Below are 54482 nucleotides of genomic sequence, written 5' to 3'. Positions count from 1 at the left end.
CTAAATAAAGATTTACTATTTGCGTGTGCACGTGCATGCGTGTGTGCATGCCAGTGCCCATGGAAGCCAGAAGAGGCTGTTGGAGCCTCTGGAATGGGAATTGCAGATGGTTGTGAGCAGAAAGATGTGGGTACTGGGAATAGAATGTGAGTCCTCTGCAAGAGCAACAGACTTGCTCTTAACTGCCATGCTCTCTCTCCAGTTTTATTATTAAAGACAGGGTCCTACCTTGTAGTCCTGATTGGCCTGGAACTAACCATGTAGACCAGGCTGGCTTCAAACTCACAGATTCACCTGCCTCTGTCTCCTGAGTTCTGGATTTAAGGTGTGGACCACCATGTCCACTCTCCTATTTTTATTTTTAAGTTATGTGCACCTGTGGTTTTATGCATCCATGTGCGGTTATGAGCATGGCATGTGAGTGCAGATCCCTGAGAAGGCAGCCGTGAGCCACCTGATATGAGTGTGGGAACCTAAACTTGGGTTCTCTGTAAGAGCAGCAAACACATTTAAGTGCTGAGCCATCTCTCCAGCCCCAGGACAAGTTCTTTTTACACACAGAAGGTTGAAGACTGACAGCCCTTAGATAGCCAGACTTTTTCATCAGAAATGTTGGCTCCCAATAAAGACATGGAGACTGATTATTAACTATGAAACCTCAGCCTCTAGCTTAGGCTAGTTCCTAACAGCTCTTATAACTTAATTTAACCTATTTCTATTAACCTATGTGCTGCCATGTGGCTTGTGGCTGTTACCTCTCCTCCTGCATTTCTTGCTTGTTCTGTGTCTCTGGGCATTTCTGCCCTTCTTCCCAGCATCCTCTGTGCTCCAGAAAGCCTGCCTAGCTATTGGTCATTCAGCTTTTCATTAAACCAATTCGAGTGACACGTCTTCACAGCGTACAAAAAGATTATTCCACACCATTTAGGGAACATCTGTATAAATGCCCAGATGAAAGGGAGATTCAACGGTTCGTGATATAGATCGATAGACTCTTGCTTAGCATAAGCAAGGCTCTGGGTTCAATCTCTACCAGCAGAAGGACAGAAGTGGGGATTTAAGGCATGGAGTGGACAGTACCAGCTTGGACTATATGGTGAGTTCCAGGCTATTCTAGGATATATAGAAGATCCTATATATCCTGTGTCTCAAGTTGGCTTTGCATAACAGGAAATACCCACATAGCTCAAAATGGAGAGATGATTCAGTGGTTAAGGGCACTGGCTGCTCTTACCTAGGAATGTGGTGATATATTGTGTACCCTAAAAAACTTGCCTGAGGATCAGAGGACAGAGCCAGCCACTAGATTAGATATAGAGGTGACACCACTGCCTGACCTTTATGTCTAATCTAATGTCTGGCTCTGTCCTCTGATCCTCAGGCAAGTTTATTAGAGTACACAATATATCACCACATACAACAGAGTTTGATTCCCAGCACTCAAGTTAGATGGCTCACAGCTGTCTGTAACTCCAGCTCCAAGGGATCCAGCATCCTCTTCTGGCCTCAATGGGCATAGCACTCATATGCACACACACACACACACACACACACACACACACACACACACACACACACACGGGTGGGGAATGAAAATAAAGGAATAGCCGGGCGGTGGTGGCGCATGCCTTTAGTCCCAGCACTCGGGAGGCAGAGGCAGGCGGATCTCTGTGAGTTCGAGGCCAGCCTGGGCTACCAAGTGAGTTCCAGGAAAGGCACAAAGCTACACAGAGAAACCTTGTCTTGAAAAACCAAAAAAAAAAAAAAAAAAAAAGAAAAAAAAAAGAAAATAAAGGAATACAGTTTAAGAATCTCTAACGTTTATCTCTCATGTCTAACTCTATATCGCCTGAGTGAAAAGATCTTTAACTCCCTTGTTAATCCTTTCCTCAAAGCACAAATAATAGGTGACGTGCACACTGCCAGCCAATTGAAACCAAGGCCAGAGCAAAGGAAATACCCAGATGTTTCTCCACTCACAAGATTCCCAAACAAAGTCAACATGAACAGGAAGAAAGATTTGGTAGACACATCAGCAAGTAAAACCTGGTGCAAGAGGTGTGAAATAGGAGGTATTTTCTTCACTCTAGCCTTTGAGAGCCACACTAGAGGAATTAAATCCTTAAAAGTTAGATCTACCTGTGTCATCTCATATGTGGTGTTAACACAGAGTATGATATTTTTTGTTTTTGTTTTTGTTTTGTTTTGTTTTTTCAAGACAGGGTTTCTCTGTGTAGCTTTGCGCCTCTCCTGGAACTCACTTGGTAGCCCAGGCTGGCCTCGAACTCACAGAGATTCGCCTGGCTCTGCCTCCTGAGTGCTGGGATTAAAGGCGTGCGCCACCACCGCCCGGCAATATTTTTTTTTTTTAAATGGTGTTGAGAATGGAACCTGGGAAGCTGTATATGCTAGGCAAGTATTCAACCATTGAACCACACTCCCGCCCCTCACTGAGGGATTCCAGGCAAGTGCTCTACTACTGAACCACAACCCAGGTCCTCACTGGGGCATTCCAGGCATGTGCTCTACTACTGATTCACATCCTCAGCACCTCACTGGGGGATTCCAGGCAGTTGATCTACCACTGAGCCACACCCCCAGCCTTAAATAAAAGTTGTTTTGGGTTTTCTTTTTATGACTGAAATTTCAGCTTCTCTTTTTATATCATGTGATAAAAAAAAATCTGAGTCTTTTGCTCTTAGAAAGGTGTGTGGGAATGATTTACCTCCCAGCTATGTCCAAGGACACTGTTAGGTCCAAGAGCATGCAAAAGATGGGGCACAGACCACCGAAGTCTATGAAACCAGAAGCTAACTTTATTTTAGAAAAAAATCTCTACTGGCCCAAAAAGCTTATCCACTAGCTGAGACCACAGCCAGAGTTTGGGATTCTGAAACTTGTGGCAATGAAGGCGGGTTCTGGCCCCCTTTTAATAGCAAGAAGTAAGCCTTAGGCATGGACAAACGAATTTTTACAATTTCAAAGTTAAACGTTTAGAGACATATTGCATTTTAGGATTTATAATTTCACTAACAACGTTTTAGAAGGTTCCAGCTAATTGATGTTTGTAGAAGTCTGTAGTCTTCCCTGACACAGCTGATTGATATTTGCCCCAAACTTACAACTTTCCCTGACAGAGCTGGGTTCCCATGGCAGAGAGAATATGAAACAATGCAGAACAGATTGTCGTGTAGAACTCATTAAAGGTTAACTTTGGTTTATGGCAGTTGTCAGTGGCAGGGCTGTAAGTGGTTGGGAGAATAGCTAACTGGCTATAGAGAGCCCTGTTAAAAATAAAAACTAACATTTGGGTTGCTGATAGAGCTGCCCATCGTAAAACAAAGAAAGACCTAGTTAAAGATTAATCCTTATTTGCTGGCAGAGCTGATGACTGTCAGCTTCCATCTCTTAAGCCTATATAATTTTTTATTTCTATATTCTTATCTTATTCCTATATTCTTATTTCTATATTTCTATCTTGTTCCTGTATTCCTATCTTCCTATTTCCAGACCCTTCAGGACACAATGTTTTTGTTTTTGTTTTTGTTTTTCTGACAATTACTCTCCTTTTGTTCTGAAGTACATAGCATTTTTGCTCTTAGGCTATTTCCTTCGCTGTCTCAAAGTTACAGGGTCAGCCCATCTGTAGACAAGGCAGACTCTATGAGGTAAACATGACTGGGTCTATGGGGTGGGGACAAATCTGCTTCCAGATTCAGCTGCTTGGTGAGCTCAAACAGTACATGACAATTTGTTGTGGTTTGCATGAGAAATGTCCCCCATAGATTCTGGTATGTAGTTGGAAGTTTTTCTGTGTCCCACCTGGTTCTGCAGCTGCTCAGACCCAAGTAAACACACAGAGGCTTATATTATTTTATAACTGCTTGGCCATTTGCTCAGGCTTATTACTGACTAGCTCTTACGCTTAATTGACCCATAATTCTTATCTGTGTTTAGCCATGTGGCTTGGTACCTTTTCTCAGTTCTGCCTTGTCATCTTGCTTCCTCTGTGTCTGGCTAGTGACTCCTGACTCAGCCTTCCTCTTCCCAGAATTCTCATCTGCTCACCCTGCCTGTACTTCCTGCCTGGCTACTGGACAAACAGCATTTTATTTATCAACCAATCAGAGCAACACATATTCACAGCATACTGAACGACATCCCACAGCACTGGTATTTGAACACTTGATCCTTAATGGATGGCACTGTTTTGGGGGAATGTTATAGACCCTTTAGGATGTTGGTTTTCAACCTTCCTAACGATGTGACCCTTTAGTACATGTCGTGGTGACCCCCAGCCATAAAATTATTTTTGTTGCTACTGCAAAACTGTAATTTTGCTACTGTTACTAATCATAATGTAAATATCTGATATTTCTGATGGTTTTAGGCAACCTCTGTGAAAGGGCCATTCGACCCGCCTCAAAAGGGGTCATGACCCACAGTTTGAGAACCACTGCTTTAGGTGGTGCTGCCTTGCTGGAAGAAGTACATTACTAGGGGAGGGCGTGGAGGGTTTATAGCTTCACCCCATTTCCAATTTTATCTCTACTCCCTGGTGTAATTTCTCAGCTTCCTGCTCCTGCCTCCATGCCTGCAGCTTGCCACCATGTCTCTTCTGCCATTATAGATTGTCCCTCTCCTCTTTTGGACTCTTTTTCCATGAGATGCTTTTATCACAGCAAAAGGAAAGAAACTAATACATATAGTATGAATTGTTAGGTCTTATTAATAAAAACAAACCCGGGAGCCAGATATTGGGGTGAATGCTAGAAGATCAGAGAGACAGAATAAGCCACAGCCACCTCGCCTTGCCAATTCCTCAGCTGATCCTGTTTCCTCAAACTGGAAGCCTCTGAGTCCTCATCCAAATGTATCTCAGCTGAACTGCTGCTAAAAGCCTAACAGCTTAACGGAGGTCTAATTCCTGGTCCTCACGCCTTACATACCTTTCTGCTTCCTGTCATCACTTCCTGGGATTAAAGGTGTGTGTCACCATGCCTGGCTGTTTCCAGTGTGGCTTTGAACTCATAGAGATCCAGATGGAGCTCTGCCTCCAGAATGCTAGAATTAAAGGGGTGTGTGCCACCATTTTCTGGCCTCTATGTCTATCTAGTGGCTGTTCTGTTCTCTGACCCCAGATAAGTTTATTAGGGTGCACAATATGTTGGGGGACACAATATCACCACAAATACACAAGGGTACGAGCTGGTTTTTTGTGTCAACTTGACACAAACTAGAGTCATCAGAGAGGAAATGCCTCTATGAGGTCCAGCTGTGAGGCATTTTCTCATTTAGTGATTGATGGGGGGAGGGCCTAGCTCTCTGTAGATGGTGCCATCCCTGGGCTGGTGGTCCTGGGTTCTATAAGAAAGCAGGCTGAGCAAGCCATGGGGAGCAAGCCAGTGAGCAGCACTCCTCCATGGCCTCTGCATCAACTCCTGTTTCCAGGTCCCTGCCCTGTTTGAGTTCCTGTCCTGACTTCCTTTGGTGATGAACAGCATTGTGGAAGTGTAAGCCAAATAAACCTTTTCTTCCCCAACTTGCTTTTTGGCCATGGTGTTTCCTTCCAGCGATAGAGACCCTAACTAAGACCACAAATATAATGTACATTATACCAGCCTGGCTTCATACCCATAAACCACAATGTTTCAGCCTCCTAAGTGCTGAGATTATTGGAATATGCTGTCCCCAGCAGTATGAAGTATTAAATTTTTAAAGATTATTTTATTTTGTTATGTGTATGAGTGCTTTGCCTGCATGCATATTATGTGCATCATGTGTATACATGGTGCCCACGAAGTTCAGAAGAAGGTATTGGATTCCCTAGTACTGGTGTTACACATGGTTGAGTGCCACCATGTGGGTACTGGGAATCTGTTCCAGGTCCTCTATAAGAGCACCACTGAGGTGCTGCGGGCCGCAGGAATATATTATAAGAACTCAGCTGGTTATGGCAAAGTCACTACCTGGAGGGATCAGGGAATTCCTCCAGAGGAAGCCAAATCCCAAGGAGTTTTTGGTGTTACTTGGCTTGTTATATATCAGCTGTATTCTGTTATGAAAATCATGTGTGCCTTCATAGTTTTCCCAATTGACTTTTCCCCAAGAAGGGCTAACAGTGTGGACTGATCACTCTCTGGACATACACATTCCAGGTGTTTGGAGATCAGCCTCAGGAAAGGCTTTCTCTGGAATCAGATATCTCCCCTAGGCACTTTCTAGGACTAGCAGTAATAACAGTCCACATACAAGTCTCCTGATTTAAGGTAAATTCCACAAGGAGACACCACCTAGGTCAGGTGGACGTTAAGTAATAGCTTTACACAATTTAGCTCGGACCCTCCTTTCTTACAGCCTTACTAACTTTATAGACCGCTAACTCCTTACCTAACTACTTCCAGGAATATTTAGATAACCTTCTGCGCTGACAGCTATGCTCAGCCAGAACCCCAGTTCAAGCCTCCCTGTAATTATCATCATTAGCAGCATCCGGCCAGGTCCATCCCCAGATGGAGGAGAATACTTTATCAGAGATACCTCTGTACTCTCTAAGAACAGACTTAACCATCCAGGCTACCTGTTTGAGAAGACCTGGCAGATGTGCCAATTAAGCCTTACTTCCTCCTTTCCCAAACCTTACCTCCAGTTCCAGATCTCCCTTTAACTATCATTAGAGGCATCTAGCTGTACACAGGTTGCCTAGCGACTGAGTACACTTTCCCCCACCCTGCAGAAAAACAGCAGATAGCTTGGACAGATAGTAGCCACAGGAAAAAAGAAGACAGTTTTATTTTCTCCCATTGACCTAGCAACTTATAGATTCTTAACATTTTCTACTAATCACGTTTAAGACTATAGTTGAGCACATAAGATTCCCTCTTCTTAGATATTACCCAAATTTAGCCTTTAGTTAATTCATTTCCCCATTGGTCACTTCCCTTTGGGGCTGCAAATGATAATTAACAGTTATTGCCTCTCAATGTGATTCTTATCACCCCTCCGTTTGACCCTGGAAGCCTGGCTTTATATGACTTCCAGGGCACGGAGAGACGGAGAAGAGAAAAGAGAATGGCAGAACTAGACGGGTAAGAACTTGAGAGGAACAAACTGAGATGGGGAAGAATTAGATTGAAGGGCTAGAGGAGAGCACCAGAGGAATGAGATGGAAGATGAGGAAGAGTCAGATGGGGAAGTACTAGCTGGGTAAGAACAAGATGAAAAGGACCTAGATGAGGCAAAGTTAAGATGAGAGAATTAAGATAGAACTTAGAGGAAGCAGTAGATAAATATAGAGAGAAATCAGCCAAGAAAGGAGCTAGACATGAGAACAGAACTGAAGTTGGGTATAAAGGATGTTATGCCAGAGGAATTAAAGCAAGTGGACTATAGAGCTCGGTGTGCTGAGATTCTATTTCCTGAAAATAGTCCTCGCCATTAGTAGTTCTCTCTCCTGAGCCCCTGGGATGTATAATATTAAGGCTGGTCCCTCTAATATTATACAAGACAGAGGCATCTCTCCAGTACCCTTGTTTTGGTTTGGTTTTAGATACAGGGTCCCATTCTATAGCCATGATGTCCCAAACTTACTATGCAGCCCAGGCTGCCTCTGTCCTTTGGTGATCTACCTACCTCTGCCTCCCAAGTGTTGGGATTTCACATGTGAGCTACCAGGCCTAGATCAATTTTTTTCCATTCATTATTGTATGTGTGCATGTGTGTGAACACAAATGTACCATGATGCACGTGTGGAGTCCAGACAGCTTTCAGGAACCATTTCTCTCTTTCCACCATGTGGGGCCCAGTGACTGAACTCAGATCATCAGGCTTGGTGGCAAGTGCCTTATCTACTGAGCCATTTTATCCCACTTACCCACTTTAAAAATAAAGACTAGTGTATCCTCCGTAAGTTTGAGTTCATGATGTTCTGTGTCTCCCTCCTTCCCCCCTCTCTTTCTCTCTTTCCTTTTTAAGTCTGTGCTACAGTGGTAACCCAGGGCTTCAAAAACACTAGGCATGAGAAACAAAAACTCTTTTTGTTTGTTGAGAGAGGGTTTCTCTGTATAGCTCTGGCTGTCCTAGAACTCACTCTGTAAACCAGGCTGGCCTCGCACTCTGTAAACCAGGCTGGCCTTGAACTCACAGAGATCCCCCTACCTCTGCCTCCCGAGTGCTGGGATTAAAGGCGTGTGCCACCACCACCTGACCTATTTTTTATTCTGGTGTAGGTATGTGTGCTGCCATATGTGTGCAGGTGCCCACGGAGGCCAGTAGAGGGCACTGTTTCCATTGGAACTGGAGTTATGGGACGTCGTATGCCACCCACCAAACTGGGGTCCTCCACAAGAGCAGCAATCACTTACAACCACTGAGCCATCTCTTCAGCCCCCAGTCCATATATTTTAAGGTTTATCAGGCACACGACTTTGTCATGTCTTCAGGCAAGCTTGGACCTTGATAATTAAAAAAATTTACATTTATTTTATTGACTCTGTGTGCATGAACATTTTGCCTGTATGTATGTGCACTACCTGTATGCAGGGCCTGTGGAGGTAAGAAAAGGGTGTCGGATCCCTTCAAACTGGAGGTGGTTGTGAGCCGTCATGATGATGCTGTAATCCAAACCCAGGTCCTCTGAAACAGCAGCCAGTTCTCTAAACCACAGAGTCATCTCTCCAGCTCCAATAATTTACTTTTTTCCCCTCTAATCTTTTAGTTTATTTTAGTTTATTGAGGGCTGGTTAGACCAGCAGATGCTAGCGGCGTCCTCGGGTTTCTGTTTCTCATCGTCTGCATTCTCATGGCTCCTTTGGAAATGGACGGTTCTTTTTTCTTTCTATGTCCGCAGTGGAGTCACACCCAAGTCCAGGAAATGTTTTTATTTTATCTTTTGTGTGAGTTTGCTTGTCTTTCTGACTTTATACATTGAAACTCTAACTACTAACATGACTGTTTGGAAATCCTGCCTTTGAAGGGTAATTAAAGTGAAATGAGATTTAACTTAAATCTTAAAGTTAAATGAGATGTTTGTTTTCTTCTTTCTAATTTGAGTTCTTGGAGAGTCAATAGTACTTTAATCCTGCCTTGAAGCATCTCCCAGATTGGGCTCTGTGTGTCACATCACACATTTTCCTACACGTTTCTTCCTCTTGGCAGATGGTGTAATGCCTGCGTCTGGCTGGTGAACAGGCATATCTCTCAAAATGAGCTTTGTAATATCATCAGGCTTTGTTGCTGCTCTTTGTCTTATTTGTGTCCAGCTTATTCTTAATTAGATAATCACACTCCAGCAGGCACAGTGCCATACATCTGTATTATTGGCCCTTGGGAGAGCTGACACAGGACAACTGTAAGTTCAAAGCCACCTGGGAGGTATGTGTGTACAGAGAGAGAGAAAGAGATAGAGAGACACAGACAGAGAAACAGAGAGAGATGAGAATGTTGCCTCAAATAGCCAAGATGGTCTTGAACCATCTTTTCTCATTGTAGGGATTTGTACCTGTGTGGATTCTCTGAAGCTCTTGGTCAGTGTAATTTGGGACTTCTGGCAGAATAGATGTTACCATCTTTGGTGGTATGATCAACAGGATGGTCATCTTCTGGAAATCAATTTTCTTTGCTGCCATATCTGCCTGGTTGATACCCCTTGAGATGGGGTCCTCTCCTTTCTGGTGTCCCAGACCGTGCATAACAGCTATTTCTCTGGACAACCATATAGCCCGTAGGAGATCTAAAATCTGTTTATTTTTTAATAGTCTGTCCTTCTGCAGTTAATAATCCCCTTTCCCTGTAGATGGCGCCATGGACATGTACTGTGGCAAATGTGTGTTGGCTATCAGTATAGAGATTAAGTCTCTTATCCTTCCCCAGCTGTAGTGCCTTAGTTAGAGCTACCAGTTCAGCCCTCTAAACTGATGTCCCAGGAGGCAGGGCCTTTGCCCATATGACTTTGTCCTCAGTGATAACTGCTGCCCCTGTATACCTGGTACCATCCTTGATGAAACTACTGCCATCAGTATACCATGTTACCTCAGTCCTCATCAGAGAGATGTCCTTGAAGTCTGGTCTGACCCCATGAAGATGACTCAGGATGTCCACATATTTGTGGAGAGGTTGGTCCAGGTTCATATCTAGAAGCAGGGTGGCATGATTGAAGGCACTGTTGCTGGTGAACTGGATTCTGGGTGGGTTTAAGAGCAGAGCTTGATAATGGGTCAGCTGAGTGTTAGTTAGCCATCTATCAGGAGGGTGTTTAAGAACCCCACCAATAGCACAGGGGGTTGTCACTTTTAGGGTTTGTCCCAAGGTTAGTTTGTCTGAGTTTTAACTAGCAGGACTCTTGCCGCTATTCTGTGAAGGCAAGGGGACATGCAGTGGCCAGTGGGTCTGGTCTTTTTGATAAGTAGGACACCAGCCTCTTCCATGGGCCAAGGGCTTGCATCAGTTACCCCCTTGGCAACTCCCTTTTTCTCATCCACATATAGGTGGAAGGATTTGGTGACATCTGGTAATGCTAGAGGGGGTGCATTTAGTAGAGCTGCCTTGATTTTATCGAAGGCTTTTTCCATCTGTGTAGTCCAGTCAAGAGGAGCCTTCCCTCCCCTCATGGCCCCAGGGGCCATGTCAACTCAGCAAGTCCTTGAATTCAGAGTCTTCAGAACCCAGCAGACCCCAGGAATTCTCTCATCTCTCAGTGGTTGCTGGGCCTGGGGATCCTCAGGATGACGTCTTTTCTTGCTGTTGACAGCCATCTCTTCCCCCTGTTGAGTGTGTATCCCAGATAAGTTACCTCAGTCTGGCAGAGTTGAGCTTTCTTTGCTGACACACAATACCCCAGGTCTCCCAAAGTTTTGAGCAGCTCCTCAGTGGCAGCGTTGCAGGTCTCCAAGGTGTCAGCCACAATTAGGAGATAATCCATGTAGTGTAATAGGCTGATATTAGGGTGGGTATGTCAGTACTCAGCCACGTCCTCATGAAGGGCTTCATCAAAGATGGTGGGAGAGTTTTTGAACCCCTGGTGTAGTTGTGTCCAAGTTAGCTCTCTGTTGAATCCATCATCTGGGTCCATCCATTTGAAGGTGAACAAGGTTGACTGGCTGGTGCCAGTGGCAGGCTGAAGAAGGCATTGTTGAGATCTAACACAGTCCTTTCTGGGGCAAGGTACTAAGAAGTATATAAATGTTAGGCACTGTGAGGTGATTGTCTTCAACCCATTTGGTAGCCTTTCTGATGTCTCGTACCCGTCGGTAGTCATTAGAGCTGGGCTTTTTAAGAGGCATATTCCAGGCCTACTGGCAAGGATATCCAGGTCTCTGATATGAGAGTTAATCCCCAATTTGGTCTCTCTAGGCATTGGATATTGTTTGATGTGGGTCAATATAACGGGTCAATGAGCCTTGCAGGCTTCTCAAAAAACTTAGGGTTCTGCATCTTCCAATTATATAGCTTGTTACTGGGGGAAGCCAATGGACCAGCTGTTGCCTGCCATTGGCATCTGGTGGTTGCACAGCGTGTAGTGGGCGAGCCATGGAGAGAACTTCTGCCAGTGTTTCCTCCCTCCAAGCCCTAGCAGGCCTATGTGGAGGGCTCCTTAAAACCTCCCCCTTCTCTATCACTGCCCCTCCAGCCTCCCCCTGTGCCTCTACCTCTTCCCAACCCCTCCCTCCTGAACCTACCTGGGGTAGGGAGGTGTGGCTGAGAAGAGTTTTTTCTCCAAGTCACTTGGAGATGAGAAGACAGGGTACAATGGTGCAGAAGGCTTGCCTCGTCCCTTTGGAACGCACTAAACCTTCCTTCCATTTCTGTCTCGTTCTTGCTACTCATGAGCCATCCATTCCAACTTACTGTTTGCTAGACTCCATCCTCCAGGACCTTATTCCAAAGGTTTCCATCCTCTGTTACACTCTCTCTACACTCACAGTCCTTCTGCAACATTCCTTTTCTCTCAAGTTAGAAAGGATGAGCTGTAGTAAACTTTTTTTTTTGTCAGCTGCCAGCTCACAAATATCATACAGGAGAGTTATGAGTTGTATACATTTTTATACTCTATATCCTGTTAACTTATGATTCCAGTAGGTGACGAGGCAGAAGGAAGGGTAAGTAATGGATAAGGAAGTAAGGAATTAATTCTGAGGTCTTGTTCTGGTTGGTAGTCATTAGAGCTCGGCTTTTGAACATGCGTGTTCCAGGCTGATTGGCAAGGATATCCAGGTCTCTGATATGAGGGGTAATCCCCAATTTGGTCTCTCTAGGCACTGGATATTATCTGATGCATGTTGGCTTTGTGTCAGCTTTCAGCTGTATTAGTATGGGGGCCCTGTGTGTTGCCAGCCCAGATCCCCCAGTCTCTACCCATGCCTGTGGAACTTTGTTTTAGCCATTTTTGTAGTAGGTTTTTATTGTCTTTTTTATTTGGGGGGCTGATAAACAACTTATATACATCCACAAGTGACATGGTGAGCATATGTAGTGCCCCCCTTTGATCAGTCATTGATATTCCTCTCCAGTTAAAATGGATGTGGGCCTCCACCTTGATTAAGAAGTCTCTTCCCAATAGTAGGTATGGGCATTCAGGGATGACCATGAAAGAGGGGGTTGCCCAGCCCTTTCCTGTGTCTACTGATCTTTGGGTAGTCCATGAGTTCTGGTTCATCCCTGTGCCCCTTGTGCCCAGGATTGCTTTTGGGACATTTGGGCCAAGGGTTGTTTGAGGATGGAGCGCTGTGCTCTGGTGTCTACCAGAAGATCTATTGGTTTCCCTTTCACCTTTAGGGTTCCCCAAGGCTAGGGGGGCGTGAAGTGAGGGAGTCTGAGCCCCATCCCCTTCAATCACTTATTTCTTCCAGTTCTAGTACTTCTAGTGGCTCTGATTTTGAGCACTGCCATTCAGGGCATTTGTTTCCAGTGACCCAGTTTCTTACAGGAGGCACACTGGTCTCTTTGTAAGCTGGGCCTATTGCCTGGCCTTGTCTGTAGGTTCTTCCCTCCTTGTTTTGAGTTTCCAAAAGCCAATCTGCTTGCCTGTCTCTTAGCTTCAGGATTGCCTGATGCAGCCAAGAGGACCTTGGTGAGTGAGTCCTTGTGTCTGCTTATCTAAAGCCTTTGTTAGCCCTCTGGTCCATCTTTCTTCCAGGGTCTCTCTATTATTAAACACTTTTTCTGCATCTGCAATGAGTTCAGTCAACATCTTACCTTCAAAATCTTCTAGTCTTTGTCACTTACAGCCGATGTCCAGAGCTGACTGGTTGACAAAAGCCAGACTCACTGTAGATCTATTCTCTGATGCTTCAAGATCCAAGGGTATATAAGTCTTATAAACTTCTATCAATCTCTCTAAGAAGGCTCCTGGTGTTTCCTTAGTTCCGTGATGCACCTGACTTACTTTGAACAAATTTGTGGGCCACTTCACAGCAGCCCGGAAACCCCTTATTAGAGTCTGGCGGTAGACTTTTAATCTCTCCCTACCTTCCTCCGTGTTGAACTCCCAGTCGGATAACAGCAGGGGAAAGCTAGCATTTATGAGGTCTGCATTGGTAATTGGCCTTCTATCTGGGCCTAGAACCAATTTTTCGGCCTCTTCCAGAATCCGTTCCCCCTCCTCAGTAGTGAAGAGGACCTGGAGTGACTGGTAATAGTCATCCCATGTCAGCCAGTGAATAAAAAGCACAGAATCTAACAGGTCAATGAGCCTTGCTGGCTTCTCAGAAAACTTAGGGTTCTGCATCTTCCAATTATATAGCTTGCTAGTGGGGGAAGGCCAATGGACCAGCTGCTGCCTGCCATTGGCATCTGGTGGTTGCACAGCGTGTAGTGGGCGAGCCATGGAGACAGCTTCTGCCAGTGTTTCCTCCTTCCAAGCCCTAGCAGGCCTGTGTGGAGGACTCCTTAATCCCTCCTCTTTCCCTACCATTGCCCCTCCAGCCTCCCCTTGTGCCTCCACCCATCCCACAACCCCTCCATCCTGAGCTGACTTAGGGTAGGGAGTTGGGAAGGAGAATTCTTTCTCCAGGTCACTTGGAGACTGAAGGACAGGGTACAATGGCCTTGCACAGAAGGCTTACCCCCTCACTTTGGCTCCACCTTCTTTTCAGCAGCTACCACCATAACTGACTTCAGAGGGGATGAAAGGCCTTCATCCATTTAGGGGGCTGCTCTATAAGGACCTGCCTGGTGGTTACATAGAGGATTTGATCATGGTTAACCTATCTGTGAGGGAAAACAGTCAACAAATGAAGAAATAAACAAAAACTAAGCTTCAGGGCAGCTGAGCCATAGTTCAAGTGGTAGAGGAGGTCCCCACATGGCCTGCCAGCTCCACTCCTTGGAACAGGGGTGTTGCATCTGATGTATGTCTGTGCTCTGCCACACCTGGCAGTAAAGAGCCACAGGGCAGCTGGTGCCCAAGGACCTTTGTGCTCCCAGACAAACACTCCATTGGGCACACATTCCCATTAGCTCATGAGAAGCCAGGAATCTTACCACATATAAGTACATATGTGAATTAAAATCCTGTTTTTCCACCTGAATTCTGCCTTGGCACCTATGTAATCCAGCCAAATGGACCTCCCTACCAATGGCTGGGGCTATTTCCATATCCCTGCAGCTATTACCATATCCCTCTAGTTGATATCAAATACATACGTCACAGGACAGTGTTCATGGAAATGAGAAGTCTACACAGTGAATCAACTCCTTTATGGTGGGAGAGCTCTCAAACTCATGATGCCTGGAGAGAGAGAGCTGCATTTGTATTTATAGTTCCACAGGAGTCTAGGCTGTGTGGATCTATTCATGGGGCAATTCAAGGGCTACAAGATTCTGACTGCGGGGTTAGTCTTTCTGGTTTTGGTAAGTACTTTTCTTGCCTCCTGTTAGCTTCATTACTGCTTCTCCCTATGTTTGGATTGGTTAAATGCTTTAATATTGGAGAGTGGACTGAGGGAAGCTCTCATGCTCCCTCTTTCCATCCCTGAGGGGTATATGTGAGCAGGTTGCATGTTGGAGTCCATCAGGAAATCTAAATAAGCAAGTGTGTGGACTTCTGCTGGGAAGAAATAAGCAAATGTTTGCTTGCCCTACGTAAGGCACCACCAGCAGACAAAAGAACAATTCTACCAAGTCTTGCGTGCTGAGTAAGTGGGTTTATTGGGCTTGCGTAAGGAGCCCAAGTAAGAGGTTACCCCCAAACAACCACATCAACAAATGGGCTTGCCAGACGACAACTTCCCTACAGCTGCATAATGGAGTTCTCCCTGCTGCTAGCTTTCGCCTTCTCTAGGCTCCAGGACCTCCAGACACGACGAGAGGATGGAGCAGAATTGCAGATAACTGGAAAAGGTTAGGGGTGGGGGCAGCTGAATTCCAGGTGAGGGTCTAATACCCTCCCAAACCCTCCTTCCACGAGCAAAAGTCTACAGACTAGGACTTGTTGAGGCGTTCTTGCCTGTCCTCACAGCTGCTCTAATGAAGACAGTGATGGCTGTGTTCCACATCAGCAATTCAAGTTCTCAGTTCTCTCAACTATAGAAGATGATGTTCTCTCTGTCCCAGTTTAAGAGAAAGAACTCTTTTGGTGTCTGGTTCTGCTTTTAGCCTCGAGGGAAATAAAAAAGTCAGGAAATAGAAAAAGTCTTGTGTACACATGAGCACACACACACTCACATGCACTCACACATTCTCTCTCTCTCTCTCTCTCTCTCTCTCTCTCTCTCTCTCTCTCTCTCTCTCTCTCTCTGTCAAACCCACACTCACACACACAAGGACTGGGGTAGGTAAAGGGGCCAGTGAGAATGAGAGGGTGATAGACGATAATGGGGGTGAATATCATCAAAATGCATTGTATACATGTATGAAAATTGACACAGAAAATAAATAAATTTAAATCCCTTCCTGAGGAAAGAAGAGTTTAGGAAGAGTCTGTGTTTCATCTTTGAAGTTGTGTACTAGAAAAAGCCAACACTGTTCAAGAGGAAGCTTGTCCTGTTTGTTCATAGGTCAAAACTGGAATTTTAACTCACAGGGTGTTGCTGATATTTAAGCAGCAAGGCTTTTTTGCCTGGAAATGTGGTTTCTCACCTTTCCTAGCAAAGGAATGATTTGAAACATAAATCAAATTTTGACAAATTGGACATTATTCTGAGAGCAATGAAAGAGTGAAAGAGGTTAAGAAAAAGTGAATTCCTTCTTTGCAAAGACGTTGATTCCTGATTGCATTTCCACAGCAACTTTGTGCTGTGTGCCCTCCCGTCAACCTTCACACATACTGAAAGGAGTTAAGCTATAACATACATCAAATGTCCAAGGAGATCAAAACATATACGTACATGAATATAACCCTGGAAAGCCAGAGATGGTGACTCACCCCGTGGAGTCCCAGCCTTTGGGAGGCAGAGAAAGGAGAATTATGAGTTGGAGACTGACCTATGGAACAAGCCAGGCCAATTACTGTGAGCTGTCTCAACAACAACCAAAGGGGGTTGAGCAAACATAACAGTAATTACTGGAGAGTGGCTCAGAAGGGCATTTCTTTCCCTGGATACACAGGCTGTTAATGTATGCTGTAGGAAAAGGGAGATTTCCTTCAAGTGGTGTAGCCTCTGGGAAGTTGCCTAGGCTCTTGTAAGTCACCTTAATGAAACTTATCAGGGGCTTCTGTGTTGTTTGAGTCAATTGAGAAAAGAGGTCACTCCCAATATCAATTTTATAAGCCTGTGTGGCAGCAAGAAGATCCAGCCTCTGATGGGCTGACTGTGTAGAAAGTTTTTTGTCAGGACCACTGTCAGCTCTGTCCCACCAGCCCACTCCCAAATAACCACATAGAGATTTATTATTCATATAAATGCTGGGCTGATAGCTTATGCTTGTTACTAACTACCTCTTACAACTTAAATTAACCCATATTTCTCATCTACCCTCTGCCATGTGATGGTACCTTCTTTCAGCATGGCATATTCATCTCCTACTTCCTCTGCATTTCCTCTAGACCTCTGTGATTCTGCACTTCTGCCCATCATCCTCCTAGTCTGGCTCTCCCACCCAATCTCTTCATGCTCAGCTATAGGCCAGTCAGCTCTTCATTAGCAATGAGAGTAACACATCTTCACAGTGAACAAAAGGATTATTCATCAGCAGGACTGAACCTACAACCACCATAAAAAGGCATATTTATTGTTGTACAAAGTTGTTTTTTGGGTAAACAAGTTCCTCATACAAAGTCCATTGTTTAATCTCTATGTTTTTCTGAAGGAGAGCATTACGCTCCAGCCATTTTACTTAGTCTTTTATTGTGTGTGTGTGTGTTTTGCAATAGTCCATAACCCAAGAGCTACAAGTGTGCCAGAAGTGTCTTGTGACCAGAGTCATGCAAAGGCCGAAAAACTGCTTCAGACAAACAACTGTATAATTCACAGAAAACATTCAATGATTTCCACCAACATTGCTTCTGTGAGGACCAGCCTCCAGCAGCTTAGATTTGAAGGGGATCCTATGTAGTCAGAGGACTAATCACTGAACTTGATTTTCTGTCTGAGGGAGTTAAACTTAATTCTTTGGGGCCAGCAAAAGGGGACAAAATTTAACTCCCTGGGGTGGCAAAAAAAGGGCAAAACATACACATACGTACACATACAGACACAGACATACACACACACACACACACACACACACACACACACACACACACACATCTCCCACATGTCAGGATCTCACCTAGGGTGCTGATGAAGGGCAAGCCTTCAGCAGGTCAGAGAAACTGAAGGGGAGATGCAGAGCAGGCGAACTACTGGACACACAGACACATGAGCACTTTTCTAAAGGCTGGAGCTTAGTTCTTCATTTTATCGTTCTCACTGTTGCTTCTTCCACTCTGTTCTTTTTCTGTTCTGTTTTCCTACCCTGATGTTTCCCCTCTGTCTCTCCTGATGTTTTCCTTCTAACTTTCCTTCTACATCTTTCTTGGTGTTTTCTTTCTCTCATGTCTTTATTTTTTCCCTTCAAGCTTATATCCCCCAGTAGAGTCTGTCAAGCAATATAAAAATTATATTGTGGTTACAATCTATTTTTAGGTGAATGATTACAATGAATACAAGTTAAAAAAAAAAAACCACCATGTTTTTCATATCCCTTACATGATTAAACATTTTACCTGTTACTGGTGAAAAACAAGTTTCCCCAAGCATACATTCACACCCAAGCAACTTGTTATAGATAACAGAGTGTAAGCAAGCAAGGTATTTTTCTCAGCCAGCTCTTTTACTGGCAGGCTGCATTTTGTGGTTACAAAGAAAGGACCAATCATTTTATTACTTAAAAGAAACACAAACTTATGTCGGGCGGTAGTGACACACGTCTGTAATCCCAGCACTCGGGAGGCAGAGGCAGGTGGATCTCTGTGAGTTTGAGGCCAGCCTGGTCTACACAGCAAGTCCAGGATAGGCTCCAAAGCTACAGAGAAACCCTGTCTCGAAAACAAAAACAAAAACAAAATAAAAAAAAGAAACACAAACCTAAACTTTTTATAGGAAAAAACAATCAGTCATCTCTACTTTAAATCAGGTTGCATACAAACAGTTTTGTGTGTGTGTGTGTGTGTGTGTGTGTGTGTGTGTGTGTGTGTGTTTTATATCAGAAAGCTGAGGGCAGATATGGGTACAAGGAATTAATCATCATCTTTGATCACTAACCAATCCTAGGGAAAAGGCATGTCAGCTAATAATATTTGGGCTTGCTTTCGCCTATATTAGTTTTTCTACTAAGCTAACCTCTATCAAAATCCTATTTAAATAACACTACTATTGTATAAAATTATTACTTCACTTAAACAGTACAGCTTAGGAGGATATAATCTTCATAACAATCCACACGTAAAAATACCCAGTACAATGGGATATTTCCATGAGGTAACCACACCACATTAAAGGCATGGGGATCTCCCCACACCCATTCACACTATGCCAAATGCCAGACAAAAATGTCAGGGGCAAACATGTAAAGACACAGCAGTAGCAAGAGATGTTCTGGAGCCAAAGCTCTCAGTGTCCTGCCGAACTGAGATTCATACATCAGAGCTTTGCTTCCTCATGGGGTGATCCCCTGAAGTCAATTGCCACCTGCTTCTCCTCTGACATGGCCACCGGCATGTAAAGATTCTTCAAGGTACTTCTAGAAAACCACTACTCTGTTCTAATGTTTACCCTAGATATAGTGACTCTGCTTGATTCCTACAACAAAACAAGTTAGGGCACACATACACTCACACACTCACACACACATATACACTCACACACACATATACTCACTCACTCACACACACATACACTCACTCTCACACACACATATACTCACTCTCACACCCACAGACATTCACTCTCACACCCACCCACATACACTCACTCTCACAAATTTACTATTGTTTTGTGTATGTGTGGGGGATGGCATGTGTGGTGATGATTTGAGGGACGGTGTGGGTGGATGTTGTGGGGTGTGGGGAGATGGTGTGTGTGTGTGTATGGGATTGTTGGTGTGTGGGGAATGGTGTTGGGGAGCAGATAGTGTGGGGAGGATGGTGTGTATATGGGATGGTATATGTGGGGGTATCATGTGAAGGGGAATTGTGTGTGTGTGTGTGTAGGATGGTGTGGGGGGAATGGTGTGGGGGGGAGATGGATGGGGAAGGATGATATGGTGAGGGATAGTGTGTGTGAGGATGGTGTGTGGGGGATGGTGTGTATGGGATGGTGGTAGGGGGATGGTGGAGCGATGGTGTGGGGAGGGATGGTGTGTGGGCAAAGGTGTGGGGGGGATGGTGTGGTGGGAGATAGTGTGTGTGCAGATGGTGTTTGTGGGATAGTGTATAGGGGGTGATGTGGGGGATGGTGTGGGGAGGGATGTTGTGTGGGTGATGGTGTTGGGGGATGGTGTATAGGGGATGGTGTAGGGGGATGATGTGGTTGAAGGATATGCGGGGGAGATGGTGCTGTGATACAATCTTTGCACACTGTAAACATGTATTGCTTTCATTGTTAATAAAAAGTTGATTGGTTGATGGCTAGGCAGGATTTTTCAGGGCAGAGAGAATGCTGGGAAGAAGGGTGGAGTCAGAGGAGTACACAGACTGATAGAAAGGAAGTAAGACATCCAGGAGAGGTAAAACCACAAGCCTCTGGGCAGCAAATAGATTAACATAAATGAGTTAATTTAAGTTGTAAGAGCTAGTCAGTAATAAGCCTGAGCTATCAGCCAAACATTTATAATTAATAGTAAGTCTCTGAGTGTTTTTTTTGGGAAGTGGCTAGTTGAACAGAGCTGATCAGGGTCTCAATGAAAAACTCTACCTACAAGATGGTGTGTGAAAGGGATGATGTGTGTTGGGGGGATGATGGTGGGTAATGATGTGGAGTAGGGGAATGATGGTGGAGATGGTGTGGAGTGGGGGATGGTGTGGTGTGGGATGGTATATGTGTTGCAGGGAGAGTCCATAAGAAGGACTTGGGAGGTAATTCTCTCCTTCCACCATGGATTATGGAACTCAGATCATCAGGTTTACACAGCAGACAATTTGACCCACTGAGCCACCTTGCTGGCCCTATTTCATGTTTTTTGTTTGTTTGTTTTTGTTTGTGACAGTCTCCAGTTTCCCCAGGCTTTTCATATCTATCCATACACAGCCTCAGGGACTAATATGACTAGGTGGGGAGGAAATGAATAAATGATAAACACATGGACACACAGAAAAGCTGAGATCCAATTGATTGGGCTCTGGTGGTGAAGCTGCAGCAGAGAGAGATCACCAAATTTATTATATACAGCTGAAGAGGGAGGTGGGTTTATAGTATCTTGCTCAACAAGGAAGCAGGTTTAGCAAATATTGGTAGAGGCCATACCTGTAAGGGAGCAGTTTTCAGGCAGTAAACATTTTAGAGGAGGAAGCAAAGGCAGACACACACTATCAACATTTACACTCAGACCAGGAGGGAAGGCTTTGCCATTTCCCTGAGCCTAGCATGGGGAAGGCTTTACCAGTTTCCCATGGGTCTGAGACATTGGGGTCCTTGACATGGCTGTCAACAGCACACATCCACTCAGGACACACATTCACCCAGGCCTTCCTCCACTCCTCCACAAAGGCTGTCCTTTAGCCAAGAATGACCTGAAACTACTGATCTTCCTGCCCAGGCCTCCCAAGTGCTGGGACGACAAATATGCTACACCTGGTCTTATATCATGCTTACAAATGTCATAATCAGCTTATAATTTACAAACACACATACAAGGGATTAGGATTTTGACCCTCAGTGTATGTAATGTACATGTCAATTTGAGTAGCATTTATATACTTGTAGTATGTACTTTCCATATCCATGAACCTACTATTTAGGTAAACTCTCACACAATGCATTTCCTGACCCTCCTTAACCCCATTTTCTTAGTCCTACCTACCTTCAAGCCTCGTAATCTATCAATGTACACAATGAGATTCTCTTGGTTCTGTCTCTCCACTGCCAGTTTAGATTTTTAAGTTTTTGGGTCTACAGAGTCTGTAAGCATCAATGCTACTATTCTTCAGCATGTCAGATAATGTCAACACTGGGATCAGCAAGATGGCTCAGCAGGTAAGGGGACTAGTTGCCAAGCCTGATGACCTCAATCTGATACCCTGGAAATGGTGGAAGGAGAGAAATGACCTTACAAATTGTCCTCTGACCTTCACATGCAGGCTATAGTGTGCAAGTCATGAGTGGTTCCACATGTTTACACACACACACACACACAGACACACACAGACACACACACACACACAGAGACACACACACACACAAACAAACACACACAAAGTTTCAAAAGAAAAAAACATAAGAGGCATTTTGTAAGGGTCTGAGAATCACTGAAGGAAGACCCCACACTCAAATAATATGCAAATTCAAAGTGCATTTATTCTGCAGGAAAATGATGCAGCAGGCAGGGTCAATCATCCACAAAATATTGTTGATGATGACCCTGGACAAAGGCTCCCAGGCCCTCTTACAGGAGACTTGGGAATTCTAAGTATCTCTGTTCTAATTGGGCATTCTGGAAGCACTTACATGAGGTGCATTTTGATTGGACAGGGCTAGATAGGACTATTCAAATTCCACCCATGGTGGGCTTTTTAGTCCTGTATGGTCAGTAACAGCCACATCCTGTAACTTTTGGGTCTTTCTGCTTCATAAGACAAGGCTGAAACTGTTTGGCTGATTGGTCAAACTTGGCTGAGGGATTTCCTGAACTCTGGTTTAGGTCAATATTTACAATGGGATAGTTCCTGTGTCTAAGATGGAAACACATTCTGGCCTTTTCAATTTGAAGCTAGAGAAATGGTTCAGTGGTTAAGAGCACTGGCTGCCCTTACAGATTTCTGGGCCTGGTTCACACCCCCCACATGACAGCTTACAACCATTTGTAACTCTGTAGGTATCAAAAGTTCTCTTCTGCTTTCCTTCAGTACCAGGCATGGACATGGAACACATATATACATGCAAGCAAAACACTCCTACACATAAATATTAAAAAAAGAAAAGAACCACAGTAATGAAACTGAAGTTTTCTCTGGTCCTGCCTAGCCACACAGACCCCACAGCTGCTTATAAAATAATCACTCAGAAGCTTATATTAATTAAAACTGTTTGGCCATTAGTTCAGGCCTACCACTGACTAGCTCTTACATTTAAACTTAGCCCATTTCCGTTAATCTATATGTCATCATGTATGCTGTGGCTTTACCTGTGTGCCATTACATGCTGCTCCCTGGACAGCAGACTTGCGTCTACTGACTCAGCCTTCCTCTCCCCAGAATTCTTTTTGTCTGTTTATCCCACCTATACTTCCTGCCTGGCTACTGGCTGATCAGCTTTTTATTTATCAACCAATCAGAGCAACACATTCACAGCATACAGAACATCCCAAAGCTCCTCCCCCTTTCTATCTAATCAAAAAGAAAGGGTTTTGCCAGGCGGTGGTGGTGCATGCCTTTAATCTCAGCACTCGGGAGGCAGAGGCAGGCGGGTCTCTATGAGTTCGAGGCCAACTTGGTCTACAGAGGGAGATCCAGGACAGCCACCAAAGCTACACAGAGAAACCCTGTCTCAAAAAAACAAAAAAAGGAAGGGTTCAACTTTAACATAGTAAAATTACATACAACAAAACAGTTATCAAGAAAGAATTTCAGTTATAATAATTAGTCTATATGTATTTGGCAAAATTAAAGAAGATATTCTGTCTATCCTATATTTGTGAGTCTAAAGCTTTTATATCTAATTTATCTTTTATCATAACCAAGGAAAATTATAACTATCTAGTCTTCAACTACATCAAAGACCTCAGAAGGATACAATATTACCTAAGTAAACAGGAAGATCATTGTAAGCAACTTCCAAAAATCTAGGATGACAGAGACAGTCACCCAAAGTTCTTCTGTAATGTTGGGGGATCCATCTTCAGCCCACAGGCCTAGAGTCTCTCAGTTACTTTTCTCTGTGTCCTGTAGAGTGTCTGGCAGTTTCCTCTGTGAAGCAGGAACCTGAAGGACCATCTCACCTTGCAAAATTCAATGGTTACCTTCCTATGGGTCCTGTATTGTCCAATCAATACAACATTTTATCAGCAGTCCAGGCAAGAGCAACCTCTTGCCCAAAGCTATTATTGCCAAGAAGAAGATAAACTCCATATGGAGCGTCTTTGATGCCCATCTTTCTCTCTGAAGTAAATTTGTGCTGCCAGGAGCAGACGTGTCTCATTGTCCCGAAAGTCTAAGTTTTTAAAACATTTTAAATGTTGCATTCTGTAGGTCTTTGAAGTGTTTGAAGATTACCTATGTAACTGAATTATGTCTATGTATACCTAGAAAATGTAACATCACTGTAAGTTTGACTATCATAGAAGATTAATTATTAATCCGTATTTTTTAATTATCCATTGCAATCTAAATGAGTCATATAAACATAATACCTTAAACAAGAATAGAAATATACATACAGTATAACAAAATTAACTTTAGAAGACCACATGAGAATAGGAAGAAGCAAAGTGCTAGAGAGGTCCCCAGAAATCCACAGAGATACCTCCACAATGGACTGCTGGCTGTGGTCAGGAGAAGGCCCGAACTGACCTACTCTGGTGATAGGATGGCCAAACACCCTAACTGTCATGCTAGAAATCTCATCCAATGACTGAGTGAAGCGGATACAAAGATCCACGGCCAGGCCCCAAGGGGAGCCCCAGGAGTCCAATTGGCGGGAGGGAGGAGGGATTGTATGAGCGAGAATTGTTGAGACCAAGATTGAAGGGAGCACAGAGACAAATAGCCAAACTAGTGGAAACACATGAACTATGAACCAATAGCTGAGGAGCCCCCAACTGGATCAGGCCCTCTGGATAAGTGAGACAGTTGATTGGCTTGAGCTGTTTGGGAGGCACCCAGGCAGTGGGACCAGGGAATCCATGGCTGATATGTAAAATTGAATTAAATTATAAAATAAAAAAGTTAAAAAATTAACTTTAAATTTGTATCAATAAACTAAAACCTATACCAATATAAAACATTTTAAATAAGTTGCTCTTTAAAAGAAAGTTCAGCAATCCATCCTTTTATCCTATCAGATCTATATCCTATATCTTCATATCATATACCCCTTTCTTCTTTTAGAAAGATATTGAATATGACCAATAACGTCGTCGGTTCATGCCCCACATTGGGTGAATTTGTAGTTGAAGTTTTCTCCAGTCCTGTCCAGCCACATAGACCCCGAAGCTGCTTATAAAATAATCACTGAGGCTTATATTAATTAAAACTGTTTGGACATTAGCTCAGGCCTACCACTGACTAGCTCTTACATTTAAACTCAGCCCATTTCTGTTAATCTATATGTCATCACATGTTCTGTGATTTACCTGTGTGCCATTACATGCTGCTCTTTGGACGGCAAACTTGTGTCTACTGACTCAGCCTTCCTCTCCCCAGAATTCTCCTTGTCTGTTTATCCTGACTATACTTCCTGCCTGGCTACTGGCCAATCAGCTTTTTATTTATCAACCAATCAGAGCACCACATTCACAGCACACAGAACATCCCACAGCACAGTAAGAACTCCAACATTTTTGGTAACATGTGGCCACTCCAGTGGGACTCCCTAGATAGTCTAGTAACAGTATCATCCCATCCTGAGTTGCTTATTTCAAAGAAAGGTCATGGCAACTCAAATGCCAGGCTTATGAATGACAGACAGAATGACACAAGCAGGTAGGACACCTAAGTGCTCCTTGGCCAAAAGGAATACCTCCTTCCAGGAAGAAAATATGGCACATACAACACACTGGCATATTTCTCTTTCTTTACCCACAGGTCTTCTATCTCATGATGTCTTGGCCTGAGTCCACAAACCATTGGCTCCCACGACTCCATCATGCCTCTGAATATGTCTCTGAGTCCAATGACTGGGACTCTCTCTTAAAAGAACTCACCAACCTGACAAGCCTTCCTTATTGGCCCCCAACTGGTGGAGACAGGGATCACTTTTTGGCTTCTACCAGCCCCAAAACCTCCACTTACCACTTGAAAGGTCCTGTGCAGGCCAACTATACTCTGGGAAGTAACCTAGAGGCCATCCTTGTGGCTAGGGATCACCAAGGTAGGCCCAAGACTCATGGTGGAGATCTGTTTCGGGCAAAGCTCCTGGGCCGGGAATTGAAAGCAGGAGTCCCAGGGGAGGTGAAGGATCTGGAGAATGGCAGGTATCTCTTGTCCTTCCCTCTGCTCTGGGCTGGATGGGCTCAGGTGCAAGTGAGGCTGATCCACTCCAGCGAGGCAGTTGGGGTCCTGCAGAGAATCTGGAGAGAAAAACGGGCCACCGTTGACTTTAGAGGATATTTCCGAGGAAGGAACGGCACTCAAGAGACTGTTATCTGCAACGTGGACCCCCAGTCAACTGGAGCCAAAGGGCCCACCTGCCAGTACAGGGATGTGGTTTCTGGGGAGGACTGGTTCTGTGCTCAACCCTCTACTTTACCCTGCGATGCTTTAGTCGGCCACTCGAGTGGAAGTTACCTGAAGGTGACCACACCACATGATGAAGACCTGCTGGCTGGGTAAGAATAGTGAATGGGTCCCTAAGTAATATCTCTCTCTCTCTCTCTCTCTCTCTCTCTCTCTCACACACACACACACACACACACACACACACACACACTCTCTCTCTCTCTCTCTCTCTCTCTTTCTCTCTCTCTCTCTCTCTCATTTTACATTTGTGGGGGGGGCAGATCATGTGTCTGCCGTAGAGTGCATGTGGAGGTTAGAAGACAACTTGAGGAGTTAGTTCCCTTCTTTCACTTTGTGGGGTCATTTACCATTCTCAGTTTATCACACTTGGCAAGAAGAACTTTTACCTGCTAAGGCATCATCATCATTATTTAGAGATTCCTGCAGCGCAGATTGAACTTAAATTCCTTGTGTGGTTTTGGGTGACCTTGTAATGGCGGCAGAAAACTCAAGAGTTCAAGGACATCCTTGGCTGCATAGTGAATACAAGTCCAGCCTGGGATACATGAGCATTACCCTGTGTGTCAAAAAGGCAATCAGGGTCCAAGTGGGGTGGGGGGTATTGTTATATTCCCTACTGACTGTTTGTGTAACAACAATAACAAAATTTAATGTTCTTTCTAGACTCCAGTGCCAGGGAAATTATACCTTCTCACTTCCTGTGGTACTCTGTTTATTACAAAGGAGAACTACATGGCCCTTTGGTTACCTTGGCTATTACTGAACTGATAAGATTGTTCTCTTTGCTGTGTATTTCTCCTAACTATTACAATTGCCCTGTCAGTGCTCACTAGATTGTAGTGACCTGGGATTAGGCAGAGGAGAGACAACCAGTCAATCATGGTATGCTCTTGAAAATCAAATTTTCACCTGGTCAACCTCCCTCAAAGTTCACACTCAGTGTTTCTTCAGGAATGTGACTGACCAGCCACTCCCTTCAGGCATATCTCCAATCCTGGTGACACCAGCAGCTGCTGGGACGATTAGGAATGTGGGTGAGTGAAGCTATAATATAGAGGTGGCTGTAAGGATGGTCATCAGCTGAGATGGATTGGAGGCTTTTTGATTTGGTGTGTGTGTGTATGTGTGTTGTATGGGTGTGTGTATAGTGTTTGTGTATAACATGTGTGTGTATGTGTTGTATAGATATGGGTTCACTCTCCTGTGAAGAAGTATCTGAGCCCAGGTAGAGATCAGAATGTTCTCCCCAATTGTTCTCTACCATATTTTGTTTCATTTAAGTTATATTATGGGTTTTGTGTTTTTTTTGGCAGAGAAAGTGGTTTCAGTTGGCAGTGATTTGTTAACTGATGATGATTAGAGAGGAGAATTGGGGTCCTTCCAGCCCAAGGGTGACTGGGTGGTGGTGGACAGAGCAGGAGGCAGCTATTTCCGATCTTTCAGGCCGCAGCCAGCAAGCAGGGGAGGGCCAGTGCACGTATTATTGGTATAGAGGTTCCCAGGACTGTGTTTTCATAGTGACCAGCTGAGTGGCCTTGACTAAGCAAGCACTCACAGGATTCAGAGGGACCCAGCCTCCCCCTTGCTACTTCCTCAGATAGGAAGAAATGGAAGGCATTGGTGCCTCTGTCAAAGAAGTAAGGGACCCATGGATCCGTCTTCATCTGCCAACCAAAGGTGAGGCTGAAGGGGAAGACAGAAGATCTATGAGGTCCTCCCCAGCAGCTGGCTTCAGGGTGGTACTTGAGAGTCCACATGAGATTCTCTCTCTCTCTTTCTCTAGATGAAGTTTTTGTAGCAACTTTGTTCAGTCAGTAAAGAACATTGGCCACAGTTGCTTTATGCTCTTGGCCAGAGTACACCAGTGCTGCTAGAGGAGGCAAGAGTGGGCCTAGAGCCCCAGGCACAAGGATCCAAGTGGCCAGCCATGTGGCCTTGGGACGCCTGTGTCCAGCCTTGGAAGGTCTGGGCCAGAGTTCCAACCCATCCCAAATATCTTCTAATCCCCAATAGACGGTCACTGAGGGAGGTGCTTGAGCTGTTTCCATGTGTGGGCACCACTCCTGCCAGACAAGGTGCTGGTTGCCAGCCATCAGCCCCAGGCTGGAGGAAGGGTTCCGGGTATACACAGGAAGGACCAAGGTAGCAGGTCAGTGTTCTAGGACAGTAAACATGGGGCCACATAAATAAAGGTCCTCTTTATGTTTTGAGACAGAGTCTCTCACTGAGCCTGTAGACTCCTGTTGAAGCTAGGCTGGCTGGTAAGTGAGGCCCTGGGATCTCCATCTCCATCTCTCAAGGTGCTTGGGTTCCAGGCATTGCACACTCAGTGTTGACACATGTTCTAGGGGTAAGCTTAGGCCCTCACCCTTGCACATGCTTGTACATCTCCCACTGAGCCATCTCCCCAGTCCTCAGATGGGTTTCATTCTATGACTTTTACCTCTTTCCTGCCAGGGAAGTGTGGTACAGTGGTTAGTACTGGGGCTGTAACAGCATATTTCATGGCTTCAAATGCTGTCCGTGTCTGTCATTGAACTTCTTATAAACCCACTCAATAGGCTGCAGATAAGACTTAATGGGAGAGCACTTGCCTAGCTTGGGCAAGGCACAGGATGTCATCCCTAGCACTGATAAGAAAGAAAAAATATTAAAATATTTTATTGAGGAGGTTATAATAAACATACAAACAGCTACACATGTATAATATAGACAATGTCTTGAATGTACAAGTGTAAACTCTTGAAGACATCTCCACAAGCCGTAGTAGACACGTACCCATCACCTCCTTGAAGACAAACTTTTAACTTTAAGGATGTCAGGACAGATGACTAAGATAGCAAGGGGCCGGAGAGATGACTCTGAGGTTAAGAACTCTTGTTACTCTTCCACAAGACCTGAGTGTAGTTCCCAACTTCATGTTGGGTGACCCACAGCTGCCTGTGACTTCAGCAGGGAATTCAATACCCTCTTCTGGCACCAGCAGGCACTGGCACTCAGACAAAAAACACACACGCATGTAAGTTAAAAAAAACAAAAACAAAAGAACACTAAGGGTAAATCCATCTTCTACTGGGCAGTGTGGTGCATACCTACTATTTTGGCACTCTGGAAATAGGAGGATCAGAAGTTCAAGTCTGGCCTCACCTTGTAGGCAGACCTACTGATCAGCTAGACCACTGATCAGCTAGACCACTGATCAGCTCTGACCCGCCAGCTACTCCCCAATTAACCCCACAGAGACTTATTATTAATTATAAATGCTTGACCAGTAGCTCCGTTTGTCATTAACTAGTCCTTAAAACTTAAATTAATCCATTTCTGTTCATCTATGTGCTGTCCCAAGGCTCGTTTACCTCATGTACTAGTTCCCATGCTGTTCGTCCTGCATCTCATGACGTTTCCTCTAACTCCACCTTTCTCCCCACCATTCTCTCTGCCCCAAAAGTCCTGCCCAGCCATCCACCAATCAGCTTTGTATTATTATAAATGAGAGCAACACATCTTCACATCTTCACAAAAGGATTATTCCACAGCATCACCTTGTATTAAATTCAAACTTAGAATCAAACCCAGTGCTTCATGGATGCTGGACGAGCACCCTCCCAGCTGAGCTGCTTCTTCCCTTCCTTGTCAGCACCAGCTTTCCGCCTCTCCCTTTGGGTACTTCCTCCCTACTTTGAAGGGGTCTTTTGGGATTCCGACTTTATCTTCTGAGGAGCAGGTTGAACAGTCAGTCATCTGGATCTTTTCGGCAGCTCACCCTGCACCTTGACTCTGTGTCCTTTTGGCTCCCCTTCAACCTTTCCTGGTGTGTCGTGGAGACAGGGAGCCTAAGCACTGAATGCAGAAAGGAATCAGTACACAGCCTTGGTCTGCAGGGAGTCATTTCATCTCCTCTTCACACTGCTTCCAATCGCCAGTTTTGGGTGGGTTTTTGTAGTTGTTCAATTGAACTTTTTGTTGTTTTAGATAGGGTCCCACAATGCAGCCCTAGCTCAGCTGGTACATGGTGTGTGTAGCAGGTTGGCCTTGAACTCACAGACGTCTACCTTCTTTTGCATTTTAAGTGCTTGTATTAAAGGTGTGTTCCAGCTGGGCAGCGGTGGTGCACGCCTTTAATCCCAGTGCTCGGGGGGCAGAGCCAGGCGGATCTCTGTGAGTTTGAGGCCAGCCTGGGCTACCAAGTGAGTTCCAGGAAAGGCGCAAAGCTACACAGAGAAACCCTGTCTTGAAAAAAAAAAAAAAAAAAAAGGTGTGTTCCACCACACCTGGTGCTTTTCTTTTGAAACAGAGTCTTAGTTAACACAGGTAGGCTTTGAACCTGCTATGTAGCCAAGGATGAACTTGAACTTTTTTTAATTGAAAAAAATATTTTTTACACTGTGTGTAGTCAAAAGTTTTCTCCAGTCCCACCTGGCCACATTGTCCTGCAACTGCTTATAAAATAATCATTCAGAAGCCGGGCGGTGGTGGCGCACGCCTTTAATCCCAGCACTTGGGAGGCAGAGCCAGGCGGATCTCTGTGAGTTCGAGGCCAGCCTGGGCTACCAAGTGAGTTCCAGGAAAAGGCGCAAAGCTACACAGAGAAACCCTGTCTCGAAAAAACAAAAAAAAAAAAACAAAAAAAAAAAAAAACAAATAATCATTCGGAGGCTTAATATTATTTACAAACTGTATGGCCTCTGGCAGGCCTCTTGCTAGGTAGCTCTTATATTTTAAATTAACCTATTTCTATTCATCTATGTTTCGACACATGTTCCATGGCTTTACCTGCATCCCATTACATGTTGTTCCTAGGATGGCAGTCTGGCGTCTCCTCTGCCTTTCTTCTTCCTATCTTTCTCTTGGATTTCCTGTCTGGCTATAACCTGACTCACCATAGGCCAGAGCAGCTTCTTTATTAACAAATCATAGCAACACATATTTATAGCATATAGAAAGACATCCCATAACAACTGTGTGTGTGTGTGCGCGCGCGCGCGTGCGTGCGTGCGTGCGTGCGTGTGTGTGTGTGTGTGTGTGTGTGTGTGTGTAGCCATGCATGGCACAGCAAAGGTGTGGAGGTCAGAGGACAACTTGCAGAAATGGGTTTTCTCCTTCGGCCGTGTGGGTCCCTGCATCAAACTCAGGCCATCAAGCTTGGTGACGGAGACATCTTGATGTCCTTTAAAAATTACTTTTCTGTTTATGATTATTTTACATGTGGATCTGTGATGTGGATGTGGGTGCATATGTGCCATGATGAAGTGTGTGTGTGTGAGTGTGGGAGCCCATTTTCAGGTTTCCTAGTGCCTCTACCCAGCAGGTCTGCATAGAGAGGATGATTAGACCATGGGCCTGAGAGCAGGTATCTGAATTGGTCTGCTCTTTGGCTGTGCTGGGGGGAGGTCTTTTGCTTTAGCCCTTGGAATTCTTTAAATACTCTGGGGCAGAGACAGTTGAGGCCCAATGGGTTAGAATCCAGGCCTTTTTGAGGCTATTCTGTATTTTCTGTTTCCCTCCCCTCTATCCTTCTAGCTAATATTTCCGGATGCTCCTACTCAAGAATACTCTGTGGAAATGAAGGGGTGAGGGATGGCTCCCCACATGTGAGGTCAGAAGAAAACTCTGTGGAGTCGGTTCTCATCTTCCACATTTATGTGGGCCCTGGGGAATAGAACTCATGTTCCAGGCTTGTACACCAAATGGCTTTACCCACTAAGCCATCTTGTGGGCAACAATCTCAAATTTCTGATCGTTTTGCCTCCACCTCCTGAGTTACAGGCCAGAAGCTGACAGAACTGGTTTATTCACTGATGAGACTTGAACCCAGAACATCAAACATACTAGGTAAGCATCCGTAAACTCAGCTTCACCTACAGCCATTTATGTTCTTTTTGTTCATTAGTTTGTTTTGAGACAGTGTCTCACTACATAGCCTTGGCTGGTCTGTAACTTGCTGTGTAGACCAGGCTGGCCTTGACTTCATAGACATCTGCCTCTGCCTCCCCAAGACATGGGTACCATGCCTGGCCCATCGTCCTTGTTCTTGATCACAGTAAATCACTTAGCATTCTAAGATCTCAGTGTCCCCATCCATAAGTAGAGCTGTAAACAGGGCTACATCATGAGTGTGGAGATGCACACCTGGAGTCCCGGCACTCTAGAGGTCAAGGCAGGAGAATTAGGAAGTCAAGGCCATTCTTGGCTACATAGGAAGTTAAAGGCAATTATGAGCTACATAAGACTGTTTCAAACACTCATGTGCACACACACACACACACACACACACACACACACACACACTCCATAATAGATCGTCACAGGGTCTGTAAGAGTGCATTGATAGGCTACATATAAAGTATGTAGAAGAATGCCTGACTGGATCACTGAAGTGGTTCAGTGTGCAAAGGGGCTTGCTGCCAAGGCTGATGACATGAGTTCAAACCCTGGAACATACACAGTGAAAGGAAAGGACTGACTCCCAAAAGCTGCCCTCTGTCTGCCACATGTGTACTGTGGCATTTACACACCTGCACACAAATAAACAAATGCAAAAAAATACAAATAAATTATAAAGAATACCTCAGATTTTATAAAACGTTCATTTTGTTTGTTTGTTTAATCTTCTCTGCTTTTCTGTGTCCTATAGCCCTGCCCTCAAGGCCCCCATGCCATCCTGGCCACCTGTCTCCAAAACCCTCTGGCTTCTACCACCGAGACAGATGGCATTCCACGTTCTGTTCTAGCCACTCTTTCCCCACTGTGGACAGCATCCTGAACTGCCTGGCTGGCCGCATTGTCTACATGATGGGGGATTCCACACTTCGGCAGTGGTGGGAGTATCTGCGAGACACAGTGCCCTGTGAGTGACCGTGAGGGGAGAGGGGGGCCTGTGAGGACTCATGATGGAAAAGCCAGACAGCACTTGTATTGAAGGAGACTCCCATGCTCAGTAGAAAGGTATGGCAGGATGCTGGGCCTTGCTGAAAGGCAGATAAGTGAAGGAGTGGGATGTCTTCTTTGTTCTATGAGACAGGGTCTTACTATGTAGTCCTGGTTGGCCCGGAACTCACTATGGGTATCAGGCTGGCTTCAAGCTCACAAAATCCACCTGCCTGAGCATCCTGAGTGCTAGAATTAAAGGCATATACCACTAAGCCCAGCTAGGAGTGTGTGTGTGTGTGTGTGTGTGTGTGTGTGTGTGTGTGTATGTAATAAGTGTGTTCAAAGCTGTGCATGTGTCATGGAATATGTGTAGAGACTTTGAGAAGTTAACGAATTCTACCAGGGTCCAGAACAGAAGCTACAAGCATCTAGGATACTGATCTGAGGGATGTTCAATGAATCTAAGCACACTGAGTTCTTTAGTCCATTCGCTTTATTCTTCTAAATCAATTCTATCTACACAGGTTCTTTTCTGTTCTCATACTTAGTTCATCTCAGTCCCTCCTGCTGTTCTCTCATTATTCTACCTAGTTCTTACCACCTTCCTCCTTTTTGGTCCCTCAAGCATATATATATATATATATATATATATATATATATATATATATATATCCATTCATTCACAACTTGTTCAAAAAACTACAAAGTAAACTCTCAAGGACAAGTGTTCTGATAAGAGTCACACTTGGCAAAGACTTGGTCAGCTTAATTGGTGACTGCCAACACCTGTAGGCTGTAAAAAGTTCTGGCTATTTCTTAAAGGGATATCTACAACAGTTACAAGAGAAGAAACTAAACCAATGAGTGATTTAAGGAAAAGGCAAAGAATACGTGTACTATTTTATGTGATTAGTAATGTCCAGACATGGTTAGTCAGTTAAGAGCCTTTTTCTGTTAGTCACTGAATCTCAGAACCTATATATAATTATTCTACTGAGCCTAAAATCTTGCATTAAAAAATGGTGTAGAAATAAATACAAAGTGTTAACTGTTTTTTTAATCAGAGTGGGGAGATGCCATTGAAGGAAGCTTAGGGTAACATAGGTGCTATTGATCTCTTAAAGGACTAAGATATGCCAAGGCCAGACACTGCACTATCACTTCTGGTTCACTATGATTCTTCTGAAGAGTTTTGATTTAACAATGCCAGGCACCTGCAATTCCACTCTGTGAAAGTTCTACGAGGACACTTAGTCTGGCCAATTTTGCCTTGTCAGTGGATAAGGGTAAAGAACAAGACCTCTAGGTGTCTACAGTCCACATGGAACAATAGACCTTATTATGAAGCATATTTTAGTATGTTTCTATTCATATAAATTGTACAGTTAAATAAGAAACTATCTTCTTGATTATCCACAAATATGTGAGCCCATAAGATTGAGATGCAATCATGACATTGCATGTACACATACATGGAGATGCATGGTAAATGGAGAGAATTGTAGCTGTTATCACACAAGAAGTTTACAACAAGAAACAACCAATTCATTCAAAAGACAGTAATTCCATAACAGCTTGTATGGTAGTTTCCTCTAACAGAACCCTTTGTTCTAATAGGTTGACCTTCTGAACACTAGTTGTCACCTGCTGTATACTCCCACGGTCTTTTGCTACCAGCAGCTCTCAATAAGAAGTCAGCTCTTCCTTCCAGGAATGGAGCTCAGGTGGTCAGGCTTGCACAGCAGGAATTTTACCTAAGGAGTTATCTCACTAGCCCTAGCCACACTAGGCAAGCATTCTATGAGCTGAGCCACATCTCCTGCCATCATTGTGATCATGGTAAAATACTGAACATTCTAGGATCTCAGTGTCCCACCTGTAAGTGGAGACATGAATACTTCTTCAGCGTGAGTGTGGAAGTGCACATGTGTAGTCCTAGCACTCTAGAGATGGAGGCGGGAATATTAGGAACTCAAGGCCATTCTCAGCTACAAAGAAGGTTAAAATCTAGCACAAGCTACAGAAGACTTTACAGAAGACACACACACACACACACACACACACACACACACACACACACACTTCATAACAGAGCATTATTTGAGACAAGGTCTCTCATTAGCCTAGAACATTCCAAATGGCTAGGCTGGCTGTCCATCAGGCTCCAAAAATCCTATATGTATCTCTCCATCTCTAGAATTACAGCTGCAAGACACCATGTTTGATTCTTTTAAAATGAGGGTCCTGGGGCTCAAACTCAGGTCTTCGTACTTGCGTAGCAAGTTTCTACCACTGAGCAACACTCCAGTGTATCACTAGAAGATTATAGGCAAGTCCTCTACCACTGAGTCACCCTTCCTCCAGCCCCTCTAGGCAAGGCCTCTACCCCTGAGCCATGCCCCTACCATACCCAAGTGATGGAGCACTTGCCTTGATGGTCCAGTGAAGGGCTAGGGGAGTGTATCTCAGTAGTAGAGAACTTGTCTAACACCTGAGAGGCCCGAGGTTCTCTCCCCAGCCCTACAAAAGAAAAGAAGGAAGAAGCGACATGATCATGTGTATAAGGATGATTAAAAATGTTCATATATAGTGGCTGTAGAGATGGCTCAGTGGTTAAGAGCACTGGCTGCTCTTCCAGAGGACCTGGGTTCAACTACCAGCACTTACATAGCAGCTCACAATGGTCTGTAAATCCAGCTCCAGGGCTTCTGACACCTTGTCTATATAGTGAGTTTTAGGCCAGTCAGGGCAACCTAGTGAGATCTTATGTCAGAAAAAGAGGAAGAAGAGGAAGAAGAAGAAGAGAAGAAGAGGAGGAAGGAGAAGAAGAACCTTTATTTGTACAAGAAAATTATTCACAATCCTGTTAATTTATTATTAAAAATTTACTACTGTGTGTGTGTGTGTGTGTGTGTGTGTGTGTGTGTGTGTGTGTACAATCACATGCTACAGTGTGTGTGAGGAGATCAGAGAACAATGTGTAAGAGCTGATTCTCTCTCTCTCTACGAATCTTAGAGGTTCAAACTCAAGTGGTCAGGGCTGGCAGCAAGCGCCTTTACTGGCTGAGCCATCTTGCTGATCCCCTATGTTAATACTTTCTTTCTCCTCCTCCCAACAGCCCTGAAGCCAGTTGATCTACATGTCACATATCAGGCAGGTCCTCTGATGGCTGTGGACACCACTCAGGGGACAGTGTTACACTGGAGGGCCCACGGCTGGCCCCTGCGCTCTCTCCGCACCCCAGTGGCCTCCCTGCACTCTGTGGCCAGAGAACTGCATGGCCTGGCTGGAGGACCCTACACGGTGGTGGTGCTGGGTATGGGAGCCCACTTTACCACCTTCCGTCCATCCATCATTGCTCAAAGACTGGCAGGGATTCGGGCAGCTGTGAAAGCCCTGCTGGACCGGGAACCCAGGACTCTGGTGGTTATCAAACTGGCCAATACTGGCTACAAATCTGTGTATGGCAGCGACTGGCTCACACTCCAGGTGAACAGGTTCCTCCGAGCTGCCTTTGTTGGTCTCCAAGTGGCCTTTGTGGATGCCTGGGAAATGACCTCCAGCTTGGATCTGCCAGACAACATCCACCCAACGAAGCTCATTGTCCGCAATGAAGTGGAATTATTTCTGTCCTTCGTCTGTCCCACCTGAATGCTCCCGAGGGACCTGAGGCTGTGTGGATAGAGAGCCTGAGTGTGGCCATCTAAAGGATGAACAGCAAATGATGGAAAAATGAAGCTACCCCTGGCTTACCCACTATAACACTTGGGTCACCATTTTATACATCTCTCTATGCACCACACAGATAAATCAAGTTTTATATAAATGAGATCGTATTTTTGCATTGTGTCTTCTTTTTTAATGCAGGAGGTTGTATGTGGTGGACCTGGAGTTAGGCTGGTGGCTAGAGGGGTCGCTGACCCTTTGTCTCTGTCACCCACAGCCCTGGGGTTCCAGCACACGTTCCTATCAGTTTTTTGTGTGGTGCTGGGGTTTCGAACTTACACCCTCATGTTTGTGCCCTTGCCTACTGAACTGTCTCCCTAGTCATACGTTTTTTTTTTAAAAAGACAGGTCTTCACACCTCACACCCTTGCTCCCTCGCTGCACCTTCCGAGTGCTGTGATTACAGTCATGAAACCACCCTGTCTACTTCCAGCTTGTTCTTTATTTTTAATTTTGGAAATTTTTATTGTTTAACTACATATTTGGAAATTGTGAGCAATAATGCAGATCCCTTGTACCTTGCAACTATAAGTTTCTCCCGAGGGTAACAGCTTGGAGAACTGTGTGTAGTGAGCGATCACAATCGGGGGAATGTGGGGAAAAACTAAGAGTCTTATCCTGATGTTGCTACTTTTATTGTATTCATTTGTGCTTTTGTACCTTTGTTGTTGTTTGTTTTTTATTTTTGTGACTCTGGGCATGGATCCCAGGGCCTGTGCATGTTAGATACTGCTCTCCCACTGAGCCCCTCCCCAGCCCCTCCCTGGGGGATTCTAGGCAGGTGTCTACAGCTGGACCACGCACCCGCTCCTCACTGGAGTATAATGGGTGTGTAATACACAGGAGCTTCATTAAGGCAGGGTTAGAACACTAGTGACTCTCCGGAAAGAGCTCAAGACCAAATTAGAAGGAAGAAAAATAAAACAACACATCTCAGTTAACTTAAATTAAGATTTAAGTTAAGGGGCTGGAGAGATGGCTCTCGAGTTAAGAGCACTGGCTGCTGTTCCAGAGGACCTGGGTTCAATCCCCAACACCCACATGGTGGCTCACAACTGTCTGTAACTTCAATTCCAGAGGATCTGACACCCTCAGGCAGACATATGCAGGCACAATGCCATGAAAAATAAATAAAAATTAAAACAAGAACAATGAAAAGATTTAAGTTAAATCTCATTTAACTTTAATTACCTTCTCAAAGTCGGGATTTCCAAACAGTCATGTTAGTAGTTAGAGTTTCAATGTATAAAGTCAGAAAGACAAGCAAACTCACACAAAAGATAAAATGAAAATATTCCCTGGACTCGGGTATAACTCCACTGTGCACATGTGTGTGTAAGAAAAAAGAACAGTCCATTTCCAAAGGAGCCACGAGCCAGCTTAGGCCAAGACAATGAGAAACAGAAACCCAAAGACCCTGCTAGCATCTACAAGTCTAGCCCTCAATAAACTAAAAGATTGGGGGGTGGGGGAGGTAAATTATTGGAGCTGGAGAGATGACTCCGTGGTTTCGACCACTGGCTGCAACTTCAGAGGACCCAAGTTTGATTTACAGCATCATCATTGTGGCTCACAACCATCTCCTGTTCCAGGGGACCTGACAATCTTTTCTTACTACCACAGACCCTACATACAGGTGGTGCACATACATACAGGCAAAATGTTCATACACACAGTCAACTATATTTTTTTAAATGTATCATTGTCAAAGCTTGCCTGCAGACATGACAAAGTCCGATCAAGCCTTATGATAAATGGGACAGGCAGGGTCTGAAGAGTTGGCTCGGTGCTTGTGAGTGATAACTGCTCTGGCAGAGGACTCCAGTTTGGTGGGCATTATACAACACCTAGTAACTCCAGTTCCAGTGGAAACAGCGACCTCTTCTGGGCTCCATGGGCACCTGCACACATATAACATACACTCATAAATACACATAACTATACAAGAATAAAAAGTAAAAATAAAGCCAGTCGTGGCAGCGCACACCTTTTTCCCAGCACTTGGGAGGCAGAGGCAGGTGGATCTCTGAGTTCAAGGCCAGCCTGTTTCTACAAAGTGAGTTCCAGGACAGCCAGGGCTACAAAGAGAAACCTTGTCTTGAAAAATAAAATAAGTAAATAAAGTGAAAGCAAATCTTTAAAACAATACAAAGTAAATAAACAGGATATATAACATAGAGATGAACCTGTGCATTCATTAAGAAATGGACAAATAAGCCAGGCATGGTGGTGCACACTTTCAAAGCCAACAAAAGTGAGGCAGAGGAAGATCGACCTCTGTGAGTTCAAGGCCAACCTGGTTTACATAGTAAATTTCAGGAAATCTGGGGTACATAGAGATACTCTGTCTCAAAAAATACAGAAAGAAGAATAAGAAGAGGGAGAAAGTGGAAGAGGAGTAGGAGACAAAGATGTATGGCAGAGGGATGAGTAAGATCCAGGGTTCTCTTGAGTAACAGAACTTATAGAATGAATATATACATAGAAAGGGGTTTATTAAAATGACTTACAAGCTGTGATATACAACATAATGACTTACAATTGCTGCTTATGAGTGGAAGGTCTAAGAATCCAGTAGTTGTTCAGTCCACCAGGCTGGATGTCTCAACTGGTCCTCAGTAAACACTAGAATTGCAAAGAAGTAGGCTCTACTGTCCATGAAGGAATGGACTTACCAATGAGGCAAGAGCAAAGCAAGCAAAGAGCCAATGATTCCTTCTTCCGTGTCCTTATATACACTTCCAGCAGAAGGCATGGACCGGATTAGAGGTGGGTCTTGCCACCTCAAAAGTTCTGAATTGAAGGTGTGTCTTCTCACTACAAAGATCTGAATTCAAAGTAAATCTTCCCATTTAACTAAGCAAAAATCCCTCACAAGTGTGCCCCTCCATTTTGCAGTTTCAATTAATTCCAGAGGTAGTGAAGTTGACAAGCAAGAATAGCCATCACACTCCCCAAGTCACTTTTGGTCATGGTATTTTATCACAGGAATAGAAACCATAACTAAAATAGGGTGAAAATGGGTTGATTCAAGTTGGGGAATACAAAGGCAATCTGGGCCACCACACCCAGTATGGCCTTGAACTCCTGATTCTGTTTCTTCTTCTCCCTCTCTTGCAGGTTGTAATTACAGGCCAGTGTCATTATACCTGTGGTGGGGTACCTACCAGAGAAGACTATGTGGGCTCTGGTTTAAGACAATAGAGAGTCTTTATTAGTTGGCTAGGGATTACACCGAGTGTTTGGGATTCCAGTGTAGCCTTGAGTCTTTCTCAGGGTGAGTTTTTAAGCATAAAAACCATGTTCTGGGTTGACATACTTCAGTTAACAAGAACAGTTAATAGGTGCCATAAGCCCACCCTGCACCAATTGGGAACAAGTAAGGCCCCATCTCCAGACTGGGCAGACCAGGTCTCTGGGCCCTAGGCCATGGGGGCACATTCCCTGCCCCTCCCCCCTGCCTTCCAGCCAGTACAACCCAATAGACTAGGCAGCAGATTCTTCCCCAACCCCATTCGCCAAACCAATCATCCCCGGTGGCACTAGTGACCACCACAGCCATAAGCCCATCCTGCACCAATTGGGAATAGCTGCTCCCTGACATAGAGCCCACCAGTGCCAATTGGACTAAGAGCTGCCCCCGAGACAAAGAGTCCATCAGTACCGATTGGACCAAGAGCTCCCATAGGATCAAGGGAGGCTCCCTCAGACACAGACAACACTTGCACTGAGTAGAGGAAGAGATCAGTAGATGCCAATGCAAAATTACAGTCAACAACCAATATAGCACCATCAGAACCTAGTGGTTCTACATCAGCAATACCTGAACATCCCAACGCAGAAGAAGCCGAACAAATCAACCTTAAAAATGATTTAAGAAGATGATAGAGGCCTTTGAAGAGGAAATGAAAAATTCCCTTAAAGAAATTGAGGAAAAGATGAGCAAAAAATTGGAAAAAAAATCAATAAATCCCTAAAAGAAAGCCAAGAAAACCAAGAAAAAGCAATCAAGCAGGTGAAAGAAACAGTTCAAGACTTGGAAACTGAAATAGAGGCAATAAAGAAGACACAAATTTAGGGAATGCTGGAAATGGAAAATCTGAGTAAATGAACAGGAACTAGAGATGCAAGCATAAAAAAACAGAATGCAAGAGATGAAAGAGAGAAACTTTGGTGTTGAAGATACAATAGAGGAAATAGATTTGTCAGTCAAAGAAAACACTAAAGCCAACAAAGTCATAACACAAAACGTCCAAGAAATCTGGGACACCATGAAAAGACCAAACCTAAGAATAATAGGGATAGAAGAAGGAGAAGAATACCAACTCAAAGGCACAAAAAAATGCATTCAACCAAACCATAGAAGAAAACTTTCCCAACCTAAAAAAGGAAATGCCTATGAAGATACAAGAAGCTTACAGAACACCAAATAAACTGGATGCAAAAAAAGTCCCCTTGCCACATAATAATCAAACCAATAAAAATATAGAATAAAAAATTATCAAGAGCTGCAAAGGAAAAAGGCCAACTAAAATATAAAGGCAGACCCATCAGAATAACACCTGACTTCTCAATGGAGAGTCTGAAAGCCAGAAGGTCCTGGACAGACGTTATGCAGACACTAAGAGACCATGGATGCCAATCCAGACTGTTATACCCAGCAAAACTCTCAATCACCATAGATGGAGTAAACAAAATATTCCATGATAAAACCAGATTTAAACAACACCTATTTACAAATCCAGCCCTTTAGAAAGCACTAGAAAGAAAAATCCAACCTAAGGAAGTTAGATACACCCATGGAAACACAGGCAATAGTATATCCCATAGCAACAAATACAAAAGAGGAAAACACATAACACATAACACTACCACCAAAAAAATAACAAGAATTAACAATCACTGGTCATTAATATCCAATAATATCAATGGTCTCAATTTGACTATAAAAAGACATAGACTAACAGAGTGGATATGAAAACAGGATCCAACATTCTGCTGCACACAGGAAACACACCTCAACTTCAAAGACAGACACTACCTCAGAGAAAAAGGCTGAGAAAAGACTTTCCAATCAAATGAACTTAAGAAGCAAGTTCGTAGCCGGGCGGTGGTGGCGCACGCCTTTAATCCCAGCACTCGGGAGGCAGAGCCAGGTGGATCTTTGTGAGTTCGAGGCCAGCCTGGGCTACCGAGTGAGTTCCAGGAAAGGCGCAAAGCTACATAGAGAGACCCTGTCTCGAAAAACTAAAAAAAAAAAAAAAAAAAAGAAGCAAGTTCGTGTAGCTATCCTACTAGCTAACAAAATAGACTTCAAACCAAAATCAATCAAAAGAGATCAGGGAGAACATTACATATTTATCACAGGAAAAATCCACCAAGATGAAGTCTCAATTCTGAACATTTATGCCCTAAGTATAAGGGCACCCACATTTGTAAAAGAAACATTACTAAAGCTTAAATCACACATCAAGCCCCACACACTAGTAGTGGGAGATTTCAAAACCCCATTCTTACCAATGGACAGATCTACCAGACAGAAACTTAACAGAGAAATAAGGGAATCAATAGACATTAAGACTCAAATGGACTGAATAGATATCTACAGAACATTCCACTCTAACACAAAAGAACATACCTACTTCCCAGCACCCCATGGAACCTTCTCTAATGACCACATGCTTGGTTACAAAGCAAATCTCAACAGATACAAAAAAAAAAAAAAATGGAATGACCTCCTGTATTTTGTTGGACCACAACAGCTTGAAGTTAGATTTCAACAACAACAAAAATTACAGAAAGCCTACAATCTCATGGAAACTGAATAATGCCCAACTGAATCACCAATGGGTCAAGGTAGAAATAAGGAAAGGAAGATTTCCTAGAATTCAATGAAAATGAAAGTACAACATACCCAAACTTATAGGACACTATGAAAGCAGTGCTAAGAGGGAAATTCATAGCACTAAATGCCCACATGAAGATGATGGAGAGATTTCATACTGGTGACTTAACAGCACACCTGAAAGCTCTAGAACAAAAAGAAGCAAACTCACCCAGAGGAATAGATGCCAGGAAATAATCTAAGGGCTGAAATCAATAAAAATAGAAACAAAGAGAGCAATACAAAGAATCAATGAAACGAAGAGTTGGTTCTTTGAGAAAATCAACAAGATAGACAAGCCTTTACCCAAATTAACCAAAATGCAGAGAGAAAACATCCAAATTAACAAACTCAGAAATGAAAAGGGAGACATAACAACAGACAACAAGGAAATCCAGAGAATCATTAGGTCATACTTCAATAACCTGTACTCCACAAAATTGGAAAATCTGAAAGAAATAGACAATTTTCTAGATAGGTACCATATACCAAAGTTAAGTCAAGACCAGATAAACTATTTACATAGACCAATAACCCCTAAGGAAATAGAATCAGTCATTAAAAGCCTCCCAACCAAAAAAAGCCCAGACCAAGATGGTTTCAGTGCAGAATTCAACCAGATTTTCAAAGAAGAGCTAATTCCAATACTCTTCAAATTGTTCCACACAATAGAAACAGAAGGAACATTACCAATTTTTTTTATGAGGCTACAGTTACCCTGATACCCAAACCGCACAAAGATGCAACAAAGAAAGAGAATTACAGACCAATCTCCCTCATGAACATTGATGCAAAAATACTCAATAAAATATTGGCAAACAGAACCCCAAAACACATTGAAAAATTATCCACTATGACAAAGTAGGCTTCATCCCAGGGATGCAAGAATGGTTCAACATATGAAAATATGTCAATGTAATACACCATATAAACAAACTCAAAGGAAAAAAAAACACATGATCATCTCATTAGAAGCTGAAAAATCCTTTGACAAAATCGAACACCCTTTCATGATAAAGGTCCTAGAGAGATCAGAAATACAAGGAATATACCTAAACGTAATGAAGGCAATTTACAGCAAGCTGACAGCCAACATCAAAATAAATCGAAAGAAACTCAAAGCGATTTCACTAAAATCAGGAACAAGACAAGGAAGTCCACTCTCCCCGTATTTATTCAACATAGTACTTGAAGTTCTAGCTAGAGCAATAAGATAACAAAAGGAGACCAAAGTGATAGAAATTGGAAAGGAAGAATTCAAACTTTCACTATTTGCTGATGATATGATAGTATACATATGTGACCCCAAAAACTCCACCAGGGAACTCCTAGAGCTAATAAACTCCTTCAGTAATGTGGCAAGATACAAGATTAACTCAAAAACATCAGTAACCCTCCTATATACAAATGATAAATGGGCTGAGAGAGAAATCATAGAAACATCACCCTTTACAATAGCCACAAATAAATAAAATACCTTGGGGTAACTCTAACTAAGCAAGTGAAGGACCTGTATGACAAGAACTTTAAGTCTCTGAAGAAAGAAACTGAAGAAGATATCAGAAAATGGAAAGACCTCCCATGCTCATGGATAAGTAGGATTAACATGGTAAAAATGGCAATCTTACCAAAAGCAATCTACAGATTCAATGCAAACCTCATCAAAATACCAACACAATTCTTCACAGACCCGGAAAGAACAATACTCAACTTCATATGGAAAAACGAAAAACATGGGATAGCTAAAACAATCCTGTACAATAAAGCCACCTCTGGAGGCATTACCATCCCTGACCTCTAGCTCTACTATAGAGCTATAATAATAAAAAACAACTTGGTACTGGCATAAAAACTGACATGTGGACTAATGGAATCAAATTGAAGACACTGACATTAATTCTCAGACTTATGAACTCCTGATTTTTGACAAAGAAGCCAAAAATATATAATGGAAAAAAGAAAGCATCTTCAACAAATGGGGCTGGAATAACTGGATGTCAACATGTAGAGGATTGCAAATAGATCCATATCTGTCATGATGCACAAAACTCAAGTCCAAGTGAATCAAAAAGACCTCAACATACATCCAGTTACACTGAACCTGATAGAAGAGAAAGTAGGAAGAAGTGTTGAACGCACTGGCACAGGAGACCACTTCCTAAATATAACACCAATAGCATAGACACTGAGAGCAACAATTAATAAATGGGACTTCCTAAAACTGAGAAGCTCTTGTAGGGCAAAGGATATAGTCAATAAGACAAAAAGACAGCCTACAAAATGGGAAAAGATCTTCATCAACCCCACATCTGACAGAGAGCTGATATCCAGAATATATAAAGAACTCAAGAAACTAGCCATCAAAATACCTAACAGTCCAATTAAAAAATGGGCTATAGAGCTAAACAGAGAATTCTCAACAGAATAATCTCAAATGGCTGAAAGACATTTAAGGAATTGCTCAACATCCTTAGTCATCAGGGAAATGAAAATCAAAGCAACTCTGAAATATCATCTTACACCTGTCAGAATGTCTAAGATCAAAAACACTGAAGACAGCTTATGTTGGAGAGGATGCAGAGCAAGGGGAACACTCCATCACTATTGGTGGGAATGCAAATTTGTACAGCCACTTTGGAAATCAGTATGGTGGTTTCTCAGAAAATTGAGAATCAATCTACCTCAAGATCCAGCTATACCACTCTTGGGCATATACCCAAGGAATGCTCAATCATACCACAAGGACACATGCTCAGCTATGTTCATAGCAGCATTATTCATAATAGCCAGAACCTGGAAACAACCTAGATGACCCTCAACCAAAGAATGGATAAAGAAAATATGACACATATACACAATGGAGTACTACAAGTACTACAAACCACAAGAAAAAACCCAAAAAACAAAAAAACAAAAAGAAACAAAAAACAAAAAACCCAATGATATCATTAAATTTGCAGGCAAATGGATGGAACTAGAAAATATCATCCTGAGTGAGGTAACCCAGACTCAGAAGGACAAACATGATATGTACTCACTCATAAGTGGATACTAGATGTAAAGCAAAGGATAACCAGACTACAACCCACAGCTCCAGAGAAGCTAGCTAACAAGGAAGACTCTAAGAAGGATGCTTAGATCGCCCACAGAAGGAGAAATAGATGAGACCTACATGAGCAAACTGGGGGCAGGTGGTGGTAATGGAGGGCAAGGGATGGGGGATGAGAACATAAGGGAACAGGGAGGTTCAAGCTGGAACAGGGACAGAGTGGGAGAGCAAGGAAAGAGATACCATGATAAATGAAGACATCATGGAACTAGGAAGAAACAGGAAGCTAGGGAAGTTCCCAGGAATCCACAAGGATGACCCTACCTTAGACTAGTAGCAATAGTCAAGAGGGTGCCTGAACTGGCCTACTCCAATAATCAGATTAGTGAATAGCCTAACTGTCATCATAAAGCCTTCATCCAGTAACTGATGGAAGTAGATGCAGAGATCCACAGCTAGGTGGCAGGCCAAGCTTCAGTATTCCAATTGACAAGAGAGAGGAGGGATTCTATGAGCAAAGGACATTGAGATCACGATGAGAAAATGTAAAGAGATGGCCAGCCAAACTAGTGGAAATGCATGAACTGTGGACCAATAACCGTGGAGCCCCCATGGTACTGGACTAGGCCCTCCGGATAGGTGAGACAGTTATTTAGCTTGAACTATTAGGCAACTCCCAGGCAGAGGGATAGGGATCCATCCCTGGTGCATGAGTGGGCTTTTTGGAGCCTAGTGCCTATGGTGGGACACCTTGCGCAGCCTTGGTGCAGGGAGGAGAGGCTTGGACCCGCCTCAGCTGAATATACCAGGCTCTGCTGACTCCACATGGGAGATCTTGCCTTGAAGGAGGTGGGAATGGGGAGTGAATGGGGGGCGGGGAGGCCAGAGGGGATGGAAGGAGGGAGGAGAGGGGGATCTGTGGTTGGTATGTAAAATGAATAGAAATTTTTTTTTCTTATTTAAAGAATGAACTTTCTGGACAAGAGGTGAGTGCTTGGGCTCAGACCCAGAGATGCCTGCCTCTAGATCCCATCCCTGGGCACCAGCCATTCTGGGGGAGACCTGCCCAACTTGGCCCCAGGTTCTGGCCATCAGGCAGGATCCCCTCCACCCCCACCAAGCAGGTTCCCCTTCTCCAAGACTCCTGGCAGACCCTGCAATCTCCACGCCCTGTCCCTACACCCATCTGCCTAAGACCCCAGCCACTTCCTGAGACTTGGAGACCAGCCCTGAGCTCCCATCCTGCCCCAGACCTCCCATCTGGACAAGAGCTCCAATCTGGACAAGAGAGAGAGGCTTCCTGAATCTGTCAGCTGTGTCTGGACCAAGAGCGCTGATAAGACCAAGAACGAATCCACAAGGAGATGGGCAGACATCAAGGCAGAAGTACATACAACAAAATGAAGAGCAATACAGCATCACCAGAATCTAGGCCTCCTCCAACAGCTAGACCTGAACATCACAAAATGGAAGAAGCAGAAGAAAGCAACCTTATGAATAACATCATGAAGAGGCTAGAGCCTTACATAGAAGAAATCACAAATGAAATTGAGGAAAAGACAAACAAAAAATGGGAAGAACGCTATATATAAAAAAAAAAAACTAGAGGAAAGGACAAATAAAGCAGAAGAAAACAAATCCCTGAAAGAAAATCACGAAAAAGCAATGAAACAGATGAAGGAAACAGTACAAGACCTGAAAAGGGAAATAGAAAAAACGAAGACACAAACAGAGGGAATGCTGGAAATAGAAAATCTGAGTAAACGAACGGGAACTTCAGATGCAAGTATAACCAACAGAATGCAAGAGATGGAAGAGAGGATCTCTGGCGTTGAAGATACAGTAGAAGAAATAGATTCATCAGTTGAAGAAAACACTAAAGCCAACAAAGTCATGAACCAAAATGCCCAAGAAATTTGGGACACCATGAAAAGACCAAACCTATGAATAATAGGGATAGAGGAAGGAGAAGAATACCAACTCAAAGTCACAGAAAATATATTCAACAAGATCATAGAAGAAAACTTTCCCAACTTAGAGAAGGAAATGCCTATGAAGATACAAGAAGCCTATAGAACACCAAACAGACTAGACCCCCACAAAAAAGTCCCCTTGTCACATAATAATTAAACAACTAAACATACAGAATAAAGAAAGACTATTAAGAGCAGCAAAGGAAAAAGGCCAAGTGACTTATAAAGGCAAACCCATCAGAATAACACCCGATTTCTCAATGGAGACTTTGAAAGCCAGAAGGACCTGGACAGATGTAATGCAGACACTAAGAGACCATGAATGCCAGCCTAGACTAATATACCCAGCAAAACTTTCAATCATCATAGACGGAGTGAACAAGACATTCCAAGACAAAGCCAGATTTAAACAATACTTATCCACAAACCCAGCCCTACAGAAAGCACTAGAAGGAAAATTCCAACCTAAGGAAATCAGATACACCCTCAAAAACACAGGCAATAGATAATGCCACAGCAGTAAACCCCAAAGAAGAGAAGTACACACACTACCACCAAAAAATAACAGGAATGAACAATCACTGGTCGTTAATATCCCTTAATATCAATGGACTTAATTCACCTGTAAAAAGACACGGACTTACAGAATGGATACAAAAGCAGGACCCATCTTTCTGCTGCATACAAGAAACATACCTCAAATTCAAAGATAGACACTACCTAAGAATAAAAGGCTGGGAAAAGAGTTTCCAATCAAATGGTCTTAAGAAGCAAGCGGGTGTAGCCATCCTGATATCCAGCAAAATAGACTTCAAACTAAAATCAATCAAAAGAGATCAAGAAGGGCATTACATACTCATCACAGGAAAGACCCACCAAGATGAAGTTTCAATTCTGAACATGTATGCCCCAAACACAAGGGCACCCACATATGTAAAAGAAACATTACTAAAGCTTAAACCACATATAAAACCCCACACATTAATAGTGGGAGACTTCAACACTCCACTTTCACCACTGGACAGATCTCCCAAAACGAAAATTAACAGAGAAATAAAGGACTTAACTGATGTTATGACTCAAATGGACTTAATCAATATCTACAGAACATTCCATCCTAACAAAAAAGAATATACCTTCTTCTCAGCACCCCATGGAACCTTCTCTAAAATCAACCACATACTTGGCCACAAAGCAAATCTCAACAGATACAAAACAATTGGAATAATCTCCTGCATTCTATCAGACCACCATGGTTTAAAGTTAGATTTCAACAACAACAAAAACTACAGAAAACCTACAATCTCATGGAAACTGAATAATGCTCAACCGAATCACCAATGGGTTAAGGAAGAAATAAAGAAAGAAATTAAAGCCTTCCTAGAGATCAACAAAAATGAAGACACCACATACTCAAACTTATGGGACACTATGAAAGCAGTGCTAAGAAGGAAATTCATAGCACTAAATGCCCACATAAAGAAGCTGGAGAAATCTCACACTAGTGACTTAACAGCACATCTGAAAGCTCTAGAACAAGAAGAAGCAAAGTCTCCCAGGAAGAATAGATGAAAGGAAATTATCAAATTGAGAGCTGAAATCAATAAAATAGAAACAAAGAGAACAATACAAAAAATTAATGAAACAAAGAGTTGGTTCTTTGAGAAAATCAACAAGATAGACAAGCCCTTATCCAAACTAACCAAAAGACAGAGAGAGAGAGCATCCAAATTAACAAACTCAGAAATGAAAAGGGGGACATAACAACAGACATTGAGGAAATCCAGAGAATCATCAGGTCATACTTCAATAACCTATACTCCACAAAACTGGAAAATCTAAAAGAAATGGATAATTTTCTGGATAGGTACCACATACCTAAGCAAAATCAAGACCAGATAAAGTATTTAAATAGTCCAATAACCCCCAAGGAAATAGAATCAGTCATTAAAAGTCTCCCAACCAAAAAAAGCCCAGGACCAGATGGTTTCAGCACAAAATTCTACCAGATCTTCAAAGAAGAGTTAATACCAATACTCTTTAAATTGTTCCACACAATAGAAACAGAAGGAACATTACCAAACTCCTTCTATGAGGCTACAATTACCCTGATTCCTAAACCAAACAAGGATACAACAAAGAAAGAGAACTACAGACCGATCTCCCACACGAACATTGATGCAAAAATACTCAATAAAATACTGGCAAACAGACTCCAAGAACACATCCAAACAATTATCCACCATGATCAAGTAGGCTTCATCCCAGGGATGCAAGGGTGGTTCAACATATGAAAGTCCATCAATGTAATACACCATATAAACAAACTCAAAGAAAAAAACCACATGATCATCTCACTAGATACAGAAAAGGCATTTGACAAAATCCAACACCCCTTCATGATAAAGGTCCTAGAGAGATCAGGAATACAGGGAACATACCTAAATATAATAAAGGCAATTTACAGCAAACCAACAGCCAACATCAAATTAAATGGAGAGAAACTCAAAGGGACTCCACTAAAATCAGAAATGAGGCAAAGCTGTCCACTCTCTCCATACTTACTTAATATAGTACTTGAAGTTCTAGCCAAAGCAATAAGACAACATAAGGAGATTAAGGGGATACAAATTGGAAAGGAAGAAGTCAAGCTTTCCCTATTTGCAGATAACATGATAGTATACTTGAGTGACCCCAAAGATTCAACCAAGAAACTGATACAGCTTATAAACACCTTCAGCAACATAGCAGGATACAAGATCAACTCAAAAAAATCAGTAGCCCTCCTATATACAATTGACAAACAGGCTGAGAAGGAAATCAGAGATACATCGCCCTTTACAATAGCCACAAATGATATAAAATACCTTGGGGTAACACTAACCAAGCAAGTGAAGGACCTATATGACAAGAACTTTAAGTCCCTGAAAAAAGAAATTGAAGAAGATGTCAGAAAATGGAAAGATCTCCCATGCTCATGGATAGACAGGATTAACATAGTAAAAATGGCAATCTTACCAAAAGCAATCTACAGATTCAATGCAATCCCCATCAAAATACCAACACAATTCTTCACAGACCTGGAAAGAATAATACTCAACTTAATATGGAAAAACAAAAAACCCAGCATAGCCAAAAGAATCCTGTACAATAAAACAACCTCTGGAGGCATCACAATCCCTGACCTCAAACTCTACTATAGAGCTACAGTAATAAAAACAGCTTGGTACTGGTATAAAAACCGACATGTGGACCAATGGAATTGAATTGAAGACCCTGACATTAATCCACATACCTATGAACATATAATTTTTGACAAAGAAGCCAAAACTATACAATGGAAAAAAGAAAGCATTTGTCTTCAACAAATGATGCTGGCATAACTGGATATCAATGTGTAGAAGGCTGCAAATAGATCCATATCTGTCACCGTGCACAAAACTTAAGTCCAAGTGGATCAAAGACCTCAACATAAATCCAGCTACTCTGAACTTGATAGAAGAGAAAGTAGGAAGTAGTATTGAACGCATTGGCATAGGAGATCACTCCCTAAATATAACAGCAGTAGCACAGACACTGAGAGAAACAATCAATGGGACCTCTTGAAACTGAGAAGCTTTTGTAGAGCAAAGGATACAGTCAACAAGACAAAGTGACAGCCTACAGAATGGGAAAAAGTCTTCACCAACCCCACATCTGACAGAGGACTGATATCCAGAATATATAAAGAACTCAAGAAATTAGACATAAAAATCCCCAACAGTCCAATTAAGAAATGGGCTATAGAACTAAACAGAGAATTCTCAACAGAGGAAACTCAAATGGCTGAAAGACATTTAAGGAATTGCTCAACATCCCTAATCATCAGGGAAATGCAAATCAAAACAACTCTGAGATACCACCTTACACCTATCAGAATGGCTAAGATCAAAAACACTGAAGACAGCTTATGCTGGAGAGGATGTGGAGCTAGGGGAACTCTCTTCCACTGCTGGTGGGAATGCAAGCTTGTACAACCACTTTGGAAATCAATATGGCGCTTTCTTAGAAAACTGGGAATCAATCTCCCCCAAGATCCAGCTATACCACTCTTGGGTATATACCCAAGGAATGCTCAATCATACCACAAGGGCACTTGCTCAGCTATGTTCATAGCAGCATTGTTTGTAATAGCCAGAACCTGGAAACAACCTAGATGCCCTTCAACTGAAGAATGGATAAATAAAATGTGGTACATATACACGATGGAATACTACTCAGCAGAGAAAAAAAATGACATCATGAGGTTTGCAGGCAAATGGATGGATCTAGAAAAAAATCATCCTGAGTGAGGTAACCCAGACTCAGAATAACAAACATGGTATGTACTCATTCATAAATGGATACTAGATGTAAAACAAAGATGACTAGACTGGTACTCACAACTCCAGGGAGGCTACCTAGAAAACAGGACCCCATGAAAGACATAGGGATTGCCCAATAACAGAGAAATGGATGAGATCTACATGAACAACCTGGACGTGAGTGGGGGTAATGAAGGGCAAGGGTCGAGGGAAAGAGAGCTTAGGGGAGCGGGAGATCCCAGCTGGATCAAGAACAGAGGGGAAAATTTCTTAGTAATAAAAAATTTTAAAAAAGAACAGTTAGTCAGAACAGAACTACAGAAGCCAAAAAGCAACGTTAGTACATTTAGGGACTATCTCAGAACTGTGGGCTTTGATTAATTAGGTCTTTGTTTTCATTTTGGCAGGTGGTGCTGTCTATATACTGAGTTATATCAGCTGAACTTACATTCCATCATGGTGTTAGCTGTAACAAAGTCTGGGAGCCTACCACAGTCTAGAGACCTGTTACATTCCCCACTGGTCTTAGTGGATGATTCAAATCATGGACTCATCCTGCTCTAAAGAGGTGTAGTTGGTCCTAAGAACCATTAATGAGACTGAATTAATCCTTTGTTTTACATAATTGGCCATAGACTTTAAGAAGCAGGACCAAGCTGTTTTTTATTATTATAGCTCTATAGTAGAGCTAGAGGTCAGGGATGGTAATGCCTCCAGAGGTGGCTTTATTGTACAGGATTGTTTTAGCTATCCCATGTTTTTCGTTTTTCCATATGAAGTTGAGTATTGTTCTTTCCGGGTCTGTGAAGAATTGTGTTGGTATTTTGATGAGGTTTGCATTGAATCTGTAGATTGCTTTTGGTAAGATTGCCATTTTTACCATGTTAATCCTACTTATCCATGAGCATGGGAGGTCTTTCCATTTTCTGATATCTTCTTCAGTTTCTTTCTTCAGAGACTTAAAGTTCTTGTCATACAGGTCCTTCACTTGCTTAGTTAGAGTTACCCCAAGGTATTTTATTTATTTGTGGCTATTGTAAAGGGTGATGTTTCTATGATTTCTCTCTCAGCCCATTTATCATTTGTATATAGGAGGGTTACTGATGTTTTTGAGTTAATCTTGTATCTTGCCACATTACTGAAGGAGTTTATTAGCTCTAGGAGTTCCCTGGTGGAGTTTTTGGGGTCACATATGTATACTATCATATCATCAGCAAATAGTGAAAGTTTGAATTCTTCCTTTCCAATTTCTATCACTTTGGTCTCCTTTTGTTATCTTATTGCTCTAGCTAGAACTTCAAGTACTATGTTGAATAAATACGGGGAGAGTGGACTTCCTTGTCTTGTTCCTGATTTTAGTGAAATCGCTTTGAGTTTCTTTCGATTTATTTTGATGTTGGCTGTCAGCTTGCTGTAAATTGCCTTCATTACGTTTAGGTATATTCCTTGTATTTCTGATCTCTCTAGGACCTTTATCATGAAAGGGTGTTCGATTTTGTCAAAGGATTTTTCAGCTTCTAATGAGATGATCATGTGTTTTTTTTTCCTTTGAGTTTGTTTATATGGTGTATTACATTGACATATTTTCATATGTTGAACCATTCTTGCATCCCTGGGATGAAGCCTACTTTGTCATAGTGGATAATTTTTCAATGTGTTTTGGGGTTCTGTTTGCCAATATTTTATTGAGTATTTTTGCATCAATGTTCATGAGGGAGATTGGTCTGTAATTCTCTTTCTTTGTTGCATCTTTGTGCGGTTTGGGTATCAGGGTAACTGTAGCCTCATAAAAAAAATTGGTAATGTTCCTTCTGTTTCTATTGTGTGGAACAATTTGAAGAGTATTGGAATTAGCTCTTCTTTGAAAATCTGGTTGAATTCTGCACTGAAACCATCTTGGTCTGGGCTTTTTTTGGTTGGGAGGCTTTTAATGACTGATTCTATTTCCTTAGGGGTTATTGGTCTATGTAAATAGTTTATCTGGTCTTGACTTAACTTTGGTATATGGTACCTATCTAGAAAATTGTCTATTTCTTTCAGATTTTCCAATTTTGTGGAGTACAGGTTATTGAAGTATGACCTAATGATTCTCTGGATTTCCTTGTTGTCTGTTGTTATGTCTCCCTTTTCATTTCTGAGTTTGTTAATTTGGATGTTTTCTCTCTGCATTTTGGTTAATTTGGGTAAAGGCTTGTCTATCTTGTTGATTTTCTCAAAGAACCAACTCTTCGTTTCATTGATTCTTTGTATTGCTCTCTTTGTTTCTATTTTTATTGATTTCAGCCCTTAGATTATTTCCTGGCATCTATTCCTCTGGGTGAGTTTGCTTCTTTTTGTTCTAGAGCTTTCAGGTGTGCTGTTAAGTCACCAGTATGAAATCTCTCCATCATCTTCATGTGGGCATTTAGTGCTATGAATTTCCCTCTTAGCACTGCTTTCATAGTGTCCTATAAGTTTGGGTATGTTGTACTTTCATTTTCATTGAATTCTAGGAAATCTTCCTTTCCTTATTTCTACCTTGACCCATTGGTGATTCAGTTGGGCATTATTCAGTTTCCATGAGATTGTAGGCTTTCTGTAATTTTTGTTGTTGTTGAAATCTAACTTCAA

General features: G+C 43.0%; 1 protein-coding gene across 1 annotated transcript; it reads left to right on the top strand.

Moving 5' to 3' along the window:
* Positions 1-25387: 25387 nt before the first annotated feature.
* On the top strand, positions 25388-36726 carry LOC131898613 (NXPE family member 3-like). Its single transcript, XM_059249800.1, has 4 exons — positions 25388-26115; positions 26978-27060; positions 32661-32873; positions 36016-36726. Exons 1-4 carry the CDS (start codon positions 25388-25390, stop codon positions 36546-36548), a joined length of 1557 nt encoding a protein of 518 aa, XP_059105783.1. The 3' UTR covers positions 36549-36726.
* The last annotated feature ends 17756 nt before the right edge of the window (positions 36727-54482 follow it).

This window comes from Peromyscus eremicus, chromosome 23, assembly GCF_949786415.1.
Source record: "Peromyscus eremicus chromosome 23, PerEre_H2_v1, whole genome shotgun sequence".
Lineage (NCBI taxonomy): Eukaryota > Metazoa > Chordata > Mammalia > Rodentia > Cricetidae > Peromyscus > Peromyscus eremicus.
Note: the sequence above shows the minus strand (reverse complement) of the source record. Positions and strands in the feature narration are given on the sequence as shown.

Excerpts from the sequence above, each read along its gene's own strand:
- LOC131898613 (XM_059249800.1), top strand. The coding sequence starts at position 25,388 with ATGTCTTGGCCTGAGTCCACAAACCATTGGCTCCCACGACTCCATCAT. Across the intron at positions 26,116-26,977 it reads GATGAAGACCTGCTGGCTGG|GAATGTGACTGACCAGCCAC; the intron begins GTAAGAATAGTG and ends GTGTTTCTTCAG. Across the intron at positions 32,874-36,015 it reads TCTGCGAGACACAGTGCCCT|CCCTGAAGCCAGTTGATCTA; the intron begins GTGAGTGACCGT and ends TCCTCCCAACAG.